This window comes from Simochromis diagramma, unplaced genomic scaffold (genome assembly GCF_900408965.1).
Source record: "Simochromis diagramma unplaced genomic scaffold, fSimDia1.1 OVJJ01000344.1, whole genome shotgun sequence".
In the NCBI taxonomy this organism is placed as follows: Eukaryota; Metazoa; Chordata; class Actinopteri; order Cichliformes; family Cichlidae; genus Simochromis; species Simochromis diagramma.
The window spans coordinates 3,283,116-3,354,648 of NW_024387375.1; the positions used below are offsets into that span (position 1 = coordinate 3,283,116).

The window sequence follows — 71,533 nt, forward strand, 5'->3', positions numbered from 1 at the left end:
AGATGTCTTTTTTGTGTTTCTGAATAGTATTTTCCTTTTAGGCCTTTTTTAAAAGAAATATTTACAGTATGAGTACAAGTATAAAAAAGGACATGTCTAGAAATTATGAAAAATAACATGAAATAGGTTATCATAAAATAAAATGACAGTGCACTGCTGTTATTGAATATCAGTGATGGGTCAAGGATAAGGCAAATATAAATATACAATTAGAGCTGAGTACTATCATAAAAAGAGGAGAGAAGACAAAGACAGCAACAACCAAGATACGTGAAACCAAATATCACAATCAAACAGGAAATGATGAAAAGAGAAATAATTAAAAACAGAGACAGGAAGACTAAAACTATATCAATTATATATATGAACACCGCACTGTATAGAAAACATCACCGCAATGAAATAGCCATAGAGTCAGCAATGGACCAGACCAGATCTGGTTCTGAGGGCCTCAGGGATTGTAAAGTTGGAAACTAAGAGACAGATTCACTGATGTTTTGCACCACTACAAACTGAGTTTTGGTGTAAAAGAAAAAAAAAGAAAAGAAGCTACTCTGGCTACTGAAAAAGAGAGCACATTGAAAAGCGGTAGGAACTCTGAGATTTTTGCAACTGATCATCTCACAAACACATTTCTGGGAGTTTCTTTCTTGAGACCTAAAATATAGGGAGGGCAATATTTACTAACGTTTGGCATATGCAATTTACTCCTAATCTTGCCAATATTTAATGTGAAATAAAGCATGCTGGGTTTTTTTTTACGCTTAATACAATGGCAGCTACTGTATTTCTGCACAGAGGAAGCACTGAAAGGATTTAAGAACTTGTGCTGAGAGTGAGATTTTTCTCCCAATCACAGGTGCACTCATGTCAGTTTATTTGGAATGCAAGATGAAGATGTGTTTTAAAAAGTGTCAGCTGCACGCTGATCGGCACTTTCTATCTGTTTCTCTCTCTCTACCACTCTCTCTCCCCCCTTCTCTCTCGCCGGGCGGAACTCACTGTGGGTTCACGCCCTCGGCCCACGCCTTCGGCCCACGCCTTAGGGAAATGAGACACCTGGGTCTCATCAAGATGATCAGTATTTAAGCCTTGAAGTGACTGCTGTTCGTCGCTGGATCGTTGTCGACCACGCGCTAGTGAAAGCCAAGCTACAGCAAGTTCAGCTAAGTGTGTTTTTGGTGCATCGTATTTAATCACGTCTCCCTGTCTGCAGAGTTCCCTGGATTTCTCCCCATGTGATTCCCAAGTGGTGAGTGTTGGAGTGAGAGCATGTGATCGTGTGTATGGATTATCTGAAGAACGCGTGCTGTTCCCCTGGACTTCCCTGGAACCCCTTTTCCCCCACTCAGCTGTACATAGCACTCCTCCCGCACCTTCTTGTATATACACCTGGTGAATTGTAAATAAACCTTTCTTGTGTGCATCCGAGCCCGGAGTCCTGCGCTTGAGTCCTCCTTTGAACCGTAAACAAAAAGGATAGGTTAAAGAAGTGACACGATTCAATTCAATTCAATTTAATTTTATTTATGTAGCACCAAATCACAACAAAAGTCGCCTCAAGGCGCTTCATAGATACAGAGAAAAACCCAACAATCATATGACCCCTTATGAGCAAGCACTTTGGCGACAGTGGGAAGGAAAAACTCCCTTTTAACAGGAAGAAACCTCCGGCAGAACCAGGCTCAGGGAGGGGCGGCCATCTGCTGCGACCGGTTGGGGTGAGAGAAGGAATACAGGATAAAAGACACACTGTGGAAGAGAGACAGAGGTTAATAACAGATATGATTCAATGCAGAGAGCTCTATTAATACATAGTGAGTGAGAAAGGTGACTGGAAAGGAAAAACTCAATGCATCATGGGAATCCCCCGGCAGCCTACGTCTATTGCAGCATAACTAGGGGAGGATTCAGGATGACTTCTACCAAGCTAAAACATATTCAGTTGAAAACTGGAGAAAGTGAAAGGTGAGAGCTGACGAGAGAGAAAAGTATTTTTATAAACTGCGACCACTCCTCCACCTTGGCCCGTAGTCCTCTGTGAGTTAAAATATGAACGGTCTGGCGGTAACAGTTCTGAGAAATAGCTTAACTCAACGTCACCTAGTCAGGTTTCTGTCACACAGAGGAAATCCAGATTATGATAAGTGAAAAAATCCTTCAGTATGAAAGTTTTATTTGCGTTAACCAGGGCAATCCAAGCAGGGTCCATCAGGCTGGTGACAGCCACCCAAGGAACCTGTGTTAATGGCCGAAGATTCCGCAGATTCACTCCACTGCTGCCAAGAAAATAGAATAAACGTACATGTGTGGGCAGCATTGTTTATTGTTGTGTGAATATGTAGTTTCTAAATTTTTATTTAACTTTACTATGACTGCTACCATGACTGCTACCATTATATTGACTAGCAAAACCTCAGCCTACAGGCAGTTTTTGCCAGTGCTGCAGTGCTTTTTCAAAGTCTTCATTCCATATTTAAGGCTGACTCTAACAAAGTGGGTGACTTCACAGATGCAAATTAAGTTACAAATGAACAATGTGCATTGTAGTTGTTACGGCCCTAGCTGGGCCTCCTGATACTGCCCTTGTGTGGGCGTGGTGTTTTACTCCGCCTCCTCCTCTTTTGCTCCACCCCTCTGTCTCTCTCTTGCTCTCTCTCTCTCCCCAGGACACGGCTGCTGCTCATTGGGCTCGCTTACCACCTGGGCCCAGTCAGCAATCACCTCTCGGGGGGGACGTAACAGTAGTTGAGATGTGAATAAAACAAACAGAGAACATAAGGTCACATTTGCGGATAATGATGATGAAATGAACATTATATATATGAAAATCAGATGAATTGAGATTTATATTTTTTTTAACTTATAGATGTTAACAAATGCTTTATGTGTAACCACGTTTATGCAAAGTTTGGATCAGATGGCCCACCCGTTATGAAAGGTATTTTATACATACATACACGTTCATACACTATGATCATTGTAATTGCGGCACTCTGGCTCTGTTTCACTCTTCTGTACCACCTTTAGGAGTCAGTCCAGAAACAGGTATTTGAAACGCGAGCAAGACTATGGGCAGAAATCTGTGCCATCAGAAACTGAATTTGAATAAGTTAAATTTGAATTTGAATTGCTCAGACTGAATCTGAATTGTAACTTGAATAAATGCTTTTGAAAACTGAATTTGAATTAGTCTAATTTGAAATTCAATTTATGGTTTGAAAATGATCATTACTAAATTGAAATTGAATTTTATATTTTGAAAAATGAATTCATTTGCTTTGAAACGGCATTTTATCCTTTAAAAATTCAGCTCTCGAATAATTTCAGTTTCACTTCTCACCATTCAGTTTCAGTTCTACAATTCAATTTCAGTTCCAAAATTCATTTTTTTGGAACTTACATCCGGTTCCGGTTCAAGCGCAGATTAATAGAACTACGTTTTACTAGCGGACCGAAAGTGTTACTGACGGGAATCTATAGCGTCTTGAGCTGAATTAAGACTTCAGAAGTCATTCGTCATGTCGAATGACCAGCGGATAAACTCTCAGGTTGGTAATAAATGTATTACATGTATAAGAACAAGCGTCATGTTAACAAATGATAGCCGTACAGTAACTTTTATGCTTATTGTAGCTGTTAGCTAAAAACGCTAATTTAGCGTAGTTTGCCCTGGATTCAGCTTTGACAAACAAATATGATCGACTGTTTCTAGTAGAATTCCAAAGTTGTCATCTTGTACCCTCTCAGAGTACCCCCTCTGTATGCTTGCAGAGACCACTACAGTAGGGAAACATGCAAAACGGTGTCCAAACCTTTGTGTTTTAGCTTTATTTATGTCTTACACAGCATCCCAACTCTTTAGCTAACTTAATAACATTAGCTAAAGTGAATAGTTAGTCTAATTCATTAGTGCAGCATTACTGGATCACCTCTGTTTGAAGTGATATAATATGATATACAACTATCACTGTTTAACTACCATAATAATTCTTAGAGTACTGAGTGCATGCTTAATTAGATTTTTTTTTTTAAAAACATACTGCTCCATTACTATGTTTGACAGGCTGAAGTTGTCGGGTCACCTCCTAAATCGACCATCTGTTACAGGTGTTTTGTGCCAGAAATGGAGTGTCCACTGAAGACTGAAGATACTGAATCTCTACGCCTTGCCATTGATCCCTCTTGTGCCTTCATCTAGACAAGAGACATTAACTTAACCACTGTCATATGCTCTGTACCTACAACACCTTCCCTGACAGTCGTAGCTTGGCTCATCTGAGGGTGAAATTATAAGAATGTGTTATTTTGCAAAGTGCTCTCTAGGGTTCCTAAATAAAATATGGCATTGAAGCCATTTCTTTTGAATTAATCCCTTCTTCTTAAATATAAGAACCTCTTCTGGTTTTAATGGCACTTTGGATTTCCTTACTTTCTGTTCCACTTCCAAACCCAAATAGATGCTGACAAGCTGCCACAGTAACATGGAAGAGGGAAAGAAGTTGGAAAGGACTACAACAAATAAACCTAATGCCTAACAATGAAAAGTGTAAAATAAGAACAATAATAATAATAAAGATAAAAGATGAAGTAACAAGTTTTTAGTTTCTTGTTTATTCCAAATGATCATCCAGATGTCTGTGACATGTGATGACAAACACCATAATGGAAGGCCTTAGTCATCACATGCTTAAACTCATCATATATTTTTGCATATGCTGAACAGGCAGTCAGACATGCTGTAACTGTGTGGTAGAAAACAGCATGAACACCATACGGCAGGGGTCTCAAACTCCAGTCCTCGAGGGCATGGAAAAGTTGCATGACACTGGCCCTTGAGGACTGGAGTTTGAGACCCCTGTCATATGGAATATGACAGGTGTGGTTGAGCTGCATGAAGACTCTGAAGTTTCTGTTCTCTTCTGGCAGGACAGTAATGTGGCCTTGTCCTGTGAGCCACTGCAAGGATGTTCTTAGAGTAGAACTGGACTGTCACCGGCCTCAGGCTCTTCACCCTTTTCAAAAACAAAGCAGTCATTTAGATAAAATATTAGATATTGTTTACCTGTAAATGCACAAAGAGAATTTAGAAATGTAATTATTGTCAAGAGTGAACAAGCGCTGACAGTGTAATCTACAGCTGTGGCCAAACGTTTAGAGAATGAGAAGTGTTGTTTGCTTATTTGCAAAGTTTACTGTTTCAGTTATAGTTGTATATCATATTATATCACTTCAAACAGAGGTGATCCAGTAATGCTGTACTAATGAATTACACTAACTATTCACTTTAGCTAAAGTTATTAAGTTAGCTAAAGAGTTGGGATGCTGTGTAAGACATAAATAAAGCTAAAACACAAAGGTTTGGACACCGTTTTGCATGTTTCCCTACTGTAGGGAAACATGCAAAACACCCAGTTTATCTGCAAGCATACAGAGGGGGTACTCTGAGAGGGTAGAAGATGACAACTTTGGAATTCTGCTAGAAACAGTCGATCATATTTGTTTGTCAAAGCTGAATCCAGGGCAAACTACGCTAAATTAGCGTTTTTAGCTAACAGCTACAATAAGCATAAAAGTTACTGTACGGCTATCATTTGTTAACATGACGCTTGTTCTTATACATGTAATACATTTATTACCAACCTGAGAGTTTATCTGCTGGTTATTCGACATGACTAATGACTTCTGAAGTCTTAATTCAGCTCAAGACGCTGTAGATTCCCGCTAGTAAAACGTAGTTCTATTAATCTGCGCTTGAACCGGAACCGGATGTAAGTTCCAAAAAACTGAATTTTGGAACTGAAATTGAATTGTAGAACTGAAACTGAATGGTGAGAAGTGAAACTGAAATTATTCGAGAGCTGAATTTTTAAAGGATAAAATGCAGTTTCAAAGCAAATTAATTCATTTTCAAAATATAAAATTCAATTTCAATTTAGTAATGATCATTTTCAAACCATAAATTGAATTTCAAATTAGACTAATTCAAATTCAGTTTTCAAAAGCATTTATTCAAGTTACAATTCAGATTCAATCTGAGCAATTCAAATTCAATTTAACTTATTCAAATTCAGTTTCTGATGGCACAGATTTCTGCCCATACAAGACCAGGTACTTTTGTTTCAAAAAAGATTAAAATGGCAACACACGGTCAAAAAACTGTGTTGCTTCTAGCTTATCCGACTCCCCGACTACTTAAGCATAAATACTTAACAACAAACATGTATATTTCTTCTTTTAATCATTTTACCACTACCAATAAACTATTCTTTAATTGCTCTGAATCAGTGGCGTGTCTAGAAAATTTTTGTTGGGGGGGCCAGGTAGGGGCACAGATTTGGAGAAGGGTGGCAGATGTAATTGGCAGATAATGTTAAAAACAATTCTACCAACCGTTAACCATAATTCAATAACCCTGTAAACCTAATAACCGAATGCGCGTTTAACTCTTATTAGAATGAGATTTTAACCACTACGGTGCAAAGTTTTTAGATACTGCGTTGATAAAGTACAAGAGATACAATCAGTGCTTTGTCAATGTTTACTCAGCATTCAAGGACAGCAATATTTGCATAGTATTTTTACTGACATATGGTGCACATATGTTTTGGGCAAAAACATTTTTGAATATTAAAATACGAACATTTGTAACAAACAATTGACAAATTAGCCAGTTCCAATGTAAAACTTTATCTGCCTATTAAAAAAAGAAGAATCTTCTCACAAACTGGTGTTTGATTTTGAAACAGGAAAAAAGTGGGGAAACAACTGAAAAGACTAACATTTGAATAAAACCTGAAAGCAAGTAAATACTTTCTCTGCTGCCTTATGGTAAACTGTGGTAATATTGATAAAGAACAAAACTGGCTGATGATGAAATACAGTCAGCTGGCATGGTGACACTGCCAGTATTAACCTGCAGGGCTGGACTGGGACAGAAAATCGGGCATTTTGACTACAGACCGGCCCACCAGGTATTAAAGCCATAAAGCCTTTGAATGAAAACAAATGCTGTTGTGACAGTGATGTACACTGTCTTGTTGGTATATGTATGATTTCTATACATTTTACGTCAGATAAAAACTTTGGTTGTAAGATTTAGATAATTATTTAATAAAAGCTAGATATTTTAAATGAGAATAAGAAAGAAAAGTATTTCTTTGTGCCCCACCTTTCCCTGTTAATGCCCTACCTGGCCCCCTGGCAACACTTTCCTAGATCCACCCCTGCACAGTTACCAGCTGTCAGCTACGTACAGTAGAAAAAGGATCCAGGTGTTATTTATCTCTCAGAAACAGTTCATAACTTCCCTTCAACTCATTCATGTGACCTAAAAGGTAAACCTGTTTCTCCATCACCTGTTCAGCTCTGATGATTCAGTAAGGACATCTCCTGGTTTCATCCTCATGTTTCCCTCTCACCAGATATCCAAACCGACATCATGACCAGCAGCTTTACAGCTGTGGCTCCAGCAAACATCAGCTGATACTAGAAATTAATATTAAATAAATTCTAACAACAGCTGATCAAGCTTAAACGTGCTGCTGTTGTTTAGCGCAACATCCGCTGGTTTCCTGTTTCTGGCACAAAGTGGGCAATAAACAAACAAGAGAGAAAAGCTGATCAGCTGATCATTGATCAGTTTCATGATTGAAGTAGCAACAGGAGAGGCAGGGGAGAGAATGAGAGAAGAAGAGGCAGCTGTGCAGCGTAACGACAGAATAACTCCAGCTTTGTGTCTTTTTTTCATTATAGCGAAAGTCCGGGACAAACTGCGTCTCTTCTCAGCTCAATACGAAATGTGTAATATTTTCTCTGATTGAGGGACCATTCCATTTTTTTAAGGAGCCGTTGGCAACTCTACTAACCTTATGAATAAAATAAAGTTCACTATCAGTAACATCATAGCACCCACCCAGCTGTATAAAAACTCCATCAAGCTGGCTAGAACGCAGTACGAGTTATTGCAACTGACGGTAAAAAGTCAGCACAACGAAAATAAACTCCACCTAAACTTGGTTTATATCTGACCCAGATAGACTGCAGGTCATAACTTCTTACCTGAAGTTCAGTTCACCTGACACTTGGACTGGCGGCTGCCTCGGGGCTCTCCTCCTGCCTCCCCTTCCCTCATCCACCTGCTGGCCTCTGTGGAAGCCCCGCCATAGCCACCACCAAACAACTGAGTTATTTTTACACATCGACCTGCATCTGGCCAATCCACCACCTCTCATTGTTCATGCCCTTACAAAAGAAAAATAAAAAATAAGTCACCGGGCATATGCGCGATGGCCAGTCCAGCTATGTTAACCTGCAACCAAATCTGCAGCTCCATACAGCAATGTTACGACTTAGATTATATCTTATAACGCATAACTCTTATGTTAGCTGCCCTCAGTAGCATACTGTCTGAAATATTCGATGGCTGCAATAATTCTTCAAGTGTTATTTTTTCTTTGGTATTCTAATTTCACCGAAGTTTACTAAACTCAACAAACTTAATATTACTTACCGGGACATTTATTCTGTCCTCATTTTCTTTCACCGAAAAAATTGTTTCCTGCAGTGCCGTCTTTCGTGCTTGGCTCTCCTACCTTTGCTAACGTGATGCGCATAGCGCAGAAGCCGATGCTGCATTCACTTACACTCGGATATCTGAACTTCACCGTGAAAACATAATCGGACATTTGATATTTGATTGAATTTTATTGTTTTGCCTTTGGGGTGGCACCTGGGGTGGCCAGTGCCCCCCCAGGCCACCCTGCTGGACACGCCACTGCTCTGAATTGCTTCATCTTACCATGATGATTGTAAGACTCAGAGAAATGGATAGAACAAACGGAATCATTCTTATTAATTTCCTGTGTTTTTGTTTTAATATGTATGACATATTTTATTTTTGTTACCTCTAGGATGACAGTGTTTCAGTTTAATAACTCAAGGTTCAGGTGAACTGTGTTGCATGCAGTTTGCTGTGATTGGGTCATCTTGTGATGACTCACACGAAATGATGTAATGTCAAAAAACATGGCAGTTTTTAATGCACCTCATGAGCCTGTCACAGACTCTGTTGGCGGAGTATTTTTCTCAGCACATACATAGTTTTTATGGGGTTACAGTGGATTATGCATTGCACCCTTTTTGATAATTGTGTTTGGCTACTTTTTTGTATCTTTACTTGTCTTTGTATTGTTTGCGCTGATGTTCCTCAGACTGTAGGTGAAAGAAAACTACTGAGTGTGGAGGGAGATGCTGTGACACAGCCTGGTTTAAGGATCAGAGAAGTGAGAAACGTTAGTTCTAATTTACCTCAGTGTGTAAAGCTGGGAGGCAGCGAGCTCTTAGCCTTGCACTCTGATGGCGATGTTGTCATTGGGGGTTTTTTTCCACTGCATGTTGCATCTAATCCACAGTACAGCTACAACAGCAAACCCCAAACTACACCTTGCAGCCGGTGAGTGCAAAGGTACTGTTAATATCTGCTGATTTTGATACTATTTCCATGTTCCTATGAGGTTGATTTCTGTATGATAAAATAAATACTTTTTTCCACTTTTAATTAATTAATTCATTTTTTTTAAAGCTTTTATCAACGGGGCTTTCGTTGGATGATGGCTATGATATTTGCAGTGGAGGAAATTAACTGTAATTCAAGTCTGTTACCAGGTGTTAAACTAGGCTACTGGATTATGGACAGCTGTAACCACATCCATAACAGCCTGCAGGCTCTTCTGTCCTTACTCGGTCACTCTAAAGCTATCAGCAGTGTGGTAGAAAACACAGCAGAAACTGACAGTGGTATTGAAATGGAAGCATTAAAGACTGGTGAAACAACACAAAAGGAAAGAATGCTAACACAAAAAAAGGGCTGTATTAAAGCTAATACCACAATGCTGAATAGTCTTAAAAAAACTGTAAATGACATAAAAGTAAATGCAACAGAAGAGACAAAAGCAAACCAGTCATCCACATGTCTGTATTATTCTCCTGTGCCTGCTGTAATTGGTCTTGCATCCTCTTCCCCCACAAGAGCTATAGCTCAAACACTTGGACCTTTTAACATACCACTGGTAATACACCACACAGCTTTGTTTTTTAATGTTATATACTTGATTTGTGTTTTCTCTCAATGATAAAAATGAACTCACTTTCCATCTAGGTGAGTTATTTTGCCACTTGTACCTGTCTTACTGACAAGCGCTTGTATCCATCATTCTTGAGAACTGTGCCAAGTGATGTCTTTCAAGTTAGAGGTCTTGTAAATCTTGTCACTTACTTTGGTTGGTTCTGGGTGGGCACACTAGGCACAACGGTGAGATCAAAACCTTTTTTAAGTGCTATGACATGACTTATAAATCTTTCATATGTATATATATATATATATATATATATATATATGTGTGTATATTTATTTATTTATTTATTTTTTCAGGATGACTACAGCCTTTATGGCATACAAGCATTCTCTATTCAATTTAGAAAAGAAGGTGGGTGTGTGGCATATCACCGCACTATCCCAACATCACCCACAGTGGCTGAGATAAAAGAAATAGCAGACAAGCTGCAGAGTTCAACTGCTCGGGTTGTGGTGGTGTTTGCTACAGAAGTGGAACTGCTAGATCTGCTTTTAGAAGTAAGTATGTTTGTTGATTTATTATGTGATTTAAAATAAAACTTTATACTCACATTTTTTTCACATTTTTGATTTTATAAAACTATTATAAGACATAGAAACTGCAACATAAATTGTGTCTGTTTTCATGATTACATAATATTATCCAGCTTGCTAGGAGGAATGTGACTGGGATACAGTGGATAGCAAGTGAAGCTTGGGTTACCTCTAGCCGGCTAGCCTCACCTGAATTCCACCCTCTCCTAGTGGGAACACTGGGGTTCTCTTTCCCCGGAGTCAACATCCCAGGCTTTCAAGAGTTTCTTTTGACTGTCCGACCCTCTCCCAAACCAGGAATGGAATTTTTCAATATGTTCTGGGAAGAACATTTTGGTTGCAAGCTAGAATTTGAAAGCCAAAGAGCCAAAGACTATGAAGCAAATATTGTTGATAACTTCACTGATATGTATAGTTTTCACAACAACAGGAACGGAGATGATTGTTTTATTTAATGGGAGAGTGGAGGAAAAACCGTGGTGCACAGGTTCAGAGGATTTTGCGATACACTGACAGCAGTTATAGTGATGTATCTCAGGTTAGAATTTCCTATAATGTGTATAAAGCTGTGTACGCCATTGCTCATGCTCTTCACAAGTTTTTGAAGTGTGACTCAACAGGACTTAATGAGGGATTATGTGAGATGCACAACTCATTTGCAAATGGTCAGGGTAAGTGAAATTATAACAAAATATACCATGAGGATAATGTATACTTTATACTTTATTGATCCCCGTAGGGAAATTCCTCTCTGCATTTAACACATTCACTCAGGGAAGCAGTGTTAATGTGATCTCATGTGTTTTTGTAGGTTTTTAAAATATTTTCTAATGATCTTTTCTTGTAGTTTCTTCAAGATCTGAAAATGGTGAATTTCACTAACCAGTTTGATGAGAAAATATACTTTGACTCCAATGGAGAGCCAGTCCCGCTTTATGACATTGTTAACTGGCAGGAGAGCAGCAAGGATAAAATCAGGTGGGATGTAATACTTCCGCATATAATTGAACAGTGAAAGTAATCACCAAAAATATGCAATATTTCTATTTCATGATGCAGTTCTATTGCATGTATTATTTGGTTAGAATGCATTTTGAAATAATTTACTGTTTTTTATCATAGCTTTATCAAAGTTGGAAGCTATGATGGTTCAGTTCCACAAGGACAGCAGTTGAAGATAGAGAAAAACACTATTGTTTGGACAAAAAAGCAATCTCAGGTACATCAGAGTTAACCTCAAAATATTTATTTTTGTGCCTTTAAATTATTTTTCTTTTACTCTGGACAACAATCTCATAATTCCACTATGTGAAATAATGAAGTTTCCAATCCAATCTAGGATTTCCAATCATGCCAAAAAGTTTGGTTCTGTTAATCTGGACATAGTGTTTTTAGTGGGAGAAATGTTTCATCACTCATCCAACTGACTTCTTCAGTCCCACCTGACTGCAGGTTTCCTTACATCTTTCACCATGTTACAATGCTGTGATTGCAGCCATTCCCCAACTCTGCGAATAGTATTCATGGCCATTGATCAATGATAGACAATTATTTGATCAGTGGTTGTTGATCAATTGTGAACAACCACATATTGATGATCAAGAAACTGACCTCACAGCCCGTTGTTCATTCAGTGGGCTAGTTTCAGTCATTGTGCAAAGGTACTGTTTACAAGGTAAGGAACCCTGCAGTCAGCCTGAGACTGAGTGACAAAAACTTTCTCCCACTGAAAACGTTACATCCATGTCAACTTTTTGGAATTTACATACCTGGATGATTGAGCATACATCAAGATATTTTCATTATGTCAACTGTTAAGGACAAAAAAGACAAAACAAAACAAAAAAAACAAAAACAGTACTCATTTCTTCATTTGTTTTTTTTTTCTACTTTAAATGAGGAAAAGTCTTTGATACACCATGTCAGTTTGTTAGAAACTGCATATCAATGCCCGTTATTAAACCTTTCTGTGTTCCTTGTTCAGGTTCCTGTATCTCAGTGTAGGCTCCATGTCCCCCTGGCAGCAGGCAGGCCACGCGCCAAGGAGAGCCCAAATGCTGCTTTGATGTTTGCCCTGTGCAGATGGAGCGATCAGCAACCAGACTGGTAGCCTATATAAGTTAAAAACACACAAACAAACAATATCCTCCTTTAGCATTATGTAGTGCAATCAAGACGGTCATTAAAGTAACAGAAATGTTGCAGAGTGGAAAAATTATGAAAACGTGATCATATATCTGTTTTATTTGTTCCCAAAGGTTCCACTGAGTGCACAAAATGTCCTGAGTACTTCTGGTCAGACAAAGAAAAAGTGAAATGTGTTGCAGGGGAAGAAGAATTCCTGTCTTTCAGTGACACCATGGGAATCATCCTGGTTGCACTCCACCCTGTTGGGATTCTTACTGACTACCATCATCACCATTGTCTTTCACAGTTTTCCGCTATACACCCATTGTCAAGGCCAATAACTCAGAAATAAGTTTCTTGCTTCTGCTGTCACTCAAGCTCTGTTTCTGTGTTCTCTGGTGTTCATTGGTCAGCCGTCTTGGGGACATGTAGGCTCCCGCCAGGCCAGCATTTGGGATCAGCTTTGTCCTGTGTTTGTCCTGCCTCCTTGTTAAGACCATTGTGGTTCTCCTGGCTTTCCGGACTAATGTACCTGTTTCCAGGGGTCGGATGCTGTTTGGAACATCCCAGCAGAGGATTCTGATCATCTGTGCGACAGCTCCTCAGGTAGGACGAACAGTCACTGTCATTTAAAGATCAGTTTGTGTGTTTCTGGTATTCTTCTATCATCCTATCCTCCCCTCAGATTGTCTCTGTTTCTGGCTGGGTGTTGGGAAGGCACCCTCCCTTTCCATTCAGGAACCCAAACTACCAAGCTTTAACTGGAAAAGTGAGTATTAAATACTGAAAATATGACTTCTGTAATTTATGTTTTCATATTGCCATCAGCCATCACAAAAGCCAGTAACACACAGTAACATAGAGGAACCAAACATAATGATTTAAAATCTCAGTGTATTCATTCTTGTTTGAAATCCTTATCAAGTAATTTATTTTCTTGATTTAGTTGATATTGCCATGAACCATCCAAAAGACGGAAATATCCATATCTGTATCTATATTTATATATGTGGTAAGAGACAAATAAAAAATATTCATAAAATATCCCTGTTTTTATACTTGTTTAACAATCTTTAGATTGTGGTGGAGTGTAAAGAGCCATGGCCTCCTGGGGTCTATCTGCTCCTCGGTTACATTGGCCTACTGGCCTTTGTCTGTCTTCTCCTGGCATTCTTTGGACGAAAGCTACCGGACACATTCAACGAAGCAAGTTCATCTCCTTCAGCATGCTGATTTTCTGGGCTGTGTGGATTTCTTTTATTCCAGCTTATGTCAGCTCTCCTGGGAAATTTTCTGTGGCAGTTGGAAATATTTGCTATCTTAGCATCCAGTTTTGGATTGTTACTGTGTATTTTTATTCCCAAATGTTACATCATTTACTGCACCCTGAAAGGAATATTAAGAAAGGCATGACTGGGAAATATCCAAGATGAACATTTATATTCTCAGTGTTTGTGAGAGTAAACAATTTATACAGTTATCATATTTTAATGTGAAAAAAATTAAATGTCATATTAGCATTACACTATTGTTAAAGCTTTTACTTTCCAACCTTGATTTCAGCATTTACTCTGTCCTTCAGGGAGCATTGTTTAAATGTAGACACAATGAAAAGGGGGGTTAAGCCACCATAGAGAAACCTTTTAAAAAAAAAAAAAAAAACATTTCAAACCAGGCCAATTTTCTAATTTAGTTATTGTTATATGAACTCACAACTGGTATTGATACTGCACAAACATTTTTCTTTAACTATTTTAAAATTTACTGAAGTCTTTCAAACACAGAAACCATTTACTTCTCTAAAATGACAGACTAAATATGATGTCTGTTGACAACACCTCTCAAGATTTCACAATGTGTTTTTTTCCTATATACAAATAAAGAATTATAAGAAATGTTATACATTAAATAACCTTGGACGTTTTCCTTATGACAGCTGGGATAGGTTCCAGCACCCCCAGCGACCCTGAAAAGGATAAGTGGACGTGAATGGATGAATGGATGGATGGATTTTCCTCATGATGTGTCTTTTCTTTTCGGTCAGCACAGACGAATTTTTAAATAAATTAACCCAGTTATTAAGTCTATACCACTATATTCTTTTCTAGACATTCACTGCGGAAACAGCTATATGTCTTCAACATATTAAATAAGCTTCTGTTATAATACATATTTATGCACTTATCTACTTGTACACTGTACTCCAGTTATTATAACATAATTTACCTACAGCTTAGTCAATACAAAGCTAAAATATTATTATATAATAATGTATTTGAATTAGTCAAGAAACACTCAACACTGAATAACTGACTGGAGAGACTGACAGCGGTGTTTCGGAGGATCACCAGGAGGCAAAGCAAAGTGGTGATCTTACCAGGAGACTGGCAATAAAAACCTTTTCTGGAAAATTGATAACAGAGGCAGGTGTCCTCCTCTCCAACTGGGAAAGCTCAGACTGACACTGGGAAAATGGAGTCTGTTCAGACTCTGCCATAGCTGGTGCTGACTCTAGAACTGAAGTTGAAAACTTTGAGGTTTGTAGGAGGTTGGTGATCTTTCTGGGTTCTGGAGAGAGACATTCGGGAGCACAGATAGTTTTAAAAAGAGCCCACCAACAATCCAGGTATCACAGCAAAAACGTGTAATAAACATGCCGGGGTCCATCCCTCAGGTCATCTTTCAGTAATAGAGCAGAACCCCCTGCTCTTTACACAGTGAACCAAATTTCCATTTGGTATTGGGTGGGTGTGGCCTTTATCTTTCGTATTCTACAACACCTATTTCTATAGTAGAATGTGTAAAATGTGTGTTTAAATTATGAGGTATTTGTGAAATATATAAATAATGATGTACACCTGTATTAAAGATAAAAATTCACTTCTAACATGAGCCAAGCATTTCTTTAAACTTGATTAAATAGCAACCTATTTTCTAAAGTAAATTTTTTTAATGCTCTAACTTTTATTTTTGTCTTTGTCAGTCAATTGTGATTTCCCCCCCTTCATTTTTGTTATGTTTGTCTTTTTAATGCATTAATAAACAGCATTAATGGTTACTATTAAGAGCAAGTAATACAGGAAGCAAGCCATCCATCCAACAAATAAAAGCTAATGTTGACTACTTAACACATGCCACACAAAAGAAAAATAATTGCAGCAAATGTGCCTCATATCAGGAGTTTAGTTTTCACTGACAGTATAGACTCAGAGTTACCTGGTCTGGATCAATTCAGCTACAGATACAACTTGTCGTATAAGTTAGTCAGCTATGCGATGCAACATTTGGGTCTCATTTAAATCACACAGCACTTGTAGCCAGTGTCAAGCTGACTTATGGAACTCTGCTCTATGTCTGGCCCACACAACAATAAATAAGCAAAAAATAATCCAGACTTTTGGGACTTGCTCTGTGTCTTTGGCTTTCTGAAAAATATGACATAATCAATATTAACATTTACTGCACATGTGTGAGCAGAATTGTTCATTACTGTGTGAATATGCAGTTACATATTAATTTACTATTTTTGTTACAGTTAAATGAAGTAAATATAACTCAGAAGCCATGAATAGAATAAATATTTTGTTATTAACTTCCCATAGCTTTAAAATAAAATATTTGTGACTTTGTCTTTTATTCTTGTCACCTCTAGGAAGACAGTGTTTGAGTTTTGTAACTTAAGGTTCATGAGAATCATGTCAACTAGGGGTGTGTATTGGCAAGAATCTGGCGATACAATATGTATCATAATACAGGGTAGACGATACGATATATTGCAATACTAAAAGCCAGACGATATTTGTGTTTAGTAGGACTAAATTTAATTAGGAAAACTCAAGTAAACAGTCCAAACTGTTTAATGCTTGACATGAAACATCTGAAACAAAAACACTCTAAGTTCAAAATGAATGAGAAATTAACATCTGCCTTATTAGAAGTCATGTCAAATAAACAAACAAAAACTACTTTACTGAAATATCAAGTATTTTTTAACATGAAAAAAGTAAACATGTAACACTGAAGTCTTTCTAAGTACTATGATTGTAAAATACTTATCCAAAAACTGCTCTATGGAGCATCAAAACAAAGTACTTTTTATGTGACCTTAACATAAACAAATATAAATCAAAAATGAAATTGCTTGAAGAATCCATCCAAGTAAACATTAACAAAAAATGTAAAGTGCTATTACAATTAAGTGTTAATAAAATAAAGTATAGCTCTGCAGTGTCCATCAATGGAACACTTTTAGTACAACCTGAAAAAAGGAATTTACTCATCTAAATAAGTGCTTATGAGACTCAACCAAAATGTCAAACATTCTCATATCAGAGATTTTACATGTGTAGTGTTTTCTCAGTGTTTATTTTTCAATTTCCAGATTTTTGTGCAGGAATACAAGCTGATCGACATGGTCAGCTCTCAGGACACTTCTCTGTGCATTTACTATGTCTCCTGCAGAGGAGAAAACTCTCTCTGCAGAGACACTTGTTCCAGGAATGCATAGGAAACTCCTTGCTACTTTGGATAGCTGAGGCAAGTCTAGCCGCGAGAGCCATGTTTGGTGCATTATCGGTAACAACAACAACAAGGTCCTTTGCGTTCAATCCCCATTCAGCCACAGCGTCAGTTAGTAACGTTGCAATGTGCTCACCTGTGTGACTGTCATGCATGGCTCGGGTTTGTAGTACATGAGACTGAAGGTTCCACTGGTCCTTATGTGATGTGCTGTAACAGTTACGTACGATTCAGTGGCTCTCGAAGTCCAAGCGTCGCATGTCAGAGCAACTGTCTCAGCCGAGTTGAGAGAGTCCAGCACTGTCGCTTTGACTTCTTGGTACAACTTTGGCAGAGCGATGTCCGTGATGTGTTGTTGAGAAGGAACGGTGTAACGGGGCTCCAGCGTTTTAATCATATTACGAAATCCTTTATTCTCCACAACACTCAGAAGGCGCATGTCTTTGCAAATAAAAACAAGTACTGACTGCGTTATTTTTGTTGCACGAGTTGAAGTTGCTGGTAGTTTCGAAAAGTTAACTTCTTCAATTGTCCGTTGCGAGGGATCACCTCGTTTCGTTTTAAAATTAGCATTTGACGCTACGTCGCTATGGTGTCTAGACACGTGTGTTCTAAATTTGTTGTGTTATCGGAATATTTGACTCTGGCGGTGCAGATTTTACAGACTGCATAGCTCTTGTCATAGTCTTTACTGCCTTCTTTTGTCCTAAATCCAAAATAAGTCCACACATCAGCTTTGAAAGCTGCGGGGGCCGGCTGTATCCTCTCCTCTTCAGTCATCAGTTAGCTAGCATCACACACGTCCACTGACTGTTCTACTTCGTTCTTTTGGCAAACTAGACGCTTCTACAGTTATCGCGAGACCTCGTTTTTACGTCATAGTAAAGGCGGTAAACTGCAAACCAGTGGCCGGAGTTTGAATTCCAACATACAAAAGAAATAAACAGTAAATGCATGTCATTTTTCAATTAAAAAAATCGATAACAGTGATTTTAAATATCGATTCAGTATCATTGCGCGAAATATCGCGATATTTCGTTGTATCGATATTTTCTTACATCCCTAATGTCAACCTATCTCTGATTGGGTAATGTCATAATGACTCATCTGGAACAATGCAGTGACACAAACATCTGAGTTTTTAACTCACTTCATTGGCTTGTCACAGACGCTGTTGGAGGGCCATTGTTTTCAGAATACAGTTTTTTATGGGGTTACGGTCAATTATGTATTCAGCCCTTGCTGGTAAATGTCTTTTAATGCTTTATCTGTTTTGTAATCCTGTTTACATTGTGTTCTCTGACGTTTCTCACACTGTAGATGAAGGAAAACCACTAAGAGTGGAGGGACACTCGATTAGAAAAGAAGAGGTTATGAGAGAGACACAGCATAGTTTAAAGATTGGGGACGTGAGAAGTTCTAAATCTAGTTTACCCGATTGCGTAAAACTGGCAGGCAGTGAGCCCTTAGCCCTGCACTCTGACGGTGATATTGTGATTGGAGGATTTTTCACTCTGCATTATGTTGTGCCAAAACCACAGCAAAGCTACAACAGTAAACCCCAAATTCTACCTTGCAGCGGGTGAGTGTAAGGGTATTATTAATCTATGCTGGATCTTCATTTTGTTTTTTTTTCTCCCTTAGATATGAATGAATGAAATATCAGTATTTTATAAAAAACTATATCAGTTGCTATGTTGCTATGCTATGTTTACATGGAATTGTGGCACTGTGACTGATGAACAAATGTAAATTATATTTATATTACATAATTTTTTATCATTTTTTTTAATTAATTTAATTTCTTTATACTAAAAATTTAAATACTTTTTAAAAAAATGTCTGCAGCTTTCATGAAAGATCCTTTCGATGGATGATGACAATGGTGTTTGCAGTGGAGGAAATTAACCATAATTCAAGTCTGTTACCGGGTGTTAAACTAGGCTACAGGATTATGGACAGCTGCAACTATATCCATAACAGCTTGCAGGCTCTGTATTCTTTGCTCACTCACTCAAAAGCTGTTAGCAGTGAGGGAGAAAAAACAGCAGAAATTGAAAACAGTGGTATTGAAACAAAGCAATCAAAGACTGTGGCAATAACAGCCAAGTCAAAAATACTAACCATACTGAAAGAGAGAAGTGCTGAAGTTAAGACAGCAATTCAGCACAATCTTGGAAACACTGAAAATGACAAAAGTAAATGCAACAGAAGAGATAAAGGCAAGACAATCTTCCACATGTCTGTATTATTCTCCTGTGCCTGCTGTGATTGGTCTTGCATCCTCGTCCCCTACAAGAGCTGTAGCTCAAACACTTGGACCTTTCAATATACCACTGGTAATTATTTGTACAACTTTGTTTAATAATGTTATGTATTTGGTTTGTGTCTCAATAATATAGAAAGAACTTGCTCTCCTTCTAGGTGAGTTATTTTGCCACTTGTAGCTGTCTTACTGATAAGCATTTGTACCCATCATTCTTGAGAACTGTGCCAAGTGATCTTTTCAAGTTAGAGGTCTCGTAAATCTGTCACTTACTTCGGCTGGTTCTGGGTGGGCACAATAGGAGCTACGGTGAGACCAAAACAGTTTTTAAATGCTACAATGGGACCTTTTAGACAGCAACATGATTATAAATGCTTTCTGTATATACATTTCAGGATGACTACAGCCTTTATGGCATCCAAGCATTCTCTAATCAGTTTAGAAGGCAAGGTGGGTGTGTGGCATTTCATCTCTCTATCCCAGCATCACCCACAACGGCTGAAATACTAGAAATGGCAGATAAGCTGGAGAGTTCAACTGCTCGGTTGTCGTGGTCATTACTGCAGAAGTAGATGTACTGCATCTGTTCTCAGAAGTTAGTATCTTGATTGATTGTATTTTGTAAATAAACATCTAATTAATAATGTAACAAATCCTATTTTGGGTATTTTTAAGTATATCGTGAATAGTCTTCACAGTTGTTTATGTTTGCCTTTCCAGCTAGCTCAAAGGAATGTAACAGGGATACAGTGGATAGCAAGTGAAGCCGGGGTGACCTCGAGCCGGCTGGCCTCACCTGACTTCCACTTTCTCCTGGAGGGAACACTGGGCTTCTCCTTCCCTGGAGTCAGCATCCCTGGCTTGAAAGAGTTTCTTTTGAATGTCCGACCCTCTCCCAAACCAGGAATGGAATTCATCAATATGTTCTGGGAAGAGCAGTTTGGGTGTAAGCTGGAGTTGAAAGAGACAGAGCCAAAGAATATGAAGTGAATACTCCGGAAAGATTGAATTATATGGATACTTTGAATTACAAACTTCTCAAAACTATTCTAGCTATATGGTTGGGCTTACCGTTGGACCAAAAAGATTGTCTAATATGTCAGCTGATAGAAATTATGCAGGTTCTTTGGCAAAACCTGTATGCACAGGTTCAGAGGATCTGAGACAGACTGACAGCAGTTATAGCGATGTATCTCCGGTCAGAATATCCTATAATGTGTATAAAGCTGTGTACTCTGTTGCCCATGCTCTGCACACTTTCTTAAACTGACTCTGTGGGACATAATAAGGGGCTGTGTGAGAAACACAGATCATTTTCGAATGGTCAGGTAATTGAAACAATCACAAAATATCCAATCATAATTCATGTGATTTTTTTTTCTTTCGATTTTGTAATTTTTAAAAAAATATTTTTTATTTGTTTCGTTTTATTTTATTTTTTATAATTCTCTTCTGATGTAGTTTCTTCAACATCTGAAGATGGTCAATTTCACCAACCAGTTCAATGAGAAAGTATATTTCGACTCCAATGGAGAGCCAGTCCCTCTCTATGACATCATTAACTGGCAGAAGGACAGCAAAGACAAAATGAGGTTTAGTATAACTTTTAACATTACATGTGAAATACTGTATGTATTAATCCTAATTTGAACTATGAACACCTACTCTAAAATTGTCGTAGATTTAACTGTCCATTAAGCTGGAGTGAATAAATAGGTGTTTTAAATTACAGTTTTTATAGCGCAGGTAGTGTAATCATTCCGGGTACAGAATTTAATGTCCATAACTAGATTGGTTGCTGCTAAGTTCAATGATAGTTTTGGTTAACTTGTGACAGAACCAACAGCTCAATGTTAAGAAGGAAACTAAACCAAAAAAACAGTTTTGGGGAGGTCACTTTAGGCTTCAGCAACGAATATAATGTTACAAACATGGAAAGACTGTCATTTCACTTTCACTCATTGTATCTTTTAATTCAATAAAAGGACTAGATGTTACAATCCCTGATAATGCATTTCTTCAAATGGAGAAAGTCTTGAGGGATGGCTACTATGAGGAAAGGGAGCCTGGAAACTTTACCAGTGGGACACATCGTTGTGTGCCTCAACTTCACAGGGTGTTTCATTATCACAAGCTATTTTGCCATTTTTCAGTAAAAATCATATCTCTATATCAAAAATCATATATCTATACATATATAGATATAGATTGATTTTTACTCTAATCTTTAAAATGTATTTGTTATTTTCACTGTAGAGGGTGTGCAAAAGGTGTGTAACTAATGCACTGTGTAATGTGAATTCATGGACACTATTTTAAATATGTGACGACTTTGTTAGAATAGGTTTTCCTGTGGACAAAGTCTTTTATGTCCCTTGAAAGATCGGTCTGTTACAACAACCATGAACAAGAAGTTATGGGTATTTACTTTATAACCAAAACTTTGGTTTGGTTTATTACTGAAATATTTTAAGCTAGATTTATCAAAGTTGGAAACTATGATGGTTCAGCTCCCATGGCCAACAGTTGCAGATAATGAAGAACACTATTGTAATGGACAAAGGAGAGAGGCAGGTAGGTTATAGTTATTGTAAATGCACTCCATACTGTACAGTAATGCCACTGTTTTGCACATGTCTCAACTCTGTATATTTTTATATATTTTATTTATTGTTTACTCTATTCATTTAGTAAAATATGTGTACACACACACACACCACACACACGTAGAAAAATATTTAGTATACACACCCAGAAATGCATATACTATTATATATTGTACATATATTTATTAGTTTCAGATGTAGCCATTCTTGTATTTTGCTTGTTTACATTATTGTATTTTGCACAACTCTGTTGCTTGTGAAGCTCGCACACAAGAATTTTCACTCACATGTGCTGTACCAATGTACCTGCACATGTGATGTGACAATAAAAAGTGATTTGATTTGATTTTGATTTGATTTGAAATGTATTTCTTATGCCACTTTAAAATTAAACATTTTAAGCTGTTGAAAATTATTTGATCAACTATGTCAAATAACTCAGTAAGAAAATCTTACAACCTATTGATTCATATTATTATATCTTTTTTCTGTCCTTGTTCAGGTTCCTGTATCTCAGTGTAGTTCTCCATGTCCCCCTGGCAGCAGGCAGCCACACGCCGAGGAGAGCCCAAATGCTGCTTTGATTAGTTTGCCCTGTGCAGATGGAGAGATCAGCAACCAGACTGGTAGCCCATATCATATTAAAGAATGAAAATGTTGCACTGTTAAAAAGTATTTGAAACAAATATTGATTGAATGAGAGTTCCTGAATTTTAATCCAATATGTCTTGTTGTCTTGTGTTCTCTGCTCCCAAATGTTCCACTGATTGCATAAAATGTCCTGAATACTACTTGTCAGACAAAGACAAGGTGAAATGTGTTGCAGGGAAGAAGGAGTCCTCTCTTTCTATGATTGCACTGGGTATTATCCTGGTTGCACTCACCTGCTGGGATTCATCTTGACATCCATTCATCACCATTGTGTTTTTACAGTTTCCGCTATACACCCATCATCAAGGCCAACAACTCAGAAATAAGTTTCTTGCTTCTCCTGTCACTCAAGCTCTGTTTCCTGTGTTCTCTGGTGTTCATTGGTCAGCCGTCTTGGTGGACATGTAGGCTCCGCCAGGCAGCATTGGGATCAGCTTTGCCCTGTGTTTGTCCTGCGTCCTTTTTAAGACCATTGTGGTTCTCCTGGCTTTCCGGACTAATGTACCTGGTTCCAGGGGTCGGATGCTGTTTGGTACAGCTCAGCAGAGGATTCTGATCATCTGCACCACAGCTCCTCAGGTGGGAAAGATATCAAACTGTCAGCAAATTATAATGTCAGTTTTTGTAGCCACTTTCTGTAACTATCATTTTATGCTGCTCCAGATTTGTCTCTGTGCTGGCTGGGTGCTAGCCGCACCTCCATTCCCATTCAGGAATCCAAACTACCAAGCTTCAACTGGAAGAGTGAGTAGGAAGTACTAAAACACTAATTGTTGCAATTATATTCTTGGACGTTAATATCACTAAGTTATACAGTAAGATGTCTTCAAATCCTATAGAAGGGGACTTCAGTGTTTAGTGTAGACATCAGAGCAGAAACAAATAAATCATATAAAATGAACCATTTCTCTGTATACATACTAATTGTTAGATTATATTAGATTGTGGTGGAGTGTAAAGAGCCATGGCCTCCTGGATTCTACCTGCTCCTTGGTTACATTGGCCTGCTCGCCTTTGCCTGTCTTGTCCTGGCATTTCTTGGACGAAAACTACCAGACACGTTCAATGAAGCAAAGCTCATCACCTTCAGCATGCTGATTTTCTGGGCTGTGTGGATTTCTTTCATTCCAGCTTATGTCAGCTCTCCTGGAAAGTTCTCTGTGGCAGTAGAAATATTTGCTATATTATCATCCAGTTTGGATTGTTACTATGTATTTTCATCCCCAAATGTTACATTATTTTACTACGACCCGAGAGAAATATCAAGAAAGGCATGACTGGAAAATATTCTAGATGAATTTTTTATTCCTATTTCAGAGTAAAAAAAAAAATTCTTATATTTTAATGTGAAAAAAAGAAAAACTTTGTGTTTATTGTGTTGGAAAACCCAGTTGTGTTTAAGTTTAATACTGTAGTAATCACTTATAATGTTTGAATGTGAAAGTAAATAAAATATCATATGAAACATGTTTCAGTGATTCTGGATGTTTTTCTTCTCTTTTTAGTTCTGTTACTTGTTTTAACTAAAACTATTGTTAAAAGCTATTATTTTCTACCTCATCTACAGCCCAACTGTGTGCAACACAATCCTGCTTACACATGGATTCAGTCAGCCCCAAAGTGATTAAACCACCAACAGTCTCTGTACTGTCCACACACGTCTTAGATAAAACAAAAGCCCTGCCTAGTGAGGCAAAACACTGTGTTAAACACTAACATGGTTAGCATGTTGCACTGCTCTTGGTGTTGGTAGGTGTGTGTCTGTGTGTGTCTGTGTGTGTGTGTCTGTGTCTGTGTGTGTTTGTGTGTGTGAGATATCTGCAGATTCTGGTAAGAGGGAGCCTGCAGCTCCTTTCAGATCTCATGATGGAACAAGCTCTAACTGCAGCCCAAATGTGTAACATGGAAAGCAGTTGAGTGATTTAGAGCACTGCAACAATACAGGCAAGCCAGCTGTGAAAAGTGGATATAAAAAGTTCCAGGTCTAGCCATTTATACCTAAATCTTAAAATCTGTGTGTGGGAAAAACTGTTTCTTTGTTATATATGTCAAAAACATGATTTTTAGGCAACATGACTGGTTCTTAGATTGTTCATCTGAGTTGCAAATAATGATTTTGAATTTAATTGTCTAAAAGGATGTCTAAACACCTGGAACTATGTTGTTAAAGTTAAAATTCTTAAGATTGTTTTTTTAATGCCACAGTTTATGACCATTTATTCATTGCACTGATTGGCTGTAACAATCAATTTATTTTTCAATATATATATACTATATATATTACTTCAACTATTACTGGATAAAAAGATGCTTTATAAAAAGCATTTTTAAAATGTAAGCAATGAGCTGTTTAATTTGGTTCACAGTACACAGCTCTACCTGCTGTTAGAACATTCAGCACAGAGGAATTTTCAAATACAGCTTATTGAATAAATGAGTCAATATTTACCCCAAATGTTGAGTTTTGTCTAGTTTTTACAGTTGTTGACATCAAATCGAGGTTGCAGGTTATTTAGCAATTAAAGAAAGGCTTTTCTCAAAAACGTAACCGGAGAAATTAAAAGGAATATTTAGTGTTGAATTTCTATGTTACCTCCAAATATGGATACGTTTTAGCTGATTATACATATTTATTTTGTTGTACACTTTAATACACTTACTATAATATCAGTTGTATACAACTGTCACAGTTCATTCAAATCCAAAATATATTAGAACTGATGAAGAAACCCTTAACATTAAAATAACTAGACAGTTATTTTAATGACAGCAAATGCATTTTAGAGATTGACCAAGAGGTGAGGCAGACTGGAAAGCCTGATCAGGAGGTTTGATCAAACTTTAGCTATTGGACACATGGCCTCACATTTGACTCTAGAATATTTTAGGGAAAGGGAGGGGCCACTTGCCCCTCCCTTTCTTCCCTCCCCATCCTCAGCTGCCTCCCTATTCCCGCTCTACCACACCACCCACACACGCAGGGCTTGGGGTGCAGGTATGTCACCAGGGTGCAGGGGAGGCACTCCCCCTCTGTCCCCTTCTGGCCGCCTGTGCCTCAATTTATTCTGCAACCTAGACACCCACATTACTCACACTCTCACATAACACATACATATAGGGCCTTGGGGGTGGGCACGTTTTACAGCATCCAGAGGATGGTCGGTGTACTCCAACCCACCTCTGGCGCTGGTGCCCTACCCTCAATTTTAAATGCATTTAGACACTAAGGGTTTTCGGGAAGAGCCGTGCTGCTCTCTGAGAGGAAGCTAGTACCATGCTCTCCTGAGTTTTAAATGCACTTTAGAACAGCACACAGCAACACTACATATGGCGGAGGGAGGTTTGGGGTCTTCACTCACCCCGGTTTCTGTTAGCCGTCAGGGCTGGGGGGCTGGGAGGAGGTGCTGGCCGTCAGACTGGGGTCTGGGATGCGGACCCTCCCTGCTACTGCAGATGAGGGGGTGGTCCGCTTACCTCCACCCCAGAGAGAAGGGTTACATCTCCTGGGTCTAGGTGCGGCTTGCCCCTCTTGGGGCGGGGGTACCTGGACCTGGGATATAGAGTATGTTTGGGGAGTGTGACTGTCTGTGCAGTGTCTATTTGTGTCTGTCTACATGTTGGGTGAGTGCTGAGTATTTGGTTGTGTATATGGTGGTGGGAATGCACGTTTGTGTCCGCGTGCGCCTGTTCATCTGTGTCTATATGTCAGGTTGGGTCTTAGACTCAACCTCTCTGGGTACATCTCATCCCTTCCAAAGTACGGAGGCCTATCTCCCCTCACCACACTCCCTGCCGGTGGCTGATTCCCTCAGATGTTGGTGTGTTGGTTGTTCTTGTCGACTGGGGCTGGGTGCTCACGTATGTACCGGCTCACTCCTGATGGCCTTTTGGCGGGGCCTGGTGCCTGTGGCCCGGCTGGGCCCCTTCCGGGGGGTGGGGTGCCCTCAGGCCTCTGGGCCTGAAGCTCGGTCCTCTCTGGCACAGCTGGCTGCCGGCAGAGCCCGCGGGCACGCCACTGCAACCCCCTCTGGCCTCTGCTCCGTAGCTGCTGGGTGACCTCTCCTTTGGGGCTCTACTCAGCTCTTCCCAGGAGGGTGGCACGGTTACCCCCCTTTGGTGGTCGTCCTCGGGTCCTCGTGCTCTGGGGCCTCTGGATGTCTGGGGCCTGGATCTCCTCCATACCTGCTTCATGCCCTGGGGGACAGGGCTATGGCTCCCCACACTTCCTAGCAGATCGTTACATGGAGAAACCTTTGGAATCCAAGCATGCTGATCCACACAGGTATGCACACAGGTGTACACACGGGTGTTCACAGAAGCGGACTACACCTTTCGTGGCTGCTGCCTCAAAGCACATTGTGCGCTGTCTATCTTGCGTGCTGCACAATAGCGTTTAATATTTAGTATCTACTGTTATTTTCTGCTAGCTAGTTTATTGTGATGGTGCTGTATTTATTATGTTGCTCTTTTTTGTCTGTTTTCTCTTCTGTTTTTTCTCTCTCTCCATACAGGTGATCCAGTTGTTTTGTTTGTTTTTCTTTCTTTCTTCCCCACTTTCTCACCGTCTCTTCTCCCCTCTGTTTGTCTTTCTCTCCCTCTCTTTATTTTATTCTTTCTCCCTGTCCTGTCCCCCAGTCATGTCTGTCCCGTTTGTAGCAACCGAAAATAAAATAAAATAAATACATAATTATAATAAAGGTCAATCAAATGGACCAATATGGAAAGGCCAAGATGATCCACTTGGTAAAATAAATCCGCTTGGCATCTTTCTTGGCCTTAAGACAACAATTCTGATGGCTAAAGATCCAAACGGGACAAAAAGAAAAAAATAAATAAAATAAAAAAAAAAAAAACACCTGTTGCTACAGTTATAATATTACCACATTATAGTATGAGGTGTCAGGTGTCCTGTAACATTTGGACCACATTTAGCTACCATAACACTTTCTGTACCTAGTGTTTAGCTCACTGCATGATTTCTGCTGTGCATCTGGCCATAGAACCATAGCTGAGTAAACATTAACAAGACATTATGGCACTTGTGGAGTGTTACTTCACTTGGGTTTTCTAAAAAATATAATGAGATGAAGACATTAACTTTTGCTGAGTACATGTTGAGCTATCCTCTCTCCCATGTGTCTGTGTCACTCTGATTGGTTAATCTCATGATGACTCATATGAAAAAATGTATTGACAAATGCATTGAGTTTTTAACTCTCCTCATTAGTCTGTTACGGAGTATGTTAGAAAACCAAAGCCAGGAAACTGTTTTCAGCACACAAAGTTTTTATACAACAGAAGATGCATTCAATCCTTTTTAGTAATTGTCTTTGGCTGCTTTTTTATCTCTTTTTAAATCCTGTTTGTATCATGTTCTCTGATGTTCCTCAAATTGTAGTTGAAAGAAAACCAAAAAGGATGGAGGGAGATGTTATGAGGAAAGAAGAGGCTGTGAGAGAACCACTGAGTGGTTTACGGAAAGGGGAAGTGAAAAGTGAGGATTTCAGTTTACCTGAGTGTACAAAACTGGCCGGCAGCAAGCCCGTAGCCTTGCACTCAGATGGTGATGTTGTGATTGGAGGATTTTTCCCTCTGCATTATGTTGCATCTAAGCCAGAGTACAGTTACAACAGTAACCTCAAGTTACATCTTGCAGTGGGTGAGTGTTAATATTTCTATCTTATTTTTTTCTTTCAAAGTTTCAATGTTTAAAAACAAAAGAGAAAGAGAAAACAAGATTTGGGGTTTTGATAATATTCCTGTGATTTCTGTATCACTTTAGATAATTTATTTATTTAAATTTTTTGTTTGTCAGCCTTTACCACACCGCGTTTCACTGGATGATGACCATGGTTTTCACTGTGGATGAAATTAATCGTAATTCAAGCCTATTACCAGGTGTTAAACTAGGCTACAGAATTATGGACAGCTGTGACCATGTCCACACCAGTCTGCAAGGACTTTTTTCCTTAATCAGTTACTCCAAAACTGTGAAACAAACAGCAGAAACTGAAAACAGCAGAATTCAAATGGAGGGATTAAACATGGCAGGGATAAAAAGGAAGCCTAGGATCCTATCCTCAGTAGAAAAAAGACATGCTGAAGTTAACATGTCAAAGCCTAGGACTCTTAAAGACGCAGAAAATTACATGAAAGAAAAATTAACAGTAGAAATGAAGACAAGGGAGTATTCCCCCTGTCTGAATTATTCTCCGGTGCCTGCTGTGATTGGTCTTGCATCCTCTACCCCTACAAGAGCTGTAGCTCACACGCTTGGCCCTTTCAACATACCACTGGTAATAAATTGCTTAATCACGTTTAATAATAATTTATGTCTAGAGTTTGTTTTAATTCAATATCATAAAATAACCTGTCTCCTTATAGGTGAGTTATTTTGCCACTTGTAGCTGTCTTACTGAAAAGCATTTGTACCCATCATTCTTGAGAACTGTGCCAAGTGATCTCTTTCAAGTTAGAGGTCTCGTAAAGCTTGTTACTTTCTTTGGCTGGTTCTGGGTGGGCACAATAGGGACCACGGTGAGATAAAGACTTTAATAAATCTCCAGCTAATCAGTCATATACAGGGCACAAAAAGAATCGTTAATATACACAGACATGACTTACAAGTTCTTTTTGGGGATACATTTCAGGATGATTACAGTCTTTATGGTATCCAAGCATTCTCTATTCAGTTTGGACAACAAGGTGGGTGTGTGGCATTTCATCTCACGATCCCGACATCACCCACAGTCGCTGAGATACAAAAAATGGCAGACAAACTCCAGAGGTCAACAGCTCGGGTTGTGGTGGTATTTGCCAAAGACGTAAATTTGCTAGATTTGTTTTCAGAAGTAAGTATCTCAGTTTTTTGTGGCTTTCCCTATATTGTGACACATTTTCTAGTGTTTTAAGCTATATTATGAAAAGATAGGTATTTCAAATGAATTGTTTTCACATTAATCATCATTTCTTTCTGTTTCCTACAGCTTACTCAGAGAAATATGACAGGGATACAATGGGTAGTCAGCGAAGCCTGGATGACCGCTACTCAGCTGACCACTCCTGACTTCCATAATCTTCTAGAGGGAACACTGGGTTTCTCCTTCCCTGGAGTCAGCATCCCAGGCTTGAAAGAGTTTCTTCTGAATGTCCCACCATCTCCCAAACTGGGAATGGAGTTGGTCAATGTGTTCTGGGAAGAATATTTTGGTTGTAAGCTAGAGTTTGAAAGAGACAAAAGTGAAGAATATGAAACTAATGCTTTGAAAAACTACAAACTAGGCTCTCAAAACAATTCTGGTTTCATGGTCGGGCTTACTGTTGGGCAAAGTTTAATTTAATATGTCTGTTGATAAAAGTAATGAAGGCGCTCTGAAAAAAACTGTATGCACAGGTTTAGAGGATCTGAGTTACACAGATAGCAGTTATAGTGATGTATCTCAGGCCCGAATATCCTATAATGTGTATAAAGCTGTGTATGCCGTTGCCCATGCTCTGCATGCTTTCTTAAACTGTAACTCAACAGGACCTACCGGGGGATTGTGTGAGATGCACAACTCATTTACAAACGGTCAGGTAGCTGAATAAGTTCATTTGTATGTCAAATGATGTTAAATATGTTAATCAAGCTTCACATGTTTGGGTTTTTTTTTTTTTTAATTTTATTTCATGATGAATTTGTATCAGGTTTATTATTAACATTTTTTAAAAATCTTTTTTATGTAGTTTCTTCAATATCTGTAAATGGTGAATTTCACCAACCAGTTTGATGAGAAAGTATATTTCGACTCCAATGGAGAGCCAGTCCCTCTCTATGACATCATTAACTGGCAGAAGGACAGCAAGAAGGAAATTAGGTGAAATGCCATACTTCAAGTTAACTTTTTGTGAAGATGATCATAAGTCAAGAACTACACTTGTTGTATACATTTAAGGATACCAATATTGTTTTTTAATGTAATGTTTTTACATTTATTGTTTTTGACTGACTGCATTGCATTGAAATTATCTCTTCTTTTTTCTACTAGTTTTGTCAAGGTAGGAAATTATGATGGTTCAGCTCAGGAAGGACAACAGCTGCAGATACTGAAGAACACTATAGTATGGACAACAAGACAGTCACAGGCAGGTCATAGTTATCCCAAACCTATTATTTATGTTACTTTAAATGGTGAAAAGTCTTTGGTAACCATGTCAAACAACCTATTAATTCACATTGTTATATCTTTTTTCTGTTTCTTGTTCAGGTTCCTGTATCTCAGTGTAGTGCTCCATGTCCCCCTGGCAGCAGGCAGGCCACACGCCAAGGAGAGCCCAAATGCTGCTTTGATTGTTTGCCCTGTGCAGATGGAGAGATCAGCAACCAGACCGGAAGCCTTTTATTTATTTATTTCCAAAATGCTATTAAAGTTATTTAAAATGACAGATATGTAATGAATAGTTTCTGACTGTTTACATGCATATTTCTGTGTTTTGTGTTTTCAAAGGTTCCACTGAATGTATCAAATGTCCAGAATACTTCTGGTCAGACAAAGAAAAAGTGAAATGTGTTGCAGGAGTAGAAGAATTCCTGTCTTTCAGTGACATGATGGGAATCATCCTGGTAGCAATTACCTTGCTGGGTTTCATACTGACCACCATCATCACCATTGTGTTTCACAGTTTCCGCTATACACCCACCGTCAAGGCCAACAATGCAGAAATAAGTTTCTTGCTTCTCCTATCACTCAAGCTCTGTTTCCTGTATTGTCTGGTGTTCATTGGTCAGCCGTCTTGGTGGACATGTAGGCTCCGCCAGGCAGCATTTGGGATCAGCTTTGTCCTGTGTTTGTCCTGCCTCCTTGTTAAGACTATTGTGGTCCTCCTGGCTTTCCAGACTAATGTACCTGTTTCCAGGGGTCGGATGCTGTTTGGTACATTCCAGCAGAGGATTCTGATCTTGTGCACTACAGCTCCTCAGGTGAAAGGGAGAAAAAATGTCTGCAACTTTGACATCAGTTTGTTTACATTGTATAGTTTTAGATTGTGTTCTTCTGTTGTTTTACCCCAACCTTTAGATTTGTCTCTCTACTGGCTGGGTGTTGGGTGCACCTCCCTTTCCATTTAGGAATTGAAACTACCAAGCTATAACTGGAAAAGTGAGTAAGAAAACTGTTTCTGTATTTTCTTATAAAGCCTGCCTAAAATATTGCAAATGGACATATGATATATTTTTCAAATGTATAATTTTTATTTTAAAAAAAAAAGTATCTCAAAAACAATAGGATGGGGGCAACAAAATGTCTTGCAATTTCCTTATACATTGATGATGTCATAGCCACTATAAATAGGCCTGTCACAATCTTTGTGAAATTCATTGTTGCCATTAAGTTTATAATTCGCTAAAATGGTACATTTGAGCAGTTTAAAGAATCAATCTTTTTTTTTCTATATAATTCTATATGTTTTACTGTGAATAAAGTGTTTGTACTTTTTAATCTATAAGATTCATAAATTAAATTCTTTCATCTACCCTTATTTACATTTTACATAATCAACTTTTTGGGAATTAGTTTTGTATTTATTTTCATATTGTCGTTAACCATCAACATAATAAAATCTTACACACGGGGACTTTAGTAGGTAAAGTAGACACAAAAGAGTAAATAATTATAATCACATAAAATGTACCATCTCTCAAAATCCATTCTAACAAATTTCTGGACATCTTTAGATTGTTGTGGAGTGTAAAGAGCCATGGCCTCCTGGGTTTTACCTGCTCCTTGGTTACATTGGCCTACTGGCCTTTGTCTGTCTTCTCCTGGCATTCTTTGGACGAAAGCTACCGGACACATTCAACGAAGCAAAGTTCATCTCCTTCAGCATGCTCATTTTCTGGGCTGTGTGGATTTCTTTCATTCCAGCTTATGTCAGTTCTCCTGGGAAATTTTCTGTGGCAGTGGAAATATTTGCTATCTTAGCATCCAGTTTTGGGTTGTTACTTTGTATTTTTGTGCCCAAATGTTACATCATTTTACTGCACCCTGAAAGGAATATTAAGAAAGGCATGACTGGGAAATATCAAAGATGAACATTTATATTTTGCATTCTTTTTCAGAGTTAATAATTTATAATTTCATTATGCCACATGATACCACATACCATACCACATGAGATATGTTTCCCCCCCCCCAATACTTATATTATTCAATTACTTGTGACTTCAGTCGCAAAAAGCTTATACCTCATCTGTAATGTAATGTGGACTTCAATGTACTCTGTCCTTTAGGGGGCATTTTATAAATGTTCGATAACCTCAACAACAGCATTAAGGAAACTTGTAAATATCCCTCAAATCTTCCCTCTTTTTCATTCAATAATGTCTCAAGTTGATGGTGCATGGGTTTTGAAAATTCATATTACTTTCACATTCAAAATTTTCCTGATTCCCCTATCACATGAGAAACTTTGCCTAGTGTCTTGTTTTAAGTTCCACAGCCGTACTCCCATCAGCCATGTATGGAAGCTTTGCTCCCTCTGGAAAGAAAGAAAGAAAGAAAGAAAGAAAGAAAGAAAGAGAGATTCTTTCAGGTCCCTTGGGTTGCAACAGTGGATGGAGCCACATATTTGATTCAGGACTTGTTTACACGTTCCTAACACAACCCTCCTGCTGTGTCTACTGCCAGTCTAGAACCTTCTCCTTGTTAGGCAAATGCATTGTCAGATCTTTACCTTTACCCACTGTGAAAACTGAACTTAACTAAATTGAATTGAATATGTAACACTGTGGAGCCAATTAATTAATCAATACATACATACATACATACAGTGCTTAAAAATATTTCACAATTATACAATCTGTAGAAATCTGTCAAAAACCTTTTTAAAACTAAAAATTATATTGTTGTTTATTAGGCAAATAACAAACTTAACTACATTTCTACATCCAAATTTGGGACAGCACATTAGACTTCTCTGAGAAGTCAGAAATCAATCTATCATAACCTTCAACCTTTTGCTCAGGAATGCAAGTAATTAACTATAATTTGGCATCTTAATAATAATAAAAAATAACTGTGTGCTTTACTGTTGCGTCTGCTTTTTTGTCAAACAGTAAATTTGAAACGGATTCATGGATAACAATTTTAATTAATAGCTTGCACAGGAAACCGTCCTGTTAATTCAGGACAGCTGTGGCAAAAACTTACATTAGGTGGTGGTCCAAAAAATTGATTAAACACTCTACATAAATAATAACTTTATTTGTATATCACTTTTCAGAACAGAGTAACATAGGTCTTTACAGTTTGAATAAAAGCCACATATTAAAGATAAGTATACATGTTCCAACACATACAACTTCATATATGCAATCAAGATATAAACTAAGGCACAAAATATTGAGGAAAAGATTATGTTAAAGCTAACCTATAAAAATGTAATTTTAGCAGTCCATTGAAACAAATCACAGATTTAGCCAAACTAACAGGGTGATGAAGACTGTATGAGAGGTTGTGTGCTACAACCTCAAAAGTTGACTGCATGTGGTTTTAAAGTAACAGGGTGAGACAATTACCATTTACCTTGCTAAAACAATCTGAGAAGTCAGCTGCAATGATAATGTTTCAGTAGCTCTGATATATAAGCAGAGGCCTCTTCGTGTAGACCTTTATATGTTAATAACAGGATTTTAAAACTGTTTTAAAACAGGCGTCTGTGTCCTGTGCAGAGAACACAGGACACACAGCAAGAAAGAAGATGCAACAAAGAACAGAACGGTATAAATAGACAGGTAGAGATTAGGGCAGAGTAGATACACTAAAGAAAGGTGATTAAGAAGAAACACTCAATGCATCATGGAAATCCCCCAGCAGCCTACATCTATTGCAGTTTAACTAAGGGAGGATCCAACTCTAACTATATACTTTATCAAAAAGGAACATTTTAAGCCTAATGTTAAAAGTAGAGAGGCTTTCTGTCTTCCGAATCCAAACTGGAACTTTGTTCCACAGAAGCGGGGCCTGAAAGCTGAAGCCTCTGCCTCCCATTTTGCTATTAAATACTTTAGGAACCACAAGTAAACCTGCAGTCTGAGAGTGAAGTGCTCTAATGGGGTGATACTGTAGTATAAGGTCATTGAGATAAGATGGGCCTGATTATCCAAGATCTTATATTTGAGCAGCAGGATTCTAAATTTGGGTTTGGATTTAACAGGGAGCCAGTGAAGGAAAACCAATACAGGAAAAATAGGCTCTTAGAAAGAGAGACCCATTCTGGACCTCAGGGACCATCAATATCTTGCATTTCAAGGGCCAAAGATCACTGTTGAGGTCCCTGAGGTCCAGAATTGGTCAAAATCCACCACCCAAAAAAAATAAATAAATAAATAAAAAAAATAGAGGGGAAGCCTGGAAATGTCTGGCCTCCACATCCTTTATGTTACTTTTGCCTGGGAAAGTTGGCGAGTTCTTCCTGCAGTATCTGAGCATGCTAGGGTGGAGTAAAGGTGGGAGTAGTTGTTGCAGGGGTTCTGCGTGAGAACAATAGGTGGTAGCCATGGGTCATGGTGGACAGCACCTTTGGGACCGCCCCTATTGACAATTTTGCTGCCCTGTGCTGAGTTGACAGATGAGGTGGCTGGCCAACCTGGGTTCAGGAATAGTCAGGAGGTGGGGGATGCTTGGGCACCTCCAAGCCTTAAGTTTGTCCTCCTCCTCTTCTTTATTGGCAAAAGGCCAGCTGAGGTCTCCCAATCCCAATGTTGGGACATTAGGTGCTGGTTGAGATGCAGATGACTTGGTCCTTTTGGAACCAGAAGTGTGTCTGGAAAGGACATTTGACATTTCCTGCACACAGCAGTGACTGTCCTGAGCCTTTTGCAACAGTTGAGCTGCTCCTGAACCTGCAAGGTTTACCCTGAAAAGACAACAGCAGGTTGCTCTAGTTGATGCAGGGATAATAAAACAGTCTATTCAGAAATGTGGAAAGCACACATTTATCATGTCCATCCTCCAGGGGCATGAAATACACACACAGTTGGGAATCTCACGACAGGCTAAAAGCTAAATTAGCTTGCTGCTTGCTACTGCCAACCACCATCTGTTGCTTGAAAGCATTTCTTTCATTTTATTTTAAGTTTGTTTTGTTTATTTTCTCACACACAGGCTGTTTAGTGATGTGTGTGAATGCTTTTATTACTGGGAAAGAGTTGCTGCTTCAGGGAAGCTGGAGAAACTCTCACTGCACTGACTTTTTATGTTTGCGGGATCTTTAATTCAAGGGGTACAATGTTTTCCTTCCATCATGTCACGTCAAGCTCAGGTACTTCATGATTCGGCTCAGGTCATGCTCATGTTACATGTTCATGTTTTTTCCACATTTCTCGCATGCTCTGGTCTTGAATCATGTTCATGTCCTTTTTGTCACAGTTATCATAGTGTAGTTTTTCCAGTTTAGGTTTTAGTTTAATTTATGCCCATATTTGCTTTGGCAATGTTAAAAAAATATTTAAAAATACAGTAGGGTTCATCAGTATGTAAATTAAAGTCACCTGCCAAAATGTTGGGTTTTTTTTTTTTTTGGTTTGCTTTTTCAAATTTAACAACAGCACTTGAAAGCAGATGAGAGAATTCATTCATGAAATCATTTTGGAAATCATTTAATTTGGGAAGTCGGTTGATAATACAGAAATGTAGCCCAATTAGCAATTGATTAATTGCTATTAAGTAAATAATTGCTTATCTGGCATGCTCATTATTATTATTAAGTCTGGGTGTAGAAAGAAAAAGGTTGTTGGGTCAATTCAAGCAGGAGACATTAATCCCAGTAAGGGTATCCAGCATAAACCTCTAGCAAATCAAACATGTGGAGATACCTGCTGTAGCAACTCGTGACAAGACCACACATGTTCAGACAGACACACACACACACACACCCAATACACCATGGTAACCTTCACTTATGTGCCCTTATGTGCAATATTACTAAGTGCATCTCTTCTGATGCAACGTAGTACTTTTTTTAATTCTGTTTTATATAGTATGTTTTTTCTATTTTATCTTATTCTATTCTTGTATTTTTCTTCATTTTGCTGCTCTTATCTTGTATATATTTTCTGAATTTATAGCTGAATACATTTAATCAAGGTATGTGTTTTTGTTTCATTTCCTTGGCACATGCAAGGTCTGTGCAATTAAGACTTTAAACCAGTGACCAAGACTTGACACGAACCTAATACAGTTTGTCATCTTACTGGTTGAGACTCTCCCATCTTCAGAGGAATCATCTTAACTGGTGCTAAATCTTCAAAATTTTCTTTTGTTTACTTGCAGTATACTATCTGCCTGACAGACCTCTAAACTGCAATAGATGTTTTTGGCCAGCCAGTTAACGTGGGGCACATTTGGCCTTCACTGATAGTGAGTCGAGCTGTCTAAACTTATAATCTTATAGTTAGGTGGCAGCTGTGCTGTGAGATTTGGGCCACATTTGAGCTCAGAAAATTTGATATAGTCAGTGTTAGACTAACTTCATCATATCAGCTTTAGTGTGGCCCACTCACCCATAGCTGTGCCACAAGTATCAATAACGACCCAAGTTGTTGCCAACTGTGACTTTTTGGGGTGGCTGTAGCTCATGAAGGTCATCTACTAAAACAGTATGTTGGGGGTTTAATCCCTGGCCTCTGTAAGCCAGAGTCTTCTTGGGCTCGATACTGAACCCTAAATTGCTCTCTGATGTGTTATGTGAATGTTAGATATACTTAGGCATAGAAAAACTGTGTTTCTTAAAGTTGTTGTTTAAAGTGCTTTGAGTGCACTAGAAAAGTGGAATAGAGATATATAAGAACCAGTCCATTTACTTTACTTGGGTTTTCTGACAAATATAATATAATATAATATAATGAAAAGATTAATATTTACGTGGTAGAAATATGGTATGAGCATCACTATTTGTGGAACATGGCTATGGATATTTCCACATAACTTTGCTATTGAAACAAACATTATATTGAGAAAATCAATTCAAACTCAGCAGGCAAATAGAATCATTGTCATTACTTATGTTGTGTTTTTTAAATGAAATATGTGTCAGTTTCTTTCTTTTTCATTATTATTATAATCTTATTAAGATGGTTTAAGACATTTCATAACTTTGAACAATGATATTCACTCTCCTTTTGCATTTCACTCTGATTGGGTGATCTCATGATGACTCATTTGAATAAGTGCAATAACATAACCATCATAGTTTTTAATGCACTGCATTAGACTCTTAGAGATTATGTTGGAGATGCATTGTTGTCAGCACAATTTCTATAGGGCTACAGTGGATTATGCATTATGAATTCAACCGTTTGTAATTATCTTTGGCTGCTTTTTTGTGTCTTTAAACTTGCTTGTATTATGTTCTCTGATGCTTCTGTAGCTGAAAGACAGCTCCAAAGGGTGGAAGGACATGTTCTGAGAAAAGAGGATGTTGTAAGTAAGACAGAACCTGGTTTAAAGATAGGGGATGTGAGAAGTGATTCTAGTTTACCTCAATGTGTAAAACTGGAAAGAAGTGAGCTTCTAGCCTTGCACTTGGATGGCGATGTTGTGATTGGAGGGTTTTTCCCTCTGCATTATGTTGCCAGTGATCCACAGTATAGCTACAAAACTAAACCAGAAACTACATCTTGCAGCAGGTGAGTATAAGTGTACTGTTTATATCTTTTGAGTCTTCATTTTTGTTTTTCTTCCCTAAAATACTGAAATCTCAGTATCAAAAATAATAGTGTCCCTTTTGTTTCACTTTCTATGGTTCAAAGAGATGATTTACATTGGGTGTTTGTGTTAATGTGATTGCTTTATCGCTAAAGAATACTCACCTTATTTCTCGACAGCTTTGACCTCAGAGCCTTTCGCTGGATGATGACCATGGTGTTTGCAGTGGAGGAAATTAACCGTAATTCAAGTCTATTACCAGGTGTTAAACTAGGCTACCGGATTATGGACAGTTGTGACCATGTCCACACCAGTCTGAAAGTTCTTTTTTCCTTAGTGAGTCACTCTGAAGCAGTGAAAAGTCAGGTTAAAGAAATACTTGAAACTGAAAACAGAGGTACTGAAATGAAGACATTAACAACTGTAGGAGTAACAACAAAACAAATGAAAAATAGAGGTACTAAAGTTAAAACCATAATGCATAACAGCCTTAAAAATACAGAAAAATATATAAAGGAAAACACAACAGAAGAAATAAAGACAAGAGAGTCTTCCACATGTCTGTATTATTCTCCGGTGCCTGCTGTGATTGGTCTTGCATCCTCTTCCCCTACAAGAGCTGTAGCTCACACACTTGGCCCTTTCAACATACCACTGGTAATAAATTGCTTAATCACGTTTAATAATGTTTTATGGTTAGAGTTTGTTTTAAGTCAGTTTTATAAAATAACCCGTCTCTCTATAGGTGAGTTATTTTGCCACTTGTACCTGTCTTACTGATAAGCAATTGTACCCATCATTCTTGAGAACTGTGCCAAGTGATCTCTTTCAAGTTAGAGGCCTTGTACAGCTTGTCACTTTCTTTGGCTGGTTCTGGGTAGGCACAATAGGGACCACGGTGAGATAAAGACTTTTTGGAAATATAAAATTAGTTAGATTTAAATAACAACATTATCTTAAAGTCATTTATGTATATATATTTCAGGATGACTATAGTCTTTATGGGATCCAAGCATTCTCTGATCTATTTGGACAACAAGGTGGGTGTGTAGAATTTCATCTCACTATCTCAAAATCATCCACAGTGGCTGAGATACAAAAAATAGCAGACAAATTACAGAGTTCAACTGCTCGGGTTGTGGTGGTCTTTGCCACAGAAGGCCAGCTGGTAGATTTGTTCTCAGAAGTAAGTATCTCAGCTGTTAAGTCTGCCAGTGTGTGATTAGACATATAGCATGAGATATTTTGCAGTACTTCCATAATAAAATACAAAAATCAAATGAAACTGATCATAAAATATTTTTTGTTTGTTTGTTTTTCCTTTGTTTGTGCCTCTACAGCTTGCCAGGAGAAATGTAACAGGGATACAGTGGATAGCCAGTGAAGCCTGGGTGACTGCTAGCCGACTGGCTTCACCAAATTTCCACTCTCTTCTGCAGGGAACACTGGGCTTCTCCTTCCCTGGAGTCAGCATCCCTGGCTTGAAAGAGTTTCTTTTAAATGTCCGACCTTCTCCCAAACCAGGAATGGAATTTGTCAATATGTTCTGGGAAGAGCAGTTTGGTTGTAAGCTGGAGTTTCAAAGAGACAGAACCAACAAATATGAACAGGATACTCAGGATAACTTTAAAGATCCAAATACTTATCAAATAGACCCTCAAAATAGTTCAGGTTACATGGCCGGACTTACTGTGGGACAAAAATATGTATTTAATGTGCCGGATTATATAGATTATGCAGGTGTGGTTGAAAAGCCTTTATGCACAGGTTTAGAGGATCTCAGATATGTTTACAGCAGTTATAGTGATGTAACTAAGGTCAGAATATCCTATAATGTGTATAAAGCTGTATATGCTATTGCCCATGCGCTGCACACTTTTTTGAACTGTGATTCTGTGGGACCTAGCAGGGGATTATGTGAGAAGCACAGCTCATTTTCAAATGGCCAGGTAATTGAAATTACGACAAAATATGTTACACAAGGTTTGTGAACGTTCTTTTGAAATCATCTGTTTTGTTTGTCAGTGTTGAGTTTTTTTTTTTATTCTATTTCATGCAGTTTCTTCAACATCTGAAAATTGTGAATTTTACCAACCAGCTTCATGAAAATGTATATTTTGACTCCAATGGGGAGCCAGTCCCTCTCTATGATATCATTAATTGGCAGAAGGACAGCACAGATGAAATTAGGTAAAACATAATACTTAATGATGCAATTGAAGTGTGAGTATTCATAAACAAGAAGCTTTATTTATATTCATTTTACTCTATTGCTATTATTTGGCCTGATTGCAATTTTAAATAATTTATTGGGAATTTTTTTATGCCAGATTTATCAAAGTTGGAAGCTATGATGGTTCAGCTCCTCAAAGACAGCAACTGCACATAGTGAAGGACATGACTGTATGGACAAAAGGACAGTCAAGGGTAGGTCATTGTTACCCCAAACTCCTTATGCCACTTAAAACTAAACATTTTTAAGCTGTTGAAAATTATTTGATAAACTGTGTCAAATTCTCTAAAACAATCTATTGATTCACATTATTATATCATTTTCCTGTTCCTTGTTCAGGTTCCTGTATCTCAGTGTAGTGCTCCATGTCCCCCTGGCAGCAGGCAGGCCACACGCCAAGGAGAGCCCAAATGCTGCTTTGATTGTTTGCCCTGTGCAGATGGAGAGATCAGCAACCAGACCGGTAGCCCATATATGTTTTTTGTTTTTTTCAAAATGGTATTAAAGTTATTTAAAATGACAGATATGTAATGAATAGTTTCTGACTTTTTACATGCATATGTCTGTGCTCTGTGTTTTCAAAGGTTCCACTGAATGTATCAAATGTCCAGAATACTTCTGGTCAGACAAAGAAAAAGTGAAATGTGTTGCAGGAGTAGAAGAATTCCTGTCTTTCTATGACAAAATGGGAATCATCCTGGTAGCAATTACCTTGCTGGGTTTCATACTGACCACCATCATCACCATTGTTTTTCATCGTTTCCGCTATACACCCATCGTCAAGGCCAACAATGCAGAAATAAGTTTCTTGCTTCTCCTGTCACTCAAGCTCTGTTTCCTGTGTTCTCTGGTGTTCATTGGTCAGCCCTCTTGGTGGACATGTAGGCTCCGCCAGGCAGCATTTGGGATCAGCTTTGTCCTGTGTTTGTCCTGCCTCCTTGTTAAGACTATTGTGGTCCTCCTGGCTTTCCGGGCGAACGTACCAGGTTCCAGGGGTCAGATGCTGTTTGGAACATCTCAGCAGAGGATTCTGATCTTGTGCACTACAGCTCCTCAGGTTGGAAGGACATGAAACTGTCTAAATGTAATGGTTTTTGAATATTGCACATGTTTGGTACTTCTTGTATTCTTCTATCATCCAATCCTTCCCCCCAGATCTGCCTCTGTACTGGTTGGGTCTTGGGCGCACCTCCCTTTCCATTCAGAAATCCAAACTACCAAGCTTCAACTGGAAAAGTGAGTAAAGCACCAAGACTGTACTTTATTTCTTTATTTTGATATTACCATCAGCCATAACCATAGTCTTAAATGTTCTAATCCTTATAGTTAAGGACTTCAGGATTAGAACATAGTTCAATGTAGTAAGTGAGTAATCAGTTGTTAAAATATAACACAAATCATCTCTCTGTACTAATATTAAAAAATGTTGAATATTATCATAAAATAAGTATAATCACATAAAATGTACCATCTCTCAAAATCCATACTAACACACTTCTGGACATCTTTAGATTGTTGTGGAGTGTAAAGAGCCATGGCCTCCTGGGTTTTACCTGCTCCTTGGCTACATTGGCCTACTGGCCTTTGTCTGTCTTCTCCTGGCATTCCTTGGACGCAAACTACCAGACAGGTTCAATGAAGCAAAGTTCATCACCTTCAGCATGCTGATTTTCTGGGCTGTGTGGATTTCTTTCATTCCAGCTTATGTCAGTTCTCCTGGAAACTTTTCTGTGGCAGTGGAAATATTTGCTATCTTAGCATCTAGTTATGGGTTGTTGCTCTGTATTTTTGTGCCCAAATGCTATATCATTTTACTGCACCCTGAGAGAAATATTAAAAAAGGTATGACCAGAAAATGTTGTAGATGAACATCTATATAACATATGTTTTTCAGAGTAAACATGTTATGTCATCTCAGTTAAAAGAGAATAAAACAAAATACTAAATAAGAGATCTTTGTTTTGTTGTTTTATTTTTTAAGCTTATGTTTTTATCACGCACAGGTGGATTAGTACATCACTTAACAGTTGTAACGGCAGTCTGGCAACAAAGGAGCGCCTAGCAGGTCCAGCGGGCATGTGGTGTGGAGGTTAGCCGGATAACTCGAAGCCAGTCAGTTAAATCGAACAACAGACCTTTATTCCTTTTTAGCAACATAAAACCATACAAGCCAGGTCTCCACGGCTCTACTCTTTCTGTACATAGATGTGCGGGGATCGGTAGTCGCCAGCGCCAGTCCGTTACAATGATGAGGTCTCTCTCTGGACAGCCACACGAGCAACATGTAACAGCTGCCACTATACTCACACACAAACTAGAGCCGTGTCCAAATTCATAGGCTGCATACTCCTGAAGACTCTGTGTTCGCGGTCTACGCGGGCCGGGTCCTCCGAGGGCCAGGTAGGCCGGAAGTGAGTGGCTGAGGAATTGGACGGTCTAGCCTTCAAATTTGCGTCACCAGCTGTCTCGTTGGAGTTTAATAAACTCAGCCGTCTGCTCCTTGCTATCTAAAATATAACAGGACAGTGGCGTAAATTCTCGATCATCTCACACTACTGTTTAATAAGTTTTCTGTTTGACGTTTATTCTAAGTGACTTATATATAATGTTTAACCTGACTGGCGAAAGACCGCTAAACATCGCAAATCTCTCACATCTCAAAGCACCCCCTTCACTCCTAAAACTTCCCCCCCTCCTAAACAACTAAATGCCATGTTGCCATATCATTTTTTGATTGGTTGACATGTTACATTTTTTCACCAATAGGTAAGGGTGGGGTTTTTTGGTTTTGTCTTTGCTCACAGGCAGAGAGTGCTTTCGAACGTTTTCCTTATAAAACGCCGGTTTTACCGTTTCTTCCCACAGTAAATATAAACAATGATAATATTCAGGAAGAAAACCAAACATTGCATATATTTTTGTTAACATAACTCTGGTTTTACGTGGCCCATCAACACAATTTAAAAACTGGTACAAAGTCCACACTTTTTCCGTCAATTGTCCCGTCTGTCCTGCTCACATCTCCAATGGTTGTACACGTTGTCATTAACGTGGCTTCACTCCACATCAGCCACGCCGCTTTGCTAACTAAAACACTGGTGTCGGCACATAAGGACACTGTCATAGACTGTCAACGACGTTGATTAGCTGCGTATATACGAATGTGAATCGCATTATTGGCTGGACTATGGGATAAGGTGGCATCGTTCTAATTCCATAAGGGAGCAGCCAGTCACTTACTGACTAACACTGCAACAGAATTGTTGAAGTTTTAATTTTAATTTCAATTCAGGTTAGATTTTTTTCTGTGCGCAATGCAGATTTTCTGTGAGCAGAGACCGTGCCAGCAGTGCGCAACTGTGCACGCGCGCAGCTTAGAGGGAACATTGGCCAGGTACCTACACATTTAATGAGATATCACATTATAACTAAAAGAGGATTACGTTCAACAGCAGGTCTCAGTTTTTCTATATAATAAATTAACAATGTTTTAGTAAATGAAAGAAACCTGTCAGCACAAATCTTTTTGCTTAAACTGTAAGAAATAAATGTAAAAACTGACAGACAATTCTGGTAGTGTATTCCCCAGACTTCCCTGTAATTATGAAGTAGAATGTTTTTGTTAATTCATAGAAAATGTACTATTTTTATTATTTATTTTACTTTGTACACATATATTGTACAAAGTAAAAAAATTTGTTCTTTTCAGTCATCTAATTATTCATCTATTACTTTATTACTCTAGCATGAATGGGTGAGGTCTTTATCAGCGTGACATGTTGTAAAATTTATTAAATAACAGTTTTCCATAGCTATTTGTGTGGCCAGATTGGAGCTACCCCTGCTTTACTGGGTTGTGATGGGGTGCTACAAAGGGGGCAGATCTCTCTGCCAGTACCAAGAAAGAAAACCATTAAGTTTTCGAATCTGTCGTCTTTTTCATTAAGTGGCCTGATCAGAAGACCAAGAACACTTTGGAATCACTGGTGTAGAAGATGTTCAGCAGGTTTGGGGAACCAGAATCACACAGACCAGGGCAGGAACTCTGAAGACACAGCCAGGTGGGCAATGAAGAGACGCTCTACTTTTACAAGTCCTCCCACAGACAATGTTGTCTCCCCCCCAACATATTATCAAATTTCTTTAACGCTAATATAACATTTTCTTTTCTTTTTTCTTTTTTTTAAATATGTATATATATATATATATATATATATATATATATATATATATATGTTGGTTTTCTTCTACAGTCTACTACACTATATTCCCTGTTCTAATAATCTAATCTAATAATCCAAACCAAATCCAGAAAAAGTTGGGATCTTGTGTAAATTGTAAATAAACAAAATGCAATAATTTGCCAATCTCTGTTTTATTCCCAGTATAACACAGAAAAACATAACAAATTTTTAAATTGAGAAAATGCACTGTTGAAAAAAATATATCAACTAATTTTTGATGGAAGCAACCCATCCCAAATAAGTTGGGACAGGCCCATGTTTACCACTGTGTAGCATCCCCTCTTCTTCCAACAGCAATGTGTAAAGGTCTGGGAACTGAGGAGACCAGTTGCTGGGATTTTAACTTGTCTTTGGCCCACAGGAGAGAGTGGCCTTTTTGAATCATGCTAACATATAGTTTCTTCTTGCAAGATAGAGCTTTAACTCACATTTGTAGATGATATGGGAAACTGTGTTCTCTGAGAAAACATTTGATTATATTGCATACATTGACCATATATTATGGGTGACATATTCAAATTCCACAAAACTTAATGTTGAGGAATATTATTCTTAAATTGTTCAACAATGTAGATGCAGAATTTGGCAGTTTGCCATACCCCTGATCATCTATAGTTCTGAGAAACTCTGTCTCTCTAAGATGTTCTTTTTATAACTAATCAGGTTACTAACCTGCTGCCAGTTAACCTAACTAGTTGCAAAATGTTCCTCCTCCTTTTTTCAGTACCACTTTCTTCTCCAGCCTGATCACGACTTTTTGGGAAATAGATTTGTATATTAGAATTGTTCAAGAAATAATATTAAACAGTGAATAGAAATTTCAAATCAAACAACTTTAAAATGGTTAACTGATTACTTCTTTTCTTTTCCCATTAGGTGCTGTTTTGTATTTTTTTCTGGCTTTAATAAAATTATGTAACACTTTGGAGCAAACAGACAGAATAGCAAGCCAAAGCTGGAGGCCAAAATGGCAAAGGATTCAACTGCATCTGCATAATTTCCAGGGGAGCTGATATAAGCAGGAATAAATGCCAGCCACACAGCACAGAAGATCAGCATGCTAAAAGTGATAAACTTGGCCTCATTGAAGTTGCCTGGCAACTTGCGTGCCAGAAATGCCAGTACAAAGCAGAGACAGGCCTGGAGACCAATATATCCTAAAACACACCAGAATGCAAGGCTTGATCCTACGCTACACTCCAATATGATCTTTGAGCGTTCATATTTAGTATTTCGTGAAGGATAAGGGTGTGCATCAATTAGCCAAGCCCCACAAATAACTACTTGAACCAGAGTGCAGCTGAAAATAATGGCCCTCTGCTGCTTGGGTCCCAACCACTTCATGATGTTTTCCCCTGGACGGGTGGCAGTGAAAGCAGCCAGCACCACCAGTGTCTTTCCCAGGATGCAGGAGATGCAAAGTGAAAATGTAATGCTAAAGACAGTGTGACGCAGCATGCAGGACCAAAATGTTGGCTCTCCAATGAAAACCAGAGAACAAAGGAAACACAGTGTTAAAGCAAATAAGATAAAGAAACTAAGTTCAGAGTTATTGATACGGACAATGGCAGTGTTTCTGTGGTAAAAGAACACTGCTAAAACAACTATAGTGAGACAAGCCCCCACCACAGAAGTGACTGTCAGGGCTATACCTAAGGAATCATAGGCCAAAAACTCCACTTTTTTGGAGATACAGGCTGTTCTGTCTTTGTTTGACCAGAAGTCCTCGGGACAAAATGTGCATTCTATTGCATCTGAAAGACAGAGAGTCAAAAAGCAAGTGTTCATTTAAATATTGCCTAATTGTATCAGAACATTACATTTAAAATGCTGCGACTTGTAATACTTAGATTTAAACTCACTTGTCTGATTGCTAATCTTGCCATTGTCACATGGTACACAGTCAAAGCAGCAGACAGGCTCCCCACGACGGACAGCCTTCCGGGACCCTGGAAGACAGCTGGCACTGCATACAGACACTGGCACCTGGCAAGGTAGAAAGCATATGAATCCCAACTCTGATGAGTGAAAGAATGTCCTACGAATATAATAGTTAGTTACTGAATTATTTGCTTGGGCCAATGATCATACAAACAATTAAATAAAGGCTAATTGCTTAATCAAATAAGAATCAAAATATGTATTCCTCAAATTCTTCTGTTTAAAGTCAGTGTAAATAAATGCCTGGATTTTATAATGTAGGTTATAATGTAGGTTAAAATTTGTGTCAGTTTAACCCCTGGAAAACTATGCTCAATATTTTCTCCTTCCTCACTTATTAAATAATAGAACAATACTTTTTCCCCTTTATTCATTTAGTCAATGTAACCAGGAAAAAAAATTGAAAAGGCTTTGCTGTCATTTGCCCACAGAGAAAGGAGTTACTACCTACAAATTTATTCCCTGTAATATTTATGCATCTATCATCAAAACAGAAAAAAGTTATTGTGGCTTCAAGGTATTTAACTTAGCTGCTTTAAAACAGTCATGATGGAATTTGAATGTAGACTTACAAATGCCTTTGATGAGTTGTGCCGTCAGGATTACAGAGAGGATTGAATATCAAACATACCTTAGCCTTATGTCTCGTTTTGAATACTGACTGTTTACTATCCATGTATGCAAAGGGATGGACATCAGATCCAAACTGTCCTGCACACCTGACTTACCTCCATCTTAACCTACAGAACTTCAACAGTTGACATCTGAAGGTAAAAACACACTGTGAGCAGCTTGCCTCACTCTGATCCCCTGCCCACATTATCATGTCCTCCTGGATCACCAGCTCCTCTCCAGCAGGTTTGGTTCCATCAAACAGCCCCACGTTGACAAATTCAATGTTCCCGCTTGTGCCTCGCTGCCAGTTGATAATATCATAATAGGGTATAGAGTCACCCTTCAAGTCAAAGTTTACCTCTTCCCCAGCAATTATAAATTTCACTTCCTGCAGGTAGTACTGGAGCTTGAGAAACCATTACATAACATGAAACACTTAAACAGACATACAGCAGACAAGACTTTAAGTGGTATTAACTAATGGTAAGTATTCTGGACTATACCTGCCAAGGCAGTACATTGTCACTTTGTGCACATGACTGGTTCTTAAAAGGCCCACTGCCTGGTTGACACATGAGAAGGCTGTGCAGGGAATGAGCAATTGCATATACAGCCTTATATACATTATAGGCCACTCTAGGGCTTGATGTATTCAAGTAGGCTGAATGCTGTTTCAGTGGTGACTCTTGCCCTGAGCAAGGTGGCAACTGGGAGGCAGAAGACAGTGAAGGACTACAGCCATACAGAGCCTCCCACAGCTCCTTTACCAGCATATTATTGGGATACCTCTGTGGGTTTACTGTTTCCAAGTAGTTGCTGAGTCTTGAGATATAACCTTTTCTGATGCCAAACCCGACTGTACCTCCCAGATAGGGGTAATACTCTTTCCCTGTAAAGACAGATGCTGTGACCCAGGCCTCACTAGCCACCCACTGGATTCCAGTGATGTTCTGCTTCATGTAGTCTCTCAAGAAAGGCGTCATTTCCCCCTCAGCTGAAAATACTACCACCACTCTTGCCAAAGAGCTACGCATTACCTTTTATAAAGATAATGCATGAGGAAGAAGGAAGGAGTTTGCAAGGAAGAGGGAAGGCAAAATACATCATTTTAAAACATGGCGACAGGAAAAGGCACATTGATATGATTTTAGATTTTTGTAATAATCTCATCTGTTGGCATTTGGGGTTAGATTGACTAAAGGCCTGTGCCAGTCTAAAAACAATATTTTGGGATTAAAAAGCAGCTTTTGTAAGGATTTTTGTTCCTGATATACTACAAGTCAGTGTTGTTTTGGTAACTGAAAATCACAGACAGGGCTATTTTTTTAATGGCTGGCCTCATGGCATACTCTTTTTTTTAAGCAATTCTCTTGCAGAGTGCAAAATTTGCTGTCACAAGTATGTAAACATATCACACCAGTGTGATGTTTGCATATTTCCTTAGTTAAATTTAAGACAGAAAAAAATTCTTATTTTGTGCCTGATGAAGTTGTGCTGTTGGTAGAAGCATTCATGTATCAGTAGTATACAAAAATGTAACTAGTGTAGTGCCCGAACCTTGGCTCTGTCTACTGATTTTTTCCTTTACAATACGGGTATTTTGAATCAAACTGAGTAGTTTAAACTCTCTTTTTACTTTAAATGATCAAACTACATTATATTTGCAAACCTCTTTCAGCATTAGGAATTCAGAAGTTTTCAAGTGAAAAAGGAAAAACAGCTTTCTAATAAAAATCATATCAGGACTGGTCTCTACCTACCTGCATGATCTCCAGTGCCCTCTGTTGATTGTAGAGCAGAGGAATCATTTCTTGGTATGCCACACACACGCTGGTACCCTGTAGTTCTCTCATTAAGCCTTGCACAGCAAAACGGCCATATTCATGATCTCCTCGCACCACCCCCACCCAAGTCCAGTTAAAGCGTACCAGCAGCTGAGCAATTGCTTTCACCTGGGTTCAACAGAATAAATTCAGCTTACTCAGTTCACTGACATATTTTAATAATGTTGAAGTCTTAATATGCTATTTAGACTTTGATGTAGTATATCAGTGGAAGACCAAATTAATTAATTACATTACTGGTATTTAGTCTGAATATTTTAAATCTTACTTATTTACTTAATATTCAGTGTAGTGATTACCTGCAGTGCACTGTAGTTTCAAAACTACACCACAAAATGCCATGGTTTGTAAATCACTACATTGGTTATACATTTTGTTTATATCAGTAAGGGAACAACTGAAAATACATAAAGATTCAACATCTGTATTTTAAATGAGAGAGCACTGACAAATCATTCTGTTTGTTTTGTTTTCAGGCCCTTACCTGATAATCATCATTAGGGATTACCCTGAAAAAGGTAGGGTATTTTGTTCTGTCAGTGAAACATGCACATGAAGAAAAGTAACTGATCTGTGTAAAGCAAAAAAAAAGGAGAGGAGAGTATAACAGATCATAATGATGACTTGCAGGTTTGGAGGATTTAGAACTAAAAGAGGCATTATTACCATTGGGATTCGGAATGGCTGGAGGATTCTTGACACCACAATGGACTGAGCAGAACCAGATTCACCAATTACAGCAAGGAGTGGAGAAGCACCGCTACACATGGGAGAGTCATCTTCACTCATCCCGTTTAGTACAGCCATAGCAGCTCTCTGGCCAGTCAGTGGATATGCACACGAATCAAAGATTTTGTACCCCAGGGTGTAATTGGGCAAAAGCTCCAGATTCTGGTTTACCTCCTCAACTGCCAGCCTCATCGTTTGAGCCCAGCGGAAAGCCCTGGGATCAAATCTGTGGCTCAGAAGACAGAAAAATACAATACACATTACACACAACAAGAGTGGAGAAACACTGAAAACAGTGTTTTCGTTTCGAGCGTTGTTCTGATTTAAAATTAGTAGTAATTTGACTTACAGCTGTCTTGTGCATTAGCACAGTAGATTACTTTTCCCCTGTTTTCTTACTCTCTCTTTCTTACAGCAAGTTAGGCATATTGTCTAAAACTTTAGATAACATTAACACTGAATTGTAGTAAATAGCATGTATAAATACTCCATATAACAATACAGTCCACAGGCAGTGCAACAAAATGACACATTATTCAATAAATAATAGATAGACAGAAACAGTGTACTATGCTCACCCATTACACTTCACTGGCGGTGGTTTGTAGGTACAGTTAAGGTCTGGCATTTCTTGGTTATAATGAAGGGGAAAGATTCCTGCAATAATGTAGTCACCCTCAGCTATAAAGCCTGGCTCAAAGCTGTTTTGAAGAATGCACACTTTTCCTGCAGATGTGGCTGAAGAGGTAAAATTAGAGGTTTGTATGTAAACTAAGGTAAGTATACCAACACAATAAAGCAAAGGAAGAAAGGTAAGTAGATGCATAGTGTTACACATTCCCACAAAAACAGGAAAAGTTTTTAGGCAACGTTATATACTGTATCTAAAGTCAGTATATGGCCCTCCCATTATCAGTATATCCAATCCAGAGCTGTGTGGTTTGGTCATCAGCAGCCCCACCTCATTTACTAAAAATGTTTACTGCACTCTGAATGGCATTGTACTGGAGTTAGAATATATTTTAAATATTTTATTGGGAAAACATACATCAATTAAACATCAATACATTTTAATATATTCAATTATGGTTAGTCTTTAAAGAAAGGATTAATTAATAAGGTTTACTTATGATGACCAGTAAGGTTGTCTTGTGCGTGGCTGTGTGTCATTTTGTCTGTAAACGTTTTGATTGAATTTCCATAAATCGTTGTAGGGGGTGAGGTCATGTTAACATATCCAGCATGATAACATATCCCAAGGTCTATTAGCGATTATAATGCTATATAGAGTGATTTAAAACTATGCTTCTTACTGCCATTGTTTGTATTAACAACATACAGGCATATAGGGAATGATATATGGGAATTCTAAATATAACATTATGTTGGATCTCTGACCTCTTCTTCAAGGTCAAAAAAGTTTACCTTTTTTGACCTTGAACCCTACATAATGTTTATATAGAATTTATATAAACATTATGTAGGACGTTAAGAGTAAATACTGTCCAGACACTGAGTTGCCTTGGAGGAGGTTTGCAATCTAGGAGTGGTTCTTGTTTAACTGAATATTTCCCTGCCCTTTTGCAGGGAAATTTTAGTAGTATAATTACAGTGTGTTATGCTCATTTGTTTTGAGAAGTGAGTTACTGTAAGTGTTTGCATTGGAACAGAATATCTTTTGTTTTGTCACATGTCAGAGAAGACTTACATAGCAAAGTGATAAACAAAAACAAAGGTGTGCCTCTGGGTCATTTCTAATGCTAGAATAACAATTGCTAATGCGGAAAGGATCCATAAACTGCAATATGTAAGTAGTTTTGGTCCTTTACACAACTTTGTTTGTATATTCAAGAAAAAAATGCAAAAATAAACAAAAAAATGCAAAAATAAACAAATTTAATTTGGTTCAAGTAATTTCTTCAACAACTGTGCAAAGGTGCCCCAGAGCATATTCAGCAGCAGTAAGATATAAGATGCAAGGTGGGGCACACACCCTGAAAAGCACAACCAAAGAGCTTGGATTGCATACAGGAAAATTGGTGATGCATATGGATTAGAAATCCCTGACTTCCAATGGTAAAGTCCAAAGTGTCTGAGTGATAACAGGAGCATTAATGGCCAAGATGGATAGCATATCCAACCTATTCAAAGCAAAACATTAGTGGTCTCTGTCCTGAAGATAAAATGCAAAACCCTGAAACCCTCTGGTAGAGGACCAAGCTTGAAAATAAGACACAGACACAACCCAAGGGGGTGAGAGGGATACGTATCCAATTTAGCTCAATTCAGTTAAATTCAATCCACTTCAATTCATTTCAGTTCAATGGTGTAAAATATTCCGCCAGTGAATCCAAGAGCATTGGAGACATGTTCTCTGGAATGACAAACCATGCTTCTCTCTCTTGCAGTTTAATGGATGAGTCTAGGTTTGGCTTTTGCTAGGCAAACAGTACTTGTCTGATTGAGTTGAAGAGTTAAAGCTGTTTTAGTTGTATAGAGTGGGACAATATCATATTAAAGCTATGGGATGTCAGTCAAATTAATATTATTAATGTGTGTGTGTGTGTGTGTGTGTGTGTGTGTGTGTGTGTGTGTGTGTGTGTGTGTGTGTGCGTGCGCGCGCGTGCGTGCGTGCGTGCGTGCGTGTGTATTTCACCCAATAGCATGCTCTAAATTACCTACTGGTTACCTTAAGTGATGTTTCAGCCCCTTTGTGGGCAGTCCTCTCAGATCTGTGTCCCACAGTATATAACTAAACTGTGTCTGTAAATATCATATTTCTTGTTTTCTTTTTATGTATTTTCTATCATTAAGGTTTTACAGCATTCCTTCAAACCTGAGTTAGCTATGACATTGTTGATTGCATGGCTTTTTATATTTCTTTATCTTATGAACAACAAACATGGCTCAGCTGCTGTTTTGGATAACTGTGTTTTTTTGGGAGAAGAGGATAAAAATAGTCTTTACGAGGATGGAGATGTAGTTATAGGGGGCTTATTTCCTTTACATTACAGTCCTGTGTTTTCTCGTTCAACCTATAAAGAAAAACCAAAAACTAATATGTATAAGTAGTAAGTGATTATTATTCACAGTAGTTAACACACATTTGCTACTGTAACACACAAACTCATTTATGTCTGTTTACGGTTTACATGTGTGTGTTTGTGTGATGTGTATCGTATGATTAATTGTTTCTACACTTCTGTATAGTTTCAGCTCTCGTGCCTTGCGGTGGATGCAGACCATGACTTTCACAATTAAAGAAATCAATGGCCGCAGTGATCTCCTGCCACACCTAAAGCTAGGTTTTCACATCCATGACAGTTGTGATGACACACCTGTGTCTCTGAGAGCTTCTTTGTTGTTGGTTAATGGGCAGCCAGACAAAGGCTTCAGAGCCGAGAGTTTCTACAGAGACAAAGTTCTAAAAACCAATGGCTATAACGTAGGCTGTGATGCTGTTCGCCGAACTGTGTCTTCAGTAATCATAGGAGATGCTGGCTCTGGGGTGTCTATGGCACTGCTTCGAAGTCTGGGTTGTTTCCATATCCCTCTGGTGAGACAGTCTGACCTGCATCTGCTAGTGCTGAATGTAATACTCCTGTGTTTGTAATTACACCTTTATCAGGTTTGCAGTGTAGATTAACTAATTATATTTTCAGAAATATATAAATACATTCAAATGTAAAAACATTTTCAACTTATCCTTTTTTTTTAATAATGAGTAGACTTACAGCTCTCTCTTTCTGCATTTTAAATAGTGTGAAAATCCTATATCAGTGGATCATTATGAAGGCAATGGTATTATATTGTTGATGCTTGTTTCACAGCCCTTTCAGCAACTCATCATGCTAATGGTTAACTAATGTTTGCTGTAAATCTAGGTGAGCTATTTTGCATCCTGCAGCTGTCTGAGTAACCAAAGGGAGTTCCCTACCTTTATGCGCACCATGCCTAGTGACACCTTCCAGATTAGAGCTCTGGCTCAACTGGTTAGTTATTTTGGCTGGACCTGGGTGGGAGTGATTGGTGTGGAATCTGATTATGCCCGTTTTGCCATCCAGCTCTTCCTTCAGGAGTCAGTGCACTATGGTGTGTGTGCTGCCTACACACATTTCTACCCTGTAGTGGTCAGTCAGCAGGCTCTAGATGACCTACTGAATGTCATTCAGGTACCTCTGCATCTATGTTAATATATTCTTATATCTATATATTTGTAGAATTAGTAATAAAAATGACTTGTTTCATATTTATTAAATTTAAAATATTAACTTTAAGAAAGAAGAATATTCAAAGAGGACCTAGTTTCTACATACAATCCATTATTTAGGATTTTTACAATTAATTAAATATTAAATATATCTAAATTTCCCATTATTAGTTTTCATCCTCAAAGGTCATCATTAACTTTTCTGGTGAGTCGGAGATGCAGAGTATTCTGAGAGAGATCATGCGTCGGAACATGACTGGCCTGCAGTGGATTGCAAGTGAGGCATGGGCCACTGCCAAGTCACTCTGGGAAAAGTCTGGAGATCTTCTGATGGGAACATTAGGATTTGCGATCAGGAGAGCTGCCACAATTCCTGGGCTTAAACAACATCTCACCAGTCTTACAGCATCCTCTCTTCATAAATCAGTTTTCCTGGCAGAATTTTGGGAAGAGACTTTTGACTGTCGACTAAATGGGTCACTGAATACCCATTCTCATGGCTCTGACAATTTCTTTGACAGACAGCCATGTAAAGGGACAGAGGATTTAAATGATGTTTACTCTCCTTATTCTGATGTGACACAGCTAAGAGTGTCATATAATATCTACAAGGCTGTGTACCTAGTTGCCTATGCCCTACAAGATTTGAGTAATTGCAAAGTAGGAAAGGGGCCTTTTCTTAATGGCACCTGTGCAGACCCCAAAAATTTTAAACCGTGGCAGGTGAGTCAAATTATGGGTCCAATGTTATCTTAAAATACTGAAGTCAAATGTCCCATATATTTTCTTTAAATAACATTTTATTTCTTTTTGTTACAGCTCATTCACTATATGAAACGTGCAAATTTCTCAGCACTGGGAGAGAAAGTCAATTTTGATCAAAATGGTGACCCCATTGCTTATTATGATCTAATGAACTGGCAGAGGGCGCCTGATGGCTCTCTTAATTTGGTGAAAGTCGGCTTCTATGATGCCTCATTACCTGGACACAGCCTAGTTATTAATGACTCAGTGATCCAGTGGCCTCTAGGAAAGAAGGTGTGTTCTCCGAAAACAGGCCTGAGACCATGTTCACCTCTTAGACTGTTGTATGCACTGTTGATCAAAACATCAACTTATTTGTTCTTATTAGTGTGCAGCATATTTTGTTGTTAACATTAGAACTACCAAGGGGTCATTTTGAAACCCTGGGATTTAAAAATCAAATTATTCTGTTAAATTAACAGCCCATCTTCTCGCATTTGATGACTTTTCCTCAAGTTGATTTATTACTGGATGCGTGGGATAATAAAATAAATAAATTATGACCACTTATATCTGGAACTTGACACCATAGAAATATGTAAAACAACAACCCTGAATGCTGAGTTGCCTAGCAGCATATTTTATTTACAGACATTTAAATATGAAGGCTGCAATAACATGAGCCAAGGCTAGCTAGATCTGATTGACAGATAACTATATCAGGGACTTTTATTAGATAAAAGGATGGGTTTTCGAGTTGGGGAGTGCATGACGGAACAGGAGGAGAAATGTGTGGGTTGTTGGCTGAGCAACAGAGAAGCCATAGCTGAATTGAACAGAGTCCAGAGTGTAGAGTGCTAATCAGAGACCACAAGAGCCAAATCAGACAGGTTTCAGGCAGAGGAGCATAGCTGAAGCAGTGAAGCGCTGCATACTCAGCAGACCAGTATGGACACTCAAAGAGAGCCAGGGGCTGAGAATGTAGGCTGTGACAAACTTTCACCATTGTATGTTTACAATAATGAATGTATTGAAGTTATTAGTGTTGACCTCATATTAATGACCATAAGTTGCAGTTGAATGCATATACCATAGTAATATATATACATTTGTGAACACCACAAATTATTTACAAAGTTAGCATTTCACTTTATTTCACTTTAATGTAATTCATGACTATGCTGATCTTTTCTTTTTTTAAAGACATAATATAGCTAAAAAAAAAAAAAACCCAAACATATAGCGCTCATAATAAAAAGTATAATTGGTACCCTTGTATTCGTTGCTTGAAGTTTTGTTAAAACTTTATTATTCAGCTTTTTCCATAATACCTGTAAGCTTGACTTGGGTTTACTTTGTAAATCTATAATGCATATTTATTCTCATATAGAACAAGTTACTTTTGGATTTGTGTATAAAACTAAAATTAGACTCTATAGTTTCTGAGTGATTAAACTCCCTGTCAGGCTATCCAGTCTGTATGCAGCAGCAGCTGTCCACCAGGTACTCGCGTCGTCAGGAGAAAGGGGGAACCCATCTGCTGTTATGACTGTGTTCCCTGTACTGAGGGAGAAGTTAGTAATAAGACTGGTATGTTTTCCTTCTTTATTTTTAATCCAAACATATATTTTTATGTTGGCATTTAAAATTTGGCTTCAATAAAGTAAAAGTTATGTTCTCTGTTCATCACCAGATTCTTTGGAGTGCTCACGCTGTTCAGCAGACACATGGTCCAATACAGCCAGGAACCTCTGTATACCAAGGACTACTGAATATCTATCTTACTATGAGTTTATGGGTATTCTATTATGTGTTGCATCTGTTTTTGGAGCCTGTCTTTCCCTTTTCATCATCACCATATTCATTTCATTTAAAGACACACCACTGGTTCGGGCCAACAACATGGAACTGAGCTTTCTCCTCTTGGCATTCCTTGCCATTTGTTTCCTTGTTGGCATGCTGTTTATTGGTGTGCCTTCAGACTGGCTTTGCCGTATTAGGTACCCAGCATTTGGGATCAGTTTCGCCCTCTGCATATCATGCCTCCTCGCCAAGACAGCAGTGGTTCTGATGGCGTTTAGATCCACACTACCAAGAAGTAATGTTATGAAATGGTTTGGATCTAACCAGCAGAGAGCAAGTGTGCTTTTAGGAACAGCTGTCCAGGTAGAAATCTTGACGCTATAAATATTGATTCATAGTGTCACTTAAAAATGACCATTCTCCTGTTATTTTTGAATTCTTTCAGGTAATAATCTGTTTTATCTGGCTGCTCACTAGTCCACCTCATGCCAACAATAATACAGATTACCACGGGGCTACCATCATCAAGGAGTGTGTCCCCGGTTCAGAGGTCGGCTTCTGGTCTGTTCTTGGATACATTGGCATCCTGGCTTGTGGGTGCCTTCTAATGGCTTTTTTAGCTCGAAACCTGCCTGATAATTTTAATGAGGCAAAGTTCATTGCTTTCAGCATGTTAATATTTTTTGCAGTGTGGATTACTTTTATCCCAGTCTATGTGAGCACAGCTGGAAAATATACAGTAGCGGTTCACATTTTTGCCATTTTAGCTTCAGCTTTTGCACTTCTTTTTTGCATTTTTGTTCCAAAGTGCTATATTATATTGCTAAGACCAGAAAAAAACTGCAAAAAAAAAATTATGCAAAGATGAAACTACATTTTTTGGTGATAAAAAGTGTAATAAATAAGAAATAGATTTTAAACACATAAACCTACGCTTGTGTTGCTAAACAACAACAACAACAACAACAACAATTACACATTAAAAGCCAGGGGCATGCCAAAGTGCTTTACATAAAACAATAAAACAATAAAATGATTTACACTAAAACATCGGAGTCATATAAGTGTGGGATTATGTTCACAGGTAAAAACCACTAATAGGAATAATCTATAGCACACAGCTATAGCAAAGTAGAACTGTACCATCATACACAGTGATAGAGAACATAGACAACGCAACAATAAAATAATAAAATAATTAGCACTATAACGTCAGAGTCATATAAGTGTGAGATTATGTTCACAGGTAAAGACTACTAATAAGAATAAACTATAGCACACAGCTATAGCAGAGTAAAGCTGTACCATCAAACACAGTGATAGAAAACATTGACAGCGCAGGACAACGCAAAACAACCAGACACATTTATAGAATAACTCACAAGAAGCAAGGCGAGAATTTAACTAGTAGAAAAAGCAAGTTCAAACAAATATGTTTTAAGCCGTGATTTAAAAGATTGAATAGAATCAGACGCCCGGATGCCAATCGGGAGATTGTTCCACAGCTCAGGTGCAGCTAGAGCAAACGCTCGATCACCTCTAGACTTCAAGCGAGATCTGGGCTGAACCAACAATGACTGTGAGGAAGATCTTAAGGCCCTCGTAGGAAGATATGAATTTAAGAGTTCCTTAAGATAACTTGGCCCTGTGTTATTAGTAATTTTAAAAGTAAACAACAGAATTTTAAATTGAATACGAAATTTCACAGGCAACCAGTGCAGATCAGCAAGGACGGGAGTGATGTGAGCAAACTTCTTAGTTTTAGTTAGAATGCGTGCAGCGGCATTCTGGACTGTCTGTAATCTATGTAAAAGGGTAGAGTGGAGACCATAATAAAGTGAATTACAGTAATCTAGTCTTGACATTACAAAGGCATGGATAAGCTTTCCAAGTCATTGTGCGGGATGTAGTGTTTGGCCTTGGAAATAAGGCGAAGTTGGTAGAAACTAGATCTGACGACAGCAGATACTTGTTTATCAAGTTTAAATGAGCTGTCAAGTAGCACACCCAAATTCCTAACAGTGTCAGGGAAAGAACTAGTGAGAAAACCAAAAGCATCATGAAGTTTGGCACGAAGAGCGTCACTGCCAAAGATCATAATTTCAGTTTTCTTATCGTTAAGAAACCTGGAATTTAAATTAAAAAAACAAAAAAAACTAAACAAATTGAAATTCTCTTGCGTCATATGAACAGCATGCAACAATTATACAACCTACAAGCGCTGACCTGTAAGAACTTTCTTATTTGGAGAGTCGATAGACCTGGGTACATGCTTGTTGTAACATCTTTTCTCTGATTGTCAAGTGATAGTCCATAATAAATTTATATCTACTTTTCACTGCCTCTGTCTCCTTATGAATTATTTCTACCCAAAGTACTCTGAAGAGATCGTATCTTTAATTTTCTATGTCACACTGAATAACCTGGAAAAATAAATATAGAAAATATGTTTTATTTTAAAATGATAATGAGACAGTTTTTGGAAGAACTTCCCATTACAGCTTGGTAATTTGGTAACAGTGAGGTAACCGGTGAAAAAAATATTTTAATAATAGGCCATTAAATTCAATTACCAAAGCAATAATCAAGGAAAAATATGAATATATTCATAACAATATGGTAGATAGATGATATGGTAGATTGTAGACAAAATTACAAAATCTAATGTAAAATGTAAGGATAGTCATGTTAGTTTTTACATTTTATTGCTGAAGTCTGTTCTCATATAAGTACTTTGTAAACAACAGAAACAATTCCAAAAACAGTTGATTCTCTTCATCTGGACATAGTGTTTTTTTAGAGGGAGAAACGATTCGTTTACTCCAAGGTTATTATCGTTAACGAAAACTAACGAAATAACGAAAACTAGAAGTGAAAAAACATTTTCGTTAACGGAAATAAAAATAAAAACAAAAAAAGGAAAACTAACTAAAACTGTAATGAGTGTTCACAAAACTAACTAAAATTAACTGAATTTATAGCAAAAATGTGTTTAGTTTTCATTGATGTGTGTGTGTCATACAATAGTCAAGGGTGAAAATGAAGTTTAGTTTCCAGATTTTTTTCTTGCTGTGTCTCATTTTGCCAGCAGGTGGCAGTACGTTAGTCGAGTCGTCTGTGTTGCTGCTCCGTCCACGCGCAGAATCATGTCAGGAAAAGTCGGGAGAAAGCGCCAGAGTCCAATTTGGGATTACTTTGAATATGACTGTGTTTTGGATAAAGCAAGTGTTTTGTAGTGGAAAGAGACAAATTATGAGGGACATTTCTAAAGGGAAAAAATCCCACAAACCTTAAAGTGCACTTGAAAATCTGACACAAGAAGGCTAACCTAGCTTACCTTGAGAAGGTAAGGGAGCACACTCGACCCTCATCCCCGGAAAACAGAAGCTAACCCCAGGCAAGGCAGCGTGATGCATCCCGAGACAACAGGACTGGGATATCTACATAACTGTGTGAGTCAATTGCCTTCAAAAAGTTTATCAATTCACTTGAACCAAAATTACGAACACCCGGTGCTGCAAGAGTTAATAGTCTCATTGGGGCCAAGATATACATTTTATAGTTGCCTGGTATCAATGGTTGTTCATCTGCCTTTATTTATTTATTTATGTATGTATTTATTTATTTATTTAAAGAACTCATAGGTGGGAATGTGAGTTGTCTGTCTCTGCGTGTTAGCCCTGCGACAGACAGGCGACCTGTCCAGGGTGCAGGGTATGGCAGCTGGAATAGCAACATACCCAAGGATAAGCAGAAGAGAATGACTGATATGATGAAACTGGGATTTTGTTACACTTAATTTTTGCAAACACAACTAAAACTATAACTGAAAATAATAAAAACTAAACTGAAACTAAGGATTTGAAAAAAAAAAAAAAACTAAACTAAACTAGCAAATAATTGGTAAAAACTAATTAAAACTGATAAAAAAATTGAAAATCTGAAGTCAAAACTAAATAAAAATAAAAACTAATGAAAATTGCAAAACTATTAAAACCCTGGTTTACTCATCCAAGTGACTTCTTCAGTCTCAGCTGACTGCAGGTTTCCCCAAATTTAAACAGTACCTTTGCACAATGACTGAACTAGCCCACCGAATGAGCGATGGGCTGTGAGGTCAGTTCCTTGATCATTAATATGCAAATTGTCATGACCACTGATCACCCACTATTGATCAATGACCATTGCACAGGGCATATAGCCAGTTTGTTATTACTTAGCTTTGAAATGCAAGAGAAAGACCAAAGACCAAGACAGACTTTTAATTAATTTGAAAGCCTGATGCCTAGCCTTGTACTTTTTATCTGATTTAGTGCTCAGCTCAGATAAAATAATTATTGTGGGTTATTTTAACATCCATGTAGATGTTAAAAATGACAGCCTCAACATGGCATTTAATCTGTTATTCGACTCAATTGGCTTCTCTCAAAATGTTAAAGAACCCACTCATCACTTTAATCACACTCTAGATCCTGTTTTAACATGTGGCATAGAAACTGAACATTTAACAGTGTTTCTTGAAAACCCTCTCCTGTCTGATCATTTTCTAATAACATTTATATTTACAATCATTGAGTACACCGCAGTGGGGAATAGTCTTCATCAAAGTAGATGTCTTTCTGAAAGTTCTGTAACTAAGTTTAAGAATATAATCCACCCACTGTCATCATCTTCAATGCCCTGTACCAACATAGAGCAGAGCAGCTATCTGAACGCTGCTCCAACAGCGGTCGATTATCTTGTTAATAATTTTACCTCCTCACTACGTACGACTCTGGATACTGTAGCTCCTGTGAAAAATAAGGCCTCAAATCAGAAGTACCTGACTCCGTGGTATAATTCTCAAACACCTAGCCTAAAGCAGATAACTCATAAGCTGGAGAGGAAATGGTGTGTCACAAATTTAGAAGATCATCATTTAGCCTGGAGAAATAGTTTGTTGCTTTATAAGAAAGCCCTCCTTAAAGTTAGAATATCTTACTATTCGTCACTGATTGAAGAAAATAATAACAACCCCAGGTTTCTCTTCAGCACTGTAGCCAGGCTGACAAAAAGTCAGAGCTCTTTTGAACCAACTCTTTTGAACTCTGTCCAACCATCCCTTTAACGTTAACTAGTAATAACTTCATGAACTTCTTCACAAATAAAATTTTTATCATTAGAGAAAAAATTACCAATAATCATTCCACAGATGTAATATTATCTACAGCTACTCTTAGTACCATTGATGTTAAGTTAGACTCTTTTTCTCCAATTGATCTTTCTGAGTTAACTTAAATAATTACTTCCTCCAAACCATCAACGTGTCTTTTAGACCCCATTCCTACAAAACTGCTCAAAGAAGTCCTGCCATTAATTAATTCTTCGATCTTAAATATGATCAACCTATCTCTAATAATCGGCTATGTACCACAGGCCTTCAAGCTGGCAGTAGTTAAACTTTTACTTAAAAAGCCATCTCTAGACCCAGCAGTCTTAGCTAATTATAGGCCAATCTCCGACCTTCCTTTCATTTCAACAATCCTTGAAAGAGTAGTTGTCAAACAGCTAACAGATCATCTGCAGAGGAATGGTTTATTTGAAGAGTTTCAGTCAGGTTTCAGAGCTCATCACAGCACAGAAACCGCTTTAGTGAAGGTTACAAATGATCTTCTTATGGCCTCTGACAGTGGACTCATCTCTGTGCTTGTCCTGCTAGTCCTTAGTGCAGCATTCGATACTGCCGACCATAATATCCTATTAGAGCGATTAGAGCACGCTGTAGGTATTACAGGCACTGCGCTGCAGTGGTTTGTATCATATCTATCATAATAGACTCCAATTTGTTCATGTAAATAGAGAGTCCTCTTCACACACTAAGGTCAACTATGATGTTCCACAGGGTTCAGTGCTAGGACCAATTCTGTTTACATTATACATGCTTCCCTTAGGCAGTATCATCAGAAGGCATGGCATACATTTTCACTGCTATGCAGATGACACCCAGCTCTATCTATCTATGAAGCCAGATAACACACACCAATTAGTTAAACTGCAGGGATGTCTTAAAGACATTAAGATCTGGATGACCGCTAACTTTCTGCTTCTTAATTCAGATAAAACTGAGGTTATTGTACTCGGCCCTGAAAATCTTAAAAAATGGTATCTAACCAGATTCTTACTCTGGATGGCATTACCTTGGCCTCCAGTAACACTGTGAGAAAACTTGGAGGGATTTTTGACCAGGATTTGTCCTTCAATACACATATTAAACAAATATGTAGGACCGCTTTCTTCCATTTGAGCAACATCTCTAAAATTAGAAATATCCTGTCTTAGAGTGACACTGAAAAACTAGTTCATGCATTTATTACTTCTAGGCTGGGCTACTGTAATTCATTAATATCAGGAAGTCCTTAAAACTCCCTGAAAAGCCATCAGTTAATCCAAAATGCTGCTTTGTTGTTAATAGACCTCTCTGCATTGAATCATACTTGTTATTAATCTCTGTCTCTCTTCCGCAATATGTCTTCTATCCTGTCTTCCTCCTCTCACCCCAACCCGTCACGGCAGATGGCAGCCCCTCCCTACACCTGGTTCTGCCGGAGGTTTCTTCCTGTTAAAAGGGAGTTTTTCCTTCCCACTGTTGCCAAAGATCTTGCTCATAGGGGGTCACTTGTTGGGTTTTCTCTGTATCTATTATTGTAGGGTCTAACTTACAATATAGCGTGCCTTGAGGTGACTGTTTTTGTGATTTGGCACCGTATAAATAAAACTGAATTGAATTGAGTTGAATAGAAATGTTTCTCTTTATGCAGCTTAAAAACACCACCTTCAACCCTTCTTAAGTCAGCTTTACAAAAAAGTTCACAGTCCTATTTGTTCCCACAGACATATAAGATGAGCTCATGGTCTTTATGATGTCATTTTAGATTTATTTTTGGACGACTATTGGAAATAGAAACCGCAAAGGAGCAAGAGTTAGCATTCGGGTTTTCTTACAGAGAAAAGTTAGTTGTGAAAATTTGCCTTTTACAAGAATGTGACTGGCCTTGTACAACACAAGGACTTACCAATAATTAAGATATTAACCGATACATACATACTATATGGAAGACAAATATATGAATTTAATGCTAAAATAACAATATTTCATTATCACTAAGAACTCGTGAAAGTATACGTGTGGAAAGACTTTTCTGACATTCACTGACATTTTGTGGTCGTGATCATTTGTCATGGAACTGAAACCAGCAGTATTGGATCCAAAATGTAGGACTCTCAGAGACGGGACTGAACTCAAAATGCAGCTTTATTGCAAAGGAGGAATGAGCGCTGGGAAAACAGATAGAGATGACATTAGTAGACAGAGAAGCAAGGAGCACAAGAAGCAACTGAACTGAGCTTGGTTACCACTCTTAAGGGCAGATAATCTGGCAGAGACTGGATTGATGAGCTAGACCATTTAGATTGCAGATGATGAGGTTGATAAGACACAGGTGATCCAGCCAGGGAATGGGAAGGCTCTGAGCTCAGGGTATCAATTTGAAAATTCTAGACGACTTCCTTCTAGAGTTTGGCATTCACAATATTTTCAGAAAACTTGATCTGAGGTTACTGACATTCAAACTAGTCTAAGATTGTTAGTATTGCAAAACCGAAATACTGGCCACCCAGTTGATGTCTTATATCAGTGAGTTTCTGTCAAAAAATTCATTTTCTGGTTTGATTTAAGGTGGTGAATGCTGGGCCTAAGCCTGAAAATCTCTCTCAACAGTCCTAATGAGAATTCTCAGGAAAAACTCATGTCTAAAAGGCAGTGGGCGAAGAACCAGCAAATTATTTAGAAACTGATTTCATTCTTAATGTCTGTGTGACCATTACATTACGAAGACTATAGCTTCCAACATAGAACGTCAATGTAGCAAATTAGACTGGCGCATACGGTACTTATAAACAAAATGATATTGTTTGGTTAGATATAAAAACAACTTGCCACTGTTGCTGGAGAACATAAAACATATGCCACACAAGCATGTTCACAAGCAAATCATTCAATCTATAATAAATGAGGGGGTCACCAATACATGTAGCCAAGAAGTTAGGTGCTTGTATTAATGTGCTGGGTTGAGTTTGGCATTTTTAAACCTTATTAATTGCTCTTCTGCCAAAGGGAGACTGCATTTGTCTGTTTCTCTAGAAAGTCATGTAATAATAAAATAAAATAACATGAAAATGTCAGATGATTTTATTTAAAGTTATTATGACATTTATATAAATAAATTATTCACGCAACATTTATGTGTTCCTTTCAACATTCCTGAAATTATTCAGAATTTACCATACAGGTCACTTTAGTATTAAATCTAGATGGTACGAAGCACTATATCATTGGCAGAAATGGCCCACTACATTACACAAGTAGTGCCAACATATTGCCAAACAGCAGTTGCCTCAAGAGCTGCTTTACCCTTCAAATGGAACTAAGAGCATGTGGTAGAAGGGAAAGTTTACGCCAGTTTTGTTCATTAATTGGGAAAGGCAGGCACATAAAATGTTATTCTTTCTTTACTGGTGTAAATCAACGACCCACTAGAAATCACACAACAGCTGCAGCAGGGCTTTGATAAATGTTTACTTTTACAGATGTAACTGATGTAAGACTTCACATTATTCCTCATTTTAGGAAAGCAGAAATCTTTAGTGGTTGATTTGTTAATTTTACAGTTTTTTACATTTATGGATCACAGACATAGGACATATAATTATTCCCCTGATAAGTAGTAAATTTAGCTTATTTCTTCCTTATGCATTTCATGTCATATTTCATGTTTTTTCAATGGAACACGTGCTTATTTCAAAGGATTTACTGTGTTTTGTTTAGAATAGTGTTAGAGAGACTGATAAGCAGGCAACAGTTTATTTTTTTAATCTTAAATTGTGTCGCATGTGTGTGCATGTCTATGTTTAGATGGACAAAATTTGCATACAATTACTGTCATACATTTCTTTCAGCAGCATAGAACATATCTTTCAATTTACTGAAATGTTAATTATAAATCCTTTATCAGTCACAAATTACATTTAAATATGTATATACCCAAACTCTGTTATTTAATGTGTTGCAGACTTTTAAGTGACTCAGAATGTTTACTAAAGTAATATACATGTAAACAAAAAAAAGACATAACTTTAAATTGTTATGGTTTTTTAATCTTTTAGTTTATAGTTTTTTCCCATAACATGTTTCTTGGTATTTTTTTCTGGCTTAAGAAATATTATGTAACACTTGGGTGCAAAAATGCTACTTAATAAGCCAAAAGCTGAAGACAAAATTGCAAATATTTCCACAGCTACAGTGAACTTTCCAGGAGAGCTGATGTATGCTGGGATGAAGGTAATCCACACAGCACAGAATATCAGCAAGCTGAATGTGATCAATTTGGCTTCATTGAAATTATCAGGAAGTTTTCTTGCCATAAATGCCAGGATCAAACAAATGATTGCAAGGATCCCTATGTATCCCAACACTGCATAAAAAGCAAACTCAGAGCCTGTGTTGCATTCCAGAACAATCATGTTGTTGCTGGATGTGAACAACATATGTGGGTAAGGTGGGTTTGAAGTCAGCCATAATGCACATATTACCACTTGAATCAAAGTGCAGGAGCAAACAATGATTCTTTGTTGTGCGTGACCAAACTTTCCAGCAACTTTATTACCAGGAAATGTGGCTTTGAAGGCTGTGACAACAACAATGGTTTTTCCCAAGACACAGGAAATGCAAAGGGCAAATGTCACACCAAAAGTGGTGTGACGCAGCATGCATGACCAGACTGTTGGCTTACCTAGGAAAGTGAGAGGACAGAGAAAGCACAGAAAAAGAGAGAATAATAAGAGAGAGCTTAGCTCAAAGTTGCTGGCTTTCATCACAGGAGTTTCTTTGTTGTGGACAAAAACCACCATTGTGGCAAGAGATACTGAGGCCCCTAACAGGGATACAAATGTTACAGCTATTCCCATGGGCTCCTGATATTTCAGGAACTCAATTGTTCTAGGAATGCACTTATCTTTTCTCTCATTGGACCAGTATTCCTTTGGACAAGGTGTGCAGTCTGCTGCACCTGTTGAGGATAAACAGAACACATGAATAATGGATCTAGATGCCATTCTAGGAGAATAGCAAATTATAATATATTAAAATTGTAATTTAAAAACTCAGTTGAAAAAAGATGCAGTAAAACATTGATATTGTAAATATTATATATATGGAGACACTGAGATTGTGGTATTACATTGTGTGCAACAGAAATGCATAAACACTTTACCTACCTGTTGAGTTGGCAATAGTTCCATCAGCACAGGGTACACAGTCAAAACAACATATAGGTTTTCCCTGAATTTGAGCTTTTCTGGTTCCAACTGGGCAAACATTAGAACACACTGATGTGGGCACCTGTGACAAAAGAAACTTTAAAGTATTGTATCAATGGCAGACTATGTGTTAACAAAAGAATAAAAAGGTGAGATACTATAAGTGTACAGTATTGAAAAAAGAGAGAATTACTGTTTTCCCTGTCCTCCACACTATCTTTTCCTCCTCGATGCTGAGCTTGTAATCACCATTTGCAGCAAATGTCAAATTACCAAGTGTCACATGTTGCACTTTTCCATTTATCAACTGCCAGTTAATAATTTCATAATTAGCAGGAGGATCACCATTCTCATCAAAATACACCTCGGCACCAAAGTGATTTGTGAAATTTACCCTTTGTAAGCTTTTACTGACCTAGAAAGGAAGAGATTATGTATTAGATACAATAATAATATAAATGCTGGATTTTTGTGGGGTTTTTTTTATTTTTTCAAATTTAAACATGATACACTATTTCACACCTCCTTGTGCTGCATTTCTGAAAGATTCAAGCATAGCTTTACAGGTTTTTCTCCAACGGGTTTGCAAAATATCAGCTGATGCAGGGCGTGTGCGATAGCATAAACTGCTTTATAGACATTATGGGTTCCTCTGAGCTCTGTGACATCGAAGAAATCATGCTCGGAATTCATGAATGTTTCATTGCCTGTACATCTTTTTAATGTGGCCTCAGTACCTGTATTTCCAGGTAAAATAGGTGTGCAGCCCACCATATTCTCCCAGAAATCCCTCATAAAAGGTGCATGTGGATCTGTATATGGATTTATACTTGTAAGAAATTGTTTTAGTTTAGGAATAGCCTTCTTCTGCATTACAAATCCAAGGGTTCCACCAAAAGCTGTGTAGATTTCAGGTGTGGAAGGTCGAGGTGCTGTTATCCAGGCCACACAAGAAATCCACTGAATTCCTGTAATGTTCTGGTTCACAATCTCTTGCATCAAAGGATAAAAGTCACCCTCAGCAGCAAAAGCCAAAATTACTTTGACAGATGACTGTTTTATTATTTCCACAACTTCTAGAAATGTATCTCTTGTGTACGTGCGTAGAACTGATGCAACAAAAGCAATGCAAACGCCAAACTTTTCAACCTTCTCCTTAAAAGCAAGAATTCCATTACGTCCAAAATCATTGTCTGACTGTATGGCTCCAATCCACTGCCATCCAAAATGTTTGACCAGTGCAGCCAAAGCTTTTGCAAGGTAGTAGTCACTGGGGATTGTTCTAAAAAATGTAGGATATTTAGTTCTGTCACTCAGACAAGCACACGTTGAGAAGTGACTTACCTATAGAAGAGAAAATTACACTGAAACAGTGTGCAACAGCATACAATGCCAAAACATCAAATATCACTTAGCATCATAAAACATAATTGTATCTCTTACTACTGGCACATGGAATGTTCCAAAAATTCCTGCCACAGCTATTGACTGAGTTGATCCTGCCTCTGCTATGACTGCAGTTACAGCTGGTGGGCAATGAGAAGTCACATCTACCTCCTCTGCTCCACTAGCCAGTGTTAGTGCAGCGCGTAAAGCATTTGTAGGAGAATCACAAGAGTTAAGGATCCTATAGCCAAGAGATATGTTTGGAAGGAGAGCTGGATCATTGTTGATTTCTTCAATAGTAAATATAACTGCCTGGGTCCATCGAAAAACTCTCCAGTCAAACCTAAAAACATTATAGTGATTGATAACAGTCATAAAGTAACCAAGCTACTGCTTCACGTATAAAGTACAATGACAAGAATTTAAACAAAAATAAACATCCATGCATGACAAACGAAAAAGCCACTTGTGTTAAATCGTACCCTTCACACTGCACTTTAGGTGGCTCCTTATCGAATGCAGAAGTGCTGATTATTTCTTTGTTGAAAATCGGGAAGATTCCTCCGATCATTATGTCACCTTCCTTAAAAAAACTTGGCATATCAAACCTGCCTAACAGTTCACAGCCAGATACTGTGTTCGTGCTGAGAACACAGAGAAAAAGAAGGATACCTCTTTGCATGTTTGCACTGTATTGCCACATATGCATGAGAGCACAGTTCTTATAACAACAGTATTGGATGAACTCAGATGATCTATCATTTCCCAAAGGACATAGTGATCTCAGGTTGGAAAGCTTAGGACAACATTGAAATGCTCTACATATGACCTATAGTCATATACTCAAGATCCCCTTTGCGTGGCGCTGTCACTTGGTGTTCGCTCTTAGTGCGGTAGAGTATCATCTTCTGTTCTAACACACAGTGGTGTTTTTGTGAAGCTTATCTGCCTAGCAGTTTAGTTAAAACACTTATAGATAACTTGTTTTTTCATGGAGTAATCTTCACGTGCTTTATTCGAAGCACACTCTCCTTGTAGTCACTTGCTAATTTATAGTCAAAGTATTCACTCACTGTCTTTAGGGTTTCTTTTTTCTTTTCTTTTTTTTTTGTCTTTAGGGTTTTACTAGCTTATTTTAGCTCGTAGCCACCTTGCTATCAGCATGGCCTCTTCACCGGTCCCTCCTGCACTTTCCTGCTCATTGTGTCAGATGTTTAGTTACTCCTCAGCCTCTAGCAATTATGTTGCTTGGAATAAATGTAACCTATTTTTAACTCTGGAGGCCATGATCAATGAATTGGAGACTCGGCTTCGCACCCTTGAAAACCACATAGCTAGCCAGTCCCCTGTAGCAGACTATCCCAAGCAGCCAGGGAAACAGGCTGGCTGGGTGATGGTAAAGAGGAAGCATAGTCTTAAACAGATGCCCCATCAACCTGTTCATGTGTCCAACCATTTTTCCCCACTCGGCGATACACCTACTGGGGATCAGACCCTGGGAATTGGAGCTTCTATTCTAAGATGTGAAGCGTGGCATTTCATCTAACAACATGAAATGCCATCTTGTGGTCGCCTCGCTGGATTCGCTGTCGGGAGGAGTTAGCGACTATGGAGCATGGGCACTTTGGAGTGTTCGAATAGTCACTGGGCTTCCCCAACCAACGTGGTGCCCAAATCTGATGGTCAGTGGAGGCCTTTTGGGGATCTTCGCAGTCTAAATAACGTCACAGAAAACGATCTTTATCCCATTCACCACATCCAGGATTTTTCCACCCATTTGCGGAGACCTCTATTTTTTCTGTGATTGTTTTAGTACAGCAGTATCACAAGATTCCTGTGCGCACTTAGGGTGTCCTCAAAATTGCCATAATTACTCCGTAATTACTTTGGCCTTTTTGAGTTTCTGCGCATGCCCTTCGGCATGAAGGGTGCAGCCCAAACCTTCCAGCGTTTGATTGACTTATAATAATAATAATAATGGATTGCATTTATATAGCGCTTTTCAAGACCCTCAAAGTGCTTTACAATTCCACTATTCATTCACTCTCACATTCACACACTGGTGGAGGCAAGCTATAGTTGTAGCCACAGCTGCCCTGGGGCAGATTGACAGAAGCGAGGCTGTCATATTGCGCCATCAGCCATCACCAGTAGGCAGTAGGTGAAGTGTCTTGCCCAAGGACATAACGACCGAGACTGTCCGAGCCAGGGCTCGAACCGGGAACCTTCCGATTACAAGACGAACTGCCAACTCTTGAGCCATGATCGCCTTGGTATTGTGTGGGCTGTCCTTTTCTGTGCCCACAGAATATGGGCTTTGTATATCTAGATTATATCCTGGTGGCCAGTAGCTTGGAGGAATAGTACATGTCCCACCTGCTTCAGGTTTTTCAGTGCTTGGCAGCACATGGCCTGATCATTAACCCGTCTAAACCCCAGTTTGGTTTACCAGTTCCACCGAGACTAAAGTTGGAGTAAAATATTGGGATCTCTTGTGTCATCCTTACATACCTCCACAACATGAACATTTCAGATGACTTTATTTAAAATTACTATGACATTTATATAAAGAAATTATTTGCACAACATTTATTTATGTGTTCTTTTCAACATTCCTGAAATTATTCATAATGCTTTGTACCATCTAGTATGAAATCTAGATGGTACAAACTGTCAGGGACCTGGGTCTGAGCGACCCAGGGTCCATGAGCAGTTGTGGGCCTTTTTTATGTTTTGTGAAGATGTGTGTGCACTGTTCTACTGTCTGGGGGTTTGTCCATGTGTGTATGTATAGGGAGGTGTGTGTGTGGCTGTGGCTGTAGCCAATGTACTGAAATGTGCTACAGGCACAGTCAGGCCTGAGGATGGCTGGCCACGACCGAGGAGGATGCCACACACCTGCAGTGGATCA

At 38.3% G+C, this 71,533-nt stretch overlaps 5 protein-coding genes and 3 pseudogenes across 5 annotated transcripts; 5 read left to right on the forward strand and 3 right to left on the reverse strand.

The window, feature by feature from the left end:
* Positions 1–8,804: 8,804 nt before the first annotated feature.
* LOC120719939 lies at positions 8,805–14,229 on the forward strand (annotated as a pseudogene).
* Positions 14,230–15,449: 1,220 nt separating this feature from the next.
* On the forward strand, positions 15,450–25,041 carry LOC120719940 (annotated as a pseudogene).
* Positions 25,042–28,182: 3,141 nt separating this feature from the next.
* LOC120719928 lies at positions 28,183–32,906 on the forward strand (annotated as a pseudogene).
* Positions 32,907–38,082: 5,176 nt separating this feature from the next.
* LOC120719371 (extracellular calcium-sensing receptor-like) lies at positions 38,083–42,621 on the forward strand. The gene is made up of 13 exons (XM_040008496.1): positions 38,083–38,501; positions 38,700–38,874; positions 39,037–39,177; positions 39,266–39,418; positions 39,506–39,706; positions 39,861–40,110; positions 40,255–40,469; positions 40,580–40,710; positions 40,851–40,947; positions 41,093–41,216; positions 41,338–41,810; positions 41,909–41,989; positions 42,265–42,621. The coding sequence occupies exons 1-13, from the start codon at positions 38,158–38,160 to the stop codon at positions 42,619–42,621; spliced, it is 2,742 nt and encodes a 913-aa protein (XP_039864430.1). The 5' UTR covers positions 38,083–38,157.
* Positions 42,622–45,849: 3,228 nt separating this feature from the next.
* LOC120720086 (extracellular calcium-sensing receptor-like) lies at positions 45,850–51,020 on the reverse strand. Its single transcript, XM_040009733.1, has 9 exons — positions 50,705–51,020; positions 50,064–50,352; positions 49,882–49,968; positions 49,314–49,505; positions 48,321–48,590; positions 48,057–48,260; positions 47,740–47,959; positions 46,860–46,976; positions 45,850–46,751 (listed from the first exon to the last, which is right to left on the reverse strand). Exons 1-9 carry the CDS (start codon positions 50,962–50,964, stop codon positions 45,850–45,852), a joined length of 2,541 nt encoding a protein of 846 aa, XP_039865667.1. The 5' UTR covers positions 50,965–51,020.
* Positions 51,021–53,052: 2,032 nt separating this feature from the next.
* Positions 53,053–57,825, forward strand: LOC120719404 (extracellular calcium-sensing receptor-like). The gene is made up of 8 exons (XM_040008540.1): positions 53,053–53,194; positions 53,337–53,682; positions 54,011–54,298; positions 54,508–55,059; positions 55,156–55,374; positions 56,547–56,670; positions 56,774–57,246; positions 57,329–57,825. Exons 1-8 carry the CDS (start codon positions 53,187–53,189, stop codon positions 57,749–57,751), a joined length of 2,433 nt encoding a protein of 810 aa, XP_039864474.1. The 5' UTR covers positions 53,053–53,186; the 3' UTR covers positions 57,752–57,825.
* An 8,168-nt stretch (positions 57,826–65,993) lies between these two features.
* On the reverse strand, positions 65,994–67,121 carry LOC120719999 (vomeronasal type-2 receptor 26-like). The gene has a single exon (XM_040009575.1). It carries the CDS (start codon positions 67,030–67,032, stop codon positions 66,073–66,075), a length of 960 nt encoding a protein of 319 aa, XP_039865509.1. The 5' UTR covers positions 67,033–67,121; the 3' UTR covers positions 65,994–66,072.
* Positions 67,122–67,294: 173 nt separating this feature from the next.
* On the reverse strand, positions 67,295–69,193 carry LOC120719941 (vomeronasal type-2 receptor 1-like). The gene is made up of 3 exons (XM_040009502.1): positions 69,105–69,193; positions 68,791–68,965; positions 67,295–68,580 (listed from the first exon to the last, which is right to left on the reverse strand). Exons 1-3 carry the CDS (start codon positions 69,191–69,193, stop codon positions 67,753–67,755), a joined length of 1,092 nt encoding a protein of 363 aa, XP_039865436.1. The 3' UTR covers positions 67,295–67,752.
* Between the last annotated feature and the right edge of the window lie 2,340 nt (positions 69,194–71,533).

Bases quoted from the DNA above. Each gene is read 5' to 3' on its own strand.
- LOC120719999 (XM_040009575.1), bottom strand. From the start codon at position 67,032: ATGGCATCTAGATCCATTATTCATGTGTTCTGTTTATCCTCAACAGGT.
- LOC120719941 (XM_040009502.1), bottom strand. From the start codon at position 69,193: ATGATCGGAGGAATCTTCCCGATTTTCAACAAAGAAATAATCAGCACT. The intron at 68,966-69,104 runs GTACGATTTAAC...TAATGTTTTTAG, and splicing joins CCTAAAGTGCAGTGTGAAGG to GTTTGACTGGAGAGTTTTTC. The intron at 68,581-68,790 runs GTAGATGTGACT...TCTCTTCTATAG, and splicing joins TGGCTAGTGGAGCAGAGGAG to GTAAGTCACTTCTCAACGTG.
- LOC120719371 (XM_040008496.1), top strand. From the start codon at position 38,158: ATGAATTCAACCGTTTGTAATTATCTTTGGCTGCTTTTTTGTGTCTTT. The intron at 38,502-38,699 runs GTGAGTATAAGT...ATTTCTCGACAG, and splicing joins GAAACTACATCTTGCAGCAG to CTTTGACCTCAGAGCCTTTC. The intron at 39,178-39,265 runs GTAATAAATTGC...GTCTCTCTATAG, and splicing joins GCCCTTTCAACATACCACTG to GTGAGTTATTTTGCCACTTG.
- LOC120719404 (XM_040008540.1), top strand. The intron at 55,060-55,155 runs GTGAGTCAAATT...TTTTTGTTACAG, and splicing joins AAAATTTTAAACCGTGGCAG to CTCATTCACTATATGAAACG. The intron at 57,247-57,328 runs GTAGAAATCTTG...GAATTCTTTCAG, and splicing joins TTTTAGGAACAGCTGTCCAG to GTAATAATCTGTTTTATCTG.
- LOC120720086 (XM_040009733.1), bottom strand. From the start codon at position 50,964: ATGTGTAACACTATGCATCTACTTACCTTTCTTCCTTTGCTTTATTGT. The intron at 48,591-49,313 runs GTAGGTAGAGAC...TCTTTATAAAAG, and splicing joins GGGCACTGGAGATCATGCAG to GTAATGCGTAGCTCTTTGGC. The intron at 46,752-46,859 runs GTGAGTTTAAAT...TCTGTCTTTCAG, and splicing joins CAAGATTAGCAATCAGACAA to ATGCAATAGAATGCACATTT.